This window comes from Onychostoma macrolepis, chromosome 01, assembly GCF_012432095.1.
Source record: "Onychostoma macrolepis isolate SWU-2019 chromosome 01, ASM1243209v1, whole genome shotgun sequence".
NCBI lineage: Eukaryota > Metazoa > Chordata > Actinopteri > Cypriniformes > Cyprinidae > Onychostoma > Onychostoma macrolepis.
This window is the reverse complement of record NC_081155.1, coordinates 18856419-18908601: the sequence shown is the minus strand read 5'-3', so window position 1 is coordinate 18908601 and position 52183 is coordinate 18856419. Positions and strand designations below refer to the sequence as shown.

At 35.8% G+C, this 52183-nt stretch overlaps 4 protein-coding genes across 7 annotated transcripts; 3 read left to right on the top strand and 1 right to left on the bottom strand.

Annotated features, from left to right (window-relative positions):
- The first annotated feature begins 10148 nt into the window (after positions 1–10148).
- Positions 10149–16621, top strand: bdh2 (3-hydroxybutyrate dehydrogenase, type 2). Of its 2 annotated transcripts, XM_058787135.1 has the most exons (11): positions 10149–10287; positions 10549–10617; positions 11104–11191; positions 12040–12118; positions 13283–13379; positions 13607–13715; positions 14557–14617; positions 14876–14989; positions 15092–15150; positions 16033–16125; positions 16277–16621. In XM_058787135.1, the coding sequence occupies exons 3-11, from the start codon at positions 11120–11122 to the stop codon at positions 16328–16330; spliced, it is 738 nt and encodes a 245-aa protein (XP_058643118.1). In that variant the 5' UTR covers positions 10149–10287; positions 10549–10617; positions 11104–11119; the 3' UTR covers positions 16331–16621. The 2 variants fall into 2 exon arrangements, with proteins under 2 accessions (XP_058643118.1, XP_058643127.1); XM_058787144.1 differs by lacking the exons at positions 10149–10287; positions 10549–10617 and adding an exon at positions 10677–10925.
- Positions 16622–16756: 135 nt separating this feature from the next.
- si:dkey-162b23.4 (sodium/hydrogen exchanger 9B2) lies at positions 16757–27483 on the top strand. 3 transcript variants are annotated; one of them, XM_058787104.1, is made up of 13 exons: positions 16757–16943; positions 17571–17748; positions 19092–19305; positions 19563–19733; positions 20394–20536; positions 20701–20828; positions 20914–21089; positions 22371–22477; positions 22592–22741; positions 23013–23121; positions 23289–23425; positions 23538–23721; positions 25562–27483. In XM_058787104.1, the coding sequence occupies exons 2-13, from the start codon at positions 17656–17658 to the stop codon at positions 25621–25623; spliced, it is 1674 nt and encodes a 557-aa protein (XP_058643087.1). In that variant the 5' UTR covers positions 16757–16943; positions 17571–17655; the 3' UTR covers positions 25624–27483. The 3 variants fall into 3 exon arrangements, with proteins under 3 accessions (XP_058643087.1, XP_058643108.1, XP_058643097.1); XM_058787125.1 differs by lacking the exon at positions 16757–16943 and adding an exon at positions 16952–17145; XM_058787114.1 differs by lacking the exon at positions 16757–16943 and adding an exon at positions 16952–17340.
- Positions 27484–27703: 220 nt separating this feature from the next.
- Positions 27704–30283, bottom strand: cisd2 (CDGSH iron sulfur domain 2). Its single transcript, XM_058761079.1, has 3 exons — positions 30040–30283; positions 29220–29434; positions 27704–28733 (listed from the first exon to the last, which is right to left on the bottom strand). The coding sequence occupies exons 1-3, from the start codon at positions 30212–30214 to the stop codon at positions 28644–28646; spliced, it is 480 nt and encodes a 159-aa protein (XP_058617062.1). The 5' UTR covers positions 30215–30283; the 3' UTR covers positions 27704–28643.
- A 2314-nt stretch (positions 30284–32597) lies between these two features.
- Positions 32598–50202, top strand: suclg1 (succinate-CoA ligase GDP/ADP-forming subunit alph). Its single transcript, XM_058784181.1, has 9 exons — positions 32598–32746; positions 34205–34305; positions 38427–38543; positions 38813–39025; positions 40409–40466; positions 41412–41495; positions 41588–41739; positions 46503–46691; positions 49851–50202. Exons 1-9 carry the CDS (start codon positions 32713–32715, stop codon positions 49875–49877), a joined length of 975 nt encoding a protein of 324 aa, XP_058640164.1. The 5' UTR covers positions 32598–32712; the 3' UTR covers positions 49878–50202.
- The last annotated feature ends 1981 nt before the right edge of the window (positions 50203–52183 follow it).

The window sequence follows — 52183 nt, the reverse complement described above, 5'->3', positions numbered from 1 at the left end:
ATTACATATGCCATATATTTGGCACAGATGCATGATCAAAACATGGAATATAATTTTTTGCTTGCTTATTTTATTTTTGGTCACTGAAGAAAGATTTAAAGTCCATGTAATGAAAATCTCTTTGAAAGCATGGATGGATTTCCCATCGGGCGGGAAGCTCAATCTTCTGGACTTTTAGGACTCATCTCGTCATATTCACAAGCTTCTTCTGTAGCTGAGCTTCAACTGCTTGGCACCGAACCTAGACTCTTCAAATGAAATTTCTGATAATCAGGATTTCTTGCATTAATTATTTCTCAGATTTTGTCTGATTATTTGGTTTCAGTTTCTGCCAAAACTTTGTAGGTACAAGCTGTTGGGTTGGTATCTGTTCTTCTGTGGTGATGATTGAAATATTAATTTTGCAGATCCAAGCCTGCCCGAAAAATAAATTACTCAAAATCCAAAACACAGACAACAACACCAATACATATAGATTTCCTCCTATTGGTATGACAAAATGATAATCCCATAAAAGTATTATTGCATTTGTATATCATCCAAAACTTGAGTTTGTGGAAAAAAACAAAACAAACAAAAAAACAAACAAACAAAAAAAGTATGAAAAATACTGAATATATCTAACATTAAAGTAAATAACATTTCTGAAATGTGTTACAAATTCTTTTAGAACAAACAGTATACATCCATGCATGCTCTGTAGCTTTCTCTCAATAAACCTTTTCTATATTCATATTCCTGTTCTATATTCCATATTTGGGCAGAGACTTGAAGAAAGCTTTTGGTGAGCAGCAGTGACTCATGTGGGAGGCATATTTTTGAAGGCAGAATCTCCTACGTTAGAGTACCTTAAATACATGTCTGCTATTGTTTGTAGCGTATTTCTTTCTTTCTTCTCTTTTATGGAGAATTATGGAGGCTTTCATAAAAATACCAGAAATCAGAAAGTGCACAATAGTTCAATGCTTCAACAGTACTCAATGCCTGTCAATATTTACAAGTGGGAAAAGTTGATTTTAGTAAGAAGACATGAAACTTCCCACAATTTCTTTTTTACTGATGTTTGATTCTTGATGGACTCCTTGGGTTGAATCTTAATGAATTGGTCGCACTGGTTCACAAAAACGGTTTTGTTTACTAATCGTACTAATTGGAATCATTCCAAGTGTTTCTTGAATCAGTAACTCGCTGACTCATTGAACCAAGTAGGAAGCCAGTAAGTGAGTGTCTTGATCAACACATATTTTATGTTTCAAGCCATTTTTAACAGAGGAATAGCTTTCAAAAAAGTGGACTTTGGCAAAAAGGGGGTCAAAACATCATCTTACCCATTCCCATGTATGTCCCTTCTCTACACCTGCTCTATGAATGATTTGACTGCACAACAAACCAGAAAAATACATTTCTAAGTGGATGCAGAATTTCATAAAAGGCAATGAGGTGTTATAGAGAACAGCATCAACAAAGTTGATATTCTTCACAATGGATTTAGTTTTATCTGCCTTTGAAACTGAAAAAGGGAACAATTACAAGTTATTTGAGTTATGAGTCATGATCCTCAGTCCCCTGTGATACAAATGCATTTGAAATGACTGAGATGAAAGTGGTCTTGATCCTCATATATCTTGAAAAGCATCTGTTATTGGCCATTAGTGTTCTGACCAACCAGGCGGATCCCTGTAGCTGTGCTGTTTCTCAGTCTGGTTCCTCTGCTAAACAATCAGCTGTGAATCGAACGCCTACAACATGCTTTTAAAGGCACCCTTATAGCCTCATACAGCAGTACATATTGTGCTGTAAACGATCCTGCTGAATGTAGAATATATTGTTTCAATAGCAATAATTTAATCTGGTGAATAATGTAGGAGGGCTTTGCGAGCATTTACACATTTAGATACAGTATATGTCATTGGAAATGCTACTGTATGAAATGATAGGCAGCCAGAATCAGAATTCATATTAGCATATATTTGGTCAATTCATATTCTAAAATTCTGGAAGGAAAAAATAAATATACCAATCTGCAGAGTGAAGATTTACCAATTCATAATAATCACCTCTCTTTGCAGTCAAGTAGTGATGTTGAAATTTTGTGTGAGATGGGAAAAGTAGAAAGATTTTAAATCACCCTTCAGAGGTGGTCATTAAATGTACTTACAGTATATCACAATTATGCATTTGACTGGATTTCAGGGTGGTTGTAATAATGGAGTAAAATTTTCTCAGCGGGATATCACTTTATTCCTAGAGCACAGTTAAAGCAATTTCTGTTTTTAAAGGATGAGTAGTATGCCTAATATGAAGACAGAAGCATGATGTGCTGTAGAAAATAATACAACAGTATCTATCTGCCAAAGAAGAAAAAATTCAAATCACAAAACAGAACAATAACAGTCACATGGAGGAACATTTAAGAGTTAAAGAGTTGAGTTTTACCGTTTTCGAATCCATTCAGCCGATCTCCGGGTCTGGCGGTAGCACTTTTAGTGTAGCTTAGCATAGATCATTGAATCTGATTAGACCGTTAGCATCTCGCTCAAAAATGACCAACGAGTTTCGATATTTTGTCGAAATTTGAGTCAGTCTTAGTACATGATGTAACTACAGAGGAGTCAAGTTTAAAATAGGAAAAATATCGAAACTCTTTGGTCATTTTTGAGCGAGATGCTAACGTTCTAATCAGATTCAATGATCTATGCTAAGCTACGCTAAAAGTGCTACCGCCAGACCCGGAGATCGGCTGAATGGATTCGAAAACGGTAAAACTCAGCTGTTTAACTCTTGGGGAGTTGGAAAATGAGCCTATTTTCAAAAAAAGTGGAGTGTTCCTTTAAATTCTAAGCAATGTTTTTTTTTTTTTTCTTTTATCTAAGGCTTATCATTCATCTTCCTTATCAGATATGCTGTCTCTTTTAGCTATATACATCAAGTGCTGTTGTTTCCAGTTGTACCACACTGGTTTAAGGTGAATGTGTGCTAGATATGGGCTTTGTGTGGTGGCAAGATTATAAATGAATAATTACTTATGTTTCAAAACAAAATCTATTGAATGGCTTCATCAGATATGGAATACATATGGTTGACTTTTGTGGTGCATTTTTAGCAACTTTTCATCCTTTTTGTAACTTGACATGCCCTGTTTATACACTCTTCTGAAAAAGAAAAAAAAAAGTACAAAACTGTCACAACTTTCAAAAGGTACTAATATGTACACTTTAGGAACCATTTAGGGGTAAATAAGGTAGAAATATGTACCTTTTAGATTTTGTACCTATCGGGTATTGTCCCAGTGACACCTTTGTACCCTTTTTTTCTCCGAGAGTGTATAAACTCTTGTTGTCAGTTTTTCTACTTTTATATTTCACAGAAAAAGCAACAACATATGCGTTTGGAACAAAATGAAGTTGAGTAAATGAGACAGAATTTGCATTTTGGGGTGAACTATCCGTTTACATCAGTGTTTCCCTGCAGTTATTTTGCATTAGTGATTCAAAGTGCGAACTATTCAGTGAGAAACTCTCAATGAAGTCTAAAAGCGATGAGAGAGAGAGTTTTTCAGGAGTATCCCACAAGCACATCTTGTCTTTATCTTTTAATTAATTTACCTACAATCTAAAAGCATCTGATTTAGGAGTTTTTGTAATATCCATCTTTTTTTTTTTCTGCAGAGAGAGAGGATAAGGAATTCTCTCAGGCTGTGATAAACTCTCTAGCCTTCTGCCTTGGTTTATGAACTAAATGCTGAATTTAATTGAAACTGCATGTGTAATGAAGCTGCTTTAATTGGTAGAGGCTGGAGAAGTTCTTTCTTTGAGTATGTCACTTGAAGCCCATTGAAACAGGATTGGGCATCTTTATATGCAACGCCATTGTGGCTGTGTCAGTTATTAAATTTAAGATAGCTTTAGGAAAAATCGTGTTTAGGGCTGTTGGGAGCCTGTGTGCCTGTGCAGTCTGAGATGGATTGTGTTTCACACTGTTCTGCAATTAGTTGATGGAAATCTACATATTACAGCGCAGAAACATTATGGAAATTATGTTCATATGCTTACAGTCATTTGTTCAAAACCTGAAGGATATAGGCTTATGTTTGTGTAATATAGACACAGAGGCTATTTAATAAAAATGCTTTTGAATGTAATATCAGAATAATTGCAGATTTCTGAAACTGGGAAGTTGCAATAATGGATGGATTTCTTGAAAATTAATCAAGGTTGTTGCATAACAAATCCATTTGTGCACTAATCTCACTAATGACTGTGTGCTCAGGGGGCACTTTCTTTTCTGACATTTAAATGACATTGTTCACTTTTCATTTTATCCAATAATATTGCATTTGTTAAAAAAATGACATTGCATTTATTGACCATATACAGTGGGTACGGAAAGTATTCAGACCCCCTTAAATTTTTCACTCTTTGTTATATTGCAGCCATTTGCTAAAATCATTTGTTAATTTTTTTCCTCATTAATGTACACACAGCACCCCATATTGACAGAAAAACACAGAATTGTTGACATTTTTGCAGATTTATTAAAAAAGAAAAACTGAAATATCACATGGTCCTAAGTATTCAGACCCTTTGCTGTGATACTCATATATTTAACTCAGGTGCTGTCCATTTCTTCTGATCATCCTTGAGATGGTTCTACACCATTTGAGTCCAGCTGTGTTTGATTATACTGATTGGACTTGATTAGGAAAGCCACACACCTGTCTATATAAGACCTTACAGCTCACAGTGCATGTCAGAGCAAATGAGAATCATGAGGTCAAAGGAACTGCCTGAAGAGCTCAGAGACAGAATTGTGGCAAGGCACAGATCTGGCCAAGGTTACAAAAACATTTCTGCTGCACTTAAGGTTCCTAAGAGCAAAGTGGCCTCCATAATCCTTAAATGGAAGACGTTTGGGATGACCAGAACCCTTCCTAGAGCTGGCCGTCCGGCCAAACTGAGCTATCGGGAGAGAAGAGCCTTGGTGAGAGAGGTAAAGAAGAACCCAAAGATCACTGTGGCTGAGCTCCAGAGATGCAGTCGGGAGATGGGAGAAAGTTGTAGAAAGTCAACCATCACTGCAGCCCTCCACCAGTCGGGGCTTTATGGCAGAGTGGCCCGACAGAAGCCTCTCCTCAGTGCAAGACACATGAAAGCCTGCATGGAGTTTGCTAAAAAACACCTGAAGGACTCCAAGATGGTGAGAAATAAGATTCTCTGGTCTGATGAGACCAAGATAGAACTTTTTGGCCTTAATTCTAAGCAGTATGTGTGAAGAAAACCAGGCACTGCTCATCATCTGTCCAATACAGTCCCAACAGTGAAGCATGGTGGTGGCAGCATCATGCTGTGGGGGTGTTTTTCAGCTGCAGGGACAGGACGACTGGTTGCAATCGAGAGAAATATGAATGCGGCCAAGTACAGGGATATCCTGGACGAAAACCTTCTCCAGAGTGCTCAGGACCTCAGACTGGGCCAAAGGTTTACCTTCCAACAAGACAATGACCCTAAGCACACAGCTAAAATAACGAAGGAGTGGCTTCACAACAACTCCGTGACTGTTCTTGAATGGCCCAGCCAGAGCCCTGACTTAAACCCAATTGAGCATCTCTGGAGAGACCTAAAAATGGCTGTCCACCAACGTTTACCATCCAACCTGACAGAACTGGATGGCAGAGGATCCCCAAATCCAGGTGTGAAAACTTGTTGCATCTTTCCCAAAAAGACTCATGGCTGTAGATCAAAAGGGTGCTTCTACTAAATACTGAGCAAAGGGTCTGAATACTTAGGACCATGTGATATTTCAGTTTTTCTTTTTTAATAAATCTGCAAAAATGTCAACAATTCTGTTTTTTTCTGTCAATATGGGGTGCTGTGTGTACATTAATGAAGAAAAAAAAAGAACTTAAATGATTTTAGCAAATGGCTGCAATATAACAAAGAGTGAAAAATAAAAGGGGGTCTGAATACTTTCCGTACCCACTGTATATTGCTGAGTGAGAGCAGTAAAATGAGGCAAACTCAGCTGTGCTGGTTCTCATGCAGAGGATGGAGCTGGAGGAATCTCCAGTGGAGCTGTTTATTACAGCTGATGCTGGAGACTTAATCATTGCTGTGGAGAACGATGGAACTGTGTTCACAAACTGGGGCTAAGAGTGGATTGGAGCATTTAGTTTATTTGTCCCATTCAGTAGCTCTCTCACTTTGGATTAGTGAAAATCGCCTCAGCTGCAGTTTAATGTTGAGAAGCACATTGTTAGAGCTGCTGATTCTGTAACTGCTGTCATTGATTAAAAATGTCTTGTAGCTTAAAAACATTACAGTTCGGTTTATCACCTCCTAACATGCCTTGATGTTTATTGGATTTATTATTTTGGTAAAGCAGGCTGATTTAGTGATTAGAAAGAAACATTAAAGAGAATTTTGGCAGACCTTTAGGCTTTTATTTGTATTTAGATTTATTTATGTACAGAGGTGGTTTGCTGTAGTGTGTCTGTAGGAAATATCAGTTTACATGTCCAAACATTCATTTTGCCATTAATTGTAATAATCCAGTCAGATTTTTGTTTGCACAAGGAGTCTTACAACAGCCAGTGCTCCACACAGAGATCTGATCACACCATCTTCAGTTTGTCTGGAATGACATGAAGAAACAAAACAAACTGGGACAGACAAAAATTTAAACTTTTTTCCACCTATTTGTATGCAAAAAATTAATTCAATTAATAATAATAAAAATAAACAAAGCAAATTACTAGTGACCTCAGACTTTTATAGGCACACTGTATATTTAACAGTGTATCAGTACAAGTATCAGTATCTTGTAAACAGCAGTGTTTTTTCTATATGCACTTGCTCCTGTTCTTATGACTCATTCAGTGCAACATTTGGGTCAACAATCCTGCCTGCTCACATTGAGTAAATGGCACTTAACCCTGGTAGCTTGAGGGAAACTGTCCCTGCAATTAGTGTCCAATTGCAATTTCAACATGGAAAGCTTCCACCAGGTAAAGAATTTAAAACGGAATGCTGCCTGATTCAGTTCAGTGGTGTGTCATGAATATACAGTAGATTGCATGATGGTGATAGACTATGGTGAAGTGTACATGAAGATCATTTTAAGGGCCTACATTTGACATCTCAAAAAAAAAAAAAAGATGAAAAAAAGCATTCATCAAATAATAAAGCATGGTACTATTATCTATCTATCTATCTATCTATCTATCTATCTATCTATCTATCTATCTATCTATCTATCTATCTATCTATCTATCTATCTATCTATCTATCTATCTATCTATCTATCTATCTATCTATCTATCTAGCCTATCTATTACTAGAAAAGTCTAGCAACTAGCCTGTCATGCTAACATTAGAAACATGCTAAATCATGCTAAATCATGCTAGCAACTTGATAAAACATGCTATAAACTTTATAAAACATGCTTTCAACATGTTAGCGACGTGCTAAAACATATTAACAACTAATCGTACAAATGTCATGACCTGTATCATTAAATTATTTTGTGAAACTCTTGTGTGTCTGCTGAAAATGTGGAAATAAACTGGGGGAAAAACAGAATCTGTCTCAGGACTCTAATAATCATTCAACAGTGTTTTATTTATTTTTTATTTCATGGACAGATTTCAAAGCTCAAGGCATCCTTTTGTTCCCCACCCATTGTCATCCTTATCTAAAAGACATTTCTCTTTAAATGCTTGAAGATTACAGGGTCTTTCAGAGCAGAAGGCTGACTGGGAGATGAATGAGGGCCCAACAGGTTCGTTTTTCAAAGTAAAACTCATTCAGTCATCCATATGCTTATAAGCATTAAACCAATTTTTGCAGAAGCAATAGTGTCTGAGGAAGAGTGTCTAAACTCATGGGTAAACTGCTAATGTTGTAAATGTCAATGTTGTAAATCACTGCATGGTGAGAAATACAGTTCAGCAGTGGGTCTCTTTCCTTAAAATATTGTTCTGTTCAGATTCGTTACCAGAGAATGGCTTCATCTACAATGAAATCTATTAAAAGTAGATATAAAAAGACAAGGACTTTACTCACTTATCACTTGGGATAAATCGAAACAGTCAATCCCATTTGTGGAAAGAAAGTAAGATAAATCTTCAACATGAAAGTTATGTTCCTTCAGGACAAATCAGACAGTTACATTACTCTATGCAGCTCAGACTAATTATGGGTACTTGATTAATGATATGCCTTATTACAGTAATATGAAAATAATAAGAAATCAATTATCCAGTCTTCTAAAGAGCACCCTTTCCATTTAAGGTGTCAAGATGCTAATTAACAATACCACAGATTTGATAGGTGTTTGTGTGTGCATGCATTTTTTAAAACACTCTGCTGTGACAATTACTTATCTGTCCATGGGTTTGGAATCAATTGATGTGTTGGTTTTGCAACATGGGGTGAAATGAATGATTCGGTAAGCTGTGGAAGCCTGAATTATTTTTTCTTTCACTTTAGTTGTTGTATCAAAGAGATAGTATGTTGTTACAGTCCAAAACCTGATTCAACAGGATTAAATCTACCACTCACAATGAGGAATTTATTCATCTCTGCAGACAGTGTTTAAAGCTTCTGTGCAATGTGACTAATCAGTCATATCAGTATTCCAGCCATAACAGTGATGAAAGACTGTTGCACAATGACAGAATATTGTAATATATTGTGTAATATAAAATATAGAACTCTCATCTCTTAACATCTGATATGTCAATGCATGTTACATCTAAAATGACATTACATCTAAAGAATTATGTATGTCTTCATAGACAAAGAAAGAAGAATGTGTTTGGTTGGCACAATTTTCATTCTTTGGTTGAAAAAAATGTATGTAAATGTGTGATTGATGTGGAAAAACAGGCCAGTCCACAAAATAATTCCTACACTTTGTTAATTTAATACTAAATTTATGCTGTGAACAAAAAGAAAATATATAAAACAATTTCATTTGGCTATATATATCCCATTTGTGAAAAGAAAGATCTTCACATGAACGTTATGTTCCTGCAGGATGGATCAGACAGTTACACACACACACACACACACACACTTTTTTTTTTTTTTTTTTTACAAAATTGGTATTTTTATTTACCCACTAGTGCACATATTCATTGTGTAACATGTGCTCATGTATAAATAAATCTATTAATGTCTTTAAATCAAAGGAATGGATGGTTTAATGGCAAGCCTGTGATGTAAAAAGAAAGTGAAGCCCCAGGCATATAAACCTTATTTACCTCCACTTTTTTTTTTGCAGGATCAATAAGCCATTAAAGGTTTCCTACAACCTTAATAAGACATCCATTAAACTACACAGACCCACTATATGTATTTCACTGCAGCACTGTTTATTTTCATGCCTCTAAGCTAACAAAGCACTAATTTCAACTCAGTGAATTGGATGATGGGGTAGATTCAACATCAAAGTATTAAGAGTGAAACAATTTGCTTGTGGATCCATTCATGCTTTGTACTGCATTGGCCAAGCGGTGACCTTAGATTGGATTTGGGTCCAATCTAAAAAATCTGAAAAATCATTTTTCCTTTAGCCTTTTGATTAGATAGATCATCATGACCTTAAGTGGTGTTATTGAGCAAACACAAACACACCAAATCATGTCAAGTGGCTTCTTCATTCTCTAGAAATTGTGACTCCATTACCGAAAAAAATAAAAATAAAAATAAAGATAAATAAAGAAGACCAAGATGACTTTCGTGTCAACAAGGCCATTGCAACAGAAAAAAAAAAAAGAAAAAATCACGTTTTTATTTGCTCTTAATATACACAACTCATTTTTATTATTTTCAAAATGGGTATAAAAAAAGGAAATCTCTCTCTCCCTCTCTCTCTCTACTAAAATATGAAGATAATGGTGTGGTGGTAGCTGACCCTTGTACTTCACGCACTTCTAAGATTTTGAACGAAAAAGTTATGTAAGTTAATGTTTACTTCAAAATAAAAGCCTATTAAACGGTGGCATCACTGTTTAATGCTAGTTTTCTATTACCCAGCCATTACACATCATGCTGTTGAGTCACACCACCGTCTTGCAGCTTCATGCAGCACTTTTTCTAGATTTCCTCCTCCCTTAGTGCTTAAGAAATATATCTGTCACAGTTTTACCAGACTATAAAAAACAGTTCTGATATTTTTTTCCATATGAAAAGCACCATTGTCATGTTTGTTGAAGTTTATGTTAACTATGAATGACCCAACTTAGCAGTTTCTAATGATGCCAGCTGAGAGGAACCCATCTGAATGTGAGCTAATGTCTTTTCTTTGAGTGGAATATTGGCAAGAATTGTTTCATTCTGAACGTGTATCACCTTTGCAGTAATGTTGTTGTCGTTATTCTGAATAATTTTATTATTATTATTATTGCTCTTCTTGTTATTATTATTTTTAAATCACATTTCAAAACCACATATTTCATATACCTTGAGTAGACGTATTTGCTGTACAGTAACTGATTACATTTTACTCATATACGGTTTTACTTTACATGACTTTTATTTTGATAGAAAATTGAAACCTGAGCGACGCGGACGTTGGTCCGTCACATATGTTTTTCAGGAGCACAGAAGTTGTCAGTAAGTTCTTCCACTGTTCGTCATGTTTGTAAACAGGCTCTGACATTTTTTTCCACTGACTAGATGTGAAGCATTACGGTCGCTAGCTTAAACGTGAACTGCGTCTCTTTACTCTTATGTTTGCAGTCATTCATAAGACAACTGCTGCACTGAATTACCTTTACACTCATCACGTGACACGGTTGCGGCGCATAGTGAAACATAACTAAGTTAACGTCGCATAATGCATGATATATCTGTATGCTCCGGGATTAATCGTGCACTTCTGAATGTTCATCACCTACAATTACCCATCAAAACATTATCAGGTTATTTGTTTGCTGCAAACGAGAACTTTTTTTTTAATATATAAACTCTGCATGCATAAACATGACCTTTAGAACAGTTCAGTATGACTGTAAAGGAGTAAATATGTTATCTTTTATAGCGTTTAATTTAGTCAAACTAATGAGCCTTGCGTTTTTATGCACTTTTCTACACGTTTAGGTTCTTGTTGGAGACAATGGGCCGTTTGGACGGGAAAGTGATAGTCCTTTCTGCAGCAGCACAAGGCATTGGAAAAGCCTCTGCAATAGTAACCATTAATTTTACATCCATTTCAAAGATTTCACGTCGTTTGCTGCACTCTGCTGTGGCTTATTGACAGGCCTGCATGCCACTTTGATGAGTATAATGATGGATTTACTCTTGAGGGTTTACAATTGCTATGTGTTTTCCTTTTGAATTAAAGCTTGTCATGCAAGGGCTGTCAACATGACATTTTGAGGCTGTCAAGTGTAGATACAGAATTCTTGGACATAGTAACACTATCAAGAATGCTGAAACAATGTAATGTTTCTAGCATTGTGACCTATTTTTACAAGCATTTTCAATATGAAAACGCTATAATTCATCATTAAGGGGTGAAAAAGAGTGTCTCAGATCATTTAGGCAAATTCTCTATGAGTCAACAGCACGTTATCAGCAGAGCGTTGGGGGTGGTTAAGATGCACACCTGCTAGGTGAATACATTTCCATATCAAGTGAATATTCAAATGAGTATTAAATGAGAGAAACTGCAGATTGAGGAAATACTGTAGCCCTGAGCCAGTTGGCAGATCACATGGAGGGAACATATGCCATTTCACGATTGTCTTCAAATGAAATCTCACCGGTGGAATGTTATTGAAAGCATAGATATGGCAAGGTTTTATATCAGCCCGGCCTGCTGTGTGCGCTAACCCTGCTCGACCTGAGCTATAACATATGTGTTATTAGGAGAAATGGATTTGATGAAACTGATATGTTGAAATTTTTGCATTGCATGCATTACATGTCCATATTATCATGAAAAGCTAGATTAGGATGTTGAGAAAGATCATGTTAATCATGCATATTTTTGTTTACTGACTTTAACTGTAATGTCTTTTTAATTCAAAACAGGCTTTTGCCAAGGAAGGTGCCCAAGTCACTGCTACAGATATCAATGGAGACAAACTTAAAGAGCTGGATGGCATTCCAGGTAACTCATTGACTGGCTATGTATTGCCACCTAGTGGGAATATGTGAATCAAAAACTTTTCTAAACATAAACAAAATCCTTATCTGTAATTTCCCAGCTATTCAATCAATTTTTGTAATCTCAATCTTAAAATATCTTCTCTGATTTTTGGAAACTGATTTGAATTTTTGAACAGATTTTTGATTCATATTTGCATTATTACCTTAATTTTGAATGATTCAATGATTTTACATAATTTACTAATTTTGTAGGATTTAAAACATATGCTGTAAATTATTAATGAAAGGAACCCAAGATATTTTTCTGATGACATTAAATGATGAATTTTGAATATGTGTCAAATTTTTCTCAAAATTACTATGTGAAAGCTGGCTTATACAGCTAGCGTTGAAAACTTAGGGGATGGTACGTGTTTTTTTTTTTTTACATTTTTTTAATGTTTTTGAAAGAAAGCTGCATTTTGGCCTATTTCCTCAAAAATACAATAATTTATGTTATTACAATTCAAAATGACCTTCTTTCTGTTTTAAAATTGGATTTTTTTTCCAGTGACGGCAAAGCTGAATTTTTAGCAGTCATTACTCCTGACTTCAGTGTCATGTGATCCTTCTGAAATCATTCTAATATGCTGATTTGGTTCTCATAAATATTTCTTAATATTATCAATGTTGAAAACAGTTGTGCTACTTAATATTTTTGTGGATAAATTATTTCATGAATAAGAAGGTTAAAATAACATTTATTTGAAATAAATACATTATATGTAACATTATAAATGTCTTTACTGTCACTGTTGAATTTTGTTAGTCTTTACAAAATCATTTTTATATAATTCAAATGTTTTTACCTGAACTGCCTAAAAAACTCTCAAATCCTAATTTTAGTGATGGACATCTGTGTGATTTTATTTATTTATTTATTATTTGCTCAAGCATTATCTTTGATCTTTGAGTGTGTCTATATAAGACTTTTTCACCAATAAGAGATTTCAAAGGCTAGTGGGTCTTTTTAGACCCCCTTTTTTATACTGCTCTGCTTTGCCACATAATCCCATTATGTTGGAAACAAATTGCTTTAGTTCAAGAGTGCTTCTCCTCTCAGGCTTCTCTATGCCCTTCTGATTCCTGGAAGGTTCTTTCTTTTATTCCCTTGCTTTTTTGTTAGGGATCAAAACCAAAGTTGTTGATGTTACCAAGAAAGACCAAGTGGAGGCCTTAGTCAAGGAGTTTGACTATGTGGATGTGCTCTTCAATGTTGCTGGGTTTGTATTTCTCATTAAAAGCAGTGAATATATATCTTTAGCTAACTTTCTTTATATTATTTTGAGTTTGAGCTATTGAGCTATTTGTAGTCTATCCTGTTTAGAATATACCATCTTCTATAAATCACATTTCAGGAATGATGCAAAAGCATGACTATGTTTCATTTTTGGGGGGAACTGTTTCTTTAATGTGCATACAGTTTCTCATTCTTCTTTCTTTGACACAGATTTGTCCATCATGGCTCAATACTGGAGTGTGAGGAATCGGACTGGGACTTCACTATGAACGTGAATGTCCGTAGCATGTACCTGATGATCAAGGCCTTCCTGCCTAAGGTCATCTTGTCCTTCCCCTCTCTAGGATTATATCTTGAACACCTCGTGCTACCTCTTCTTTTTCTCCCCCATTATCCCAGGGAAAGACCATCGTATATAAAGATTATGTTTTCATCCCCATCTTGTTTGTTCTTTGGGTTAAGAGTACAAAACAGATTTGTACTATGTGGTTTAATACTTAATCCCTGTGACGGCATAAATGTGCTCATTCGGTTACCCAGACATTGTTTTTTATTTATTTTTTATTTTTTCTATGAAATTAAAATGTCTCTCAAATTAGTACAATTAATTTTTATACATAATTATGCGAATACTAGTTCATATACTAACATTCAAATGTTTGGGTTTCAAGGCTTTTGAAAGAAATCTCTTCATGGCTGCATTTTTTAAAATCAAAAATACAGTAAAAACAGTAATGCTGTGAAATATTATTACAATTTAATATGACTGTATTGAATGCATTACATTTTAAAATGTAATTCATTCCTGTGATGGCAAAGCTGAATTTTTAATGTGTTGATTTGGTGCTCTAGTAACATTTCAATTACTATTATCAATGCTGAAAACTTTTTTTTTTTTTTTTTTTCAAGATTTTTGATGAATGGAAAATATAAAAAGATCATTTATTTTAAATAGAAATCTTTCGTACCATTATAAATGTCTGCTGTTACTGTTGATTAAGTTTTCAATTCTTAAAAAAAAAATCATGTATAATAATATTATCAACATGGGATGCATGACAGCTACACAAAGGCAATAATGCTGTCGTCTGATTTAAAATATATATACTTGAACCTGTCAGCCAATTTAAACTGATTTTCCCTTATCCATCTCCATATAGATGCTGCCTCGTAAATCTGGTAATATCATCAATATGGCATCTGTGGCATCTAGTATCAAAGGTAATAATTATATTCTGTGGCAACCTATTTGCATTTTGATGCTGAATTATAAATGGGCTGCTGTAATACATCATGTTGTATATCAAGGTTTGGCCCTTTGCTCTTAATTACATGTGATGATTGACATTGTTCCATGTTGCTCTTGGCATATTATCTTAGCCCCATTATCTCCAGTTTGGCTGATGCTGAAATTGGATAAATGCCAGGTCAAGTGAAGTTTGCCCTCTCCTAATTGCTCATCCTTAATTGCATCTCCAGGAGTTGTGAACAGATGTGTTTACAGCACATCTAAAGCTGCCATCATTGGACTGACCAAATCAGTGGCAGCTGATTTCCTGGAGCAAGGGATCCGCTGCAATTGTATCTGCCCTGGTATGCTAATTTATCGTTTGGTTTCCTATATTAACTCCCTGTGATGTACAAAAAAGCGTCCCTGTACCTAGTGAGTTATTTTGCTTCTTTTGTCCTTTACAGGAACTGTAGATACACCTTCATTACGACAGAGAATTCAGGACAGACCTGATCCAGAGCAGGTACTGCTTCTATTACCAAGACATTGTACTATACAGCCAAGAAACAGTAATCTGAACCTGTTTGTGTAATTTTTCATTGTCTTTTTCCAAATGCAAAAGTCTTTTAGAGCTCTCTGGGAAGATAACTAACAGCCAACTTTTATACGTTTATATTTTATACACCGCATTATAGTCATACAGCAGCATATATCTGAAAAGAGAAAGTTAATATAAATATACACTATCGGTCAATTGTGAAATATTACAATTTGACAATTATTATTACAATATTACAGACTGTTTTAATATATTTAATTTTTCATTGTCACATGATCGCACAATATTATCTATGTTGAAATAGTTTTTTGCTGCATAATATCTGTAAACACTGTGATACACTAGCATTCAAAATTTTCAATAAGAATATATTAAAAAAAAAAAAAAAAAAACGGAATACTTTTATTTAGCAAAGATGAAATAAATTGATCAAATATGATAGTAAAGGCATTTGTTACAGAGTATGAGAACCGTAAATGTATTAGAATTATTATAAATGTAAAAAAGATTGTACTGTAAAAATTGTCCACCATGAATCTGAATTCTGTGATCCAACACTCAGCAGAATAAAATGACACATCTGCTTTTTGAAATGTTTTTTTTTTTTTTTGATAATGCTTGTATGAACATTTCCGATGCTTCTGTGAAAGTTTTCCTCACACAAGGTGCTATTTTTTTTTTTTTGCATTAGCACCTTATTGAAGGCCCTTTAGTACAATATATTTTATCAACTGAGTACAAAAATGTTTTTTATACAAACAATTTTTCCAACAGCAGGTATACAATTTTATAATACATTTCAATCTGTCATTCTCCCTGGTATAGACTTTGTGTTTTATCTCTCAGGCTTTTAAAGACTTTATGGCCAGACAGAAGACTGGTAGAATGTGCACTGCAGAGGAAGTGGCACATCTGTGTGTGTACTTGGCCTCAGATGAGGTGAGTCTTTGACCATTTATTTTTATTTTTGTAATATCATTTAAGACACACCATGTCGTACTGAAAAGTGGTGTTGCCTTTTTAACAGTTCACTTGGATTAAAAATATGTCTGGATATTTAAAAATAATCGAAGGATTTTTATTCCTACAGTCTGCCTATGTAACAGGAACAGAAGCCATCATTGATGGAGGATGGAGACTCTGAGGATGATTTGTTACATTTACTAAATAACCTTTAACATGCATGCAATTTGACTTCCAGAGAAACATAGTCACTGATTTTCTTTATTTTTAAAACTTTAATGCTGCTTTGTACTGAATATGCATCGAATCGTTCTTGGTCATTGATGTAAAAGATTGTGGATGCCAAGGTTACTTATTGCCAATTCCTGTCTATTAGACAATTTTCTAATTCATAAATAAAGGTTGAGAATAGTAGCGAATGTTTTTAAACTGAAACCTGGCATTAAAACAATTAGTGATTTAAAAGACTAAACTTTGAAGCTCTTGGTGTTTATTTTTGATCAGTTCCCTGGCTTTAGCTTGAGTATATGTGCCGTTAATATATGGTAAACATGAACCACATAAAGCATAAAACATTGTGGATGTCGTGTGATTATGGGATCATGATAAACAGAAGTCTCCTGCCGACGTCTTGTGATTGGTCGGTTACTGTTAGCTCTAGCCAATCACTCTAAAGGAGGTGGGACTTGTCAACAGCACCGCTTGGACCGGATTGGGCCATTTTATTATTCGGGTTGGGCTTACGGTTAAACCACTCTCCAGCTGTCACTCACACTTCCGGATGCCTCTACCGGGTAAAAGATTAACCTTTTAAAATCTATCCGCGCATTCTGGGATAAAGCGCGTATATTTTCAGTGTTATTTGTTTTTATATGTGTAGACCATATCTTGCAGATGGTCAAACTTACAGATACTTCCGCGTGAGATTTGATTTGATTTGATTTGATGGCAGTAAGGTTTGAAGCCATGATTGTTTGTTTTCATTATTCATGTCAGGTAATTGATTTACCATAACAAAAAATTATAATCATCACAGAGAAAAGACAATGTCTTTATCACGCAAAACAACAGGATTGCAATCATCATGAAACAAGGAAGGGAATTAATCTTATACTATATAGACGATAATTGAAGATGCTGTAAATAAGAATACCTGGACTAAGAACACTGTGATGCCAGTAATGCTATTCAGTGAGTGGTTTACTACGGTTTTACAAACAGAGACCATATGCCATGCGCTCTTCAGTCTGATAAAGCACCATATGGCCCAGGCGTCGCGTTTAGTCCTGTCACAATCCGATTAACCTGTTGAATAAACCAGTCGGTTTCTTTTCTAGTACTCGTGTTATTTCCTCGTTGAAGTTCATTGACAACAGCTAAGGCTTCATCGATAGGCAGACGCTGTGCTTATATTTACACAGATGAAGTGTTGATAAACAGGAGCCGGTCATGAACACGTGCCATGGCTAGAAAACTCGAGCGAGGATAGAGCAGAAGTACAGTGCCATGGAGGATGCCCAGTCCAGACCCCATTCATCCCACTCCACATACTCACAGACGACCGAGGATGCAGCCTCCGCCTTGGGAAACCATGCCGAAGTAGGTTATCAGTCAGAGTTCCACACTTTATGCTGTTTTTGTCTGTATTATCTCAGTAGTGGTTCTTTAAAATGGGACAGTTTCCTTCATTGATGTTACAGTATGTAGCTAAAATGATCTCAATGTAAAAGGTTCAACACTTTAAAATAACCTTAATTTATTCAATTAACAAACATTCTAATGTTTTATAGAGCAACAGTTCATGTACTTTCGAATATGTTTAAGAAAATACACTGAGACTTGTGTCATTTCTGCTTCTGTTTTGCATTCTGTTTAATTTAATACAACTATTTTTTCTTTTCAACTTCTCACTCAAAGTTTCTGCTGTGCAGTCAATCATAATGCTATATAGACTGCTTCTAGTCAATCAAAGCCATCCTTAAACTGCAAAGGTCGAACGGAAGCTGCATCTTACATGGCATTTATGTTTATTTACACAGTCTGTTTAATGCTGCTTATGTATATGTATTTATACAAAAATTGTAAATAGCCTATAAATAAAAATAAAATATCTGCCAACTCTAAAAGGCTGCAATATAATAACAAAATCATTGTTGATTTTTGGTCTTGGTATTATAATAATAATTATTAATATCAATGAATAGAAATGTATAATAATTGTTTTCTGTTTTAATATGTTTAAAATAAGTAATTCATTCATGCGTTGGCAAAGCTGAATTTCCTGCAGAAACTGAAGATTAAATTTTCCAGTCTTCAGTTTCACATGATCATTTGGAAATTACTCTAATACTATTTTTTTAATTGTAAAAAAATTCACAATATCACTGTTTTTACTGTATTTCTGATCAAATAAGTTCTTTCTTTCTTTCTTTCCTTTGTTTATCTCCAGGTTTAAATGAAAAACAATGGGTGTGGTCTCAGACAAGGACTGCAAAATGATCAGTCCATTCGATTAATCGCATTCAAAATAAGTTTATGTTTACATACTATATGCGTGTGTACTTTGCATATTTATTATGTATATATAAATACACACACATGCATGTATATGTTAAGGAAAAATATGTTTTATATATAAAATATTTATATATAGTATAAATTATATACAAGTTTAAATATGCATACAATTTTTTTTTTTAAATATATACATATGTGTGTATACATAATAAATATACATAGCACACACATATAGTATGTAAACATACATTTTTATTTTGAATGCGATTAATTAATTAATCGTGATTAATTGTTTTGCAGCCCTATTTCAGACATATGGAAATACATCATACATTACTATGTCTTATATGCTGCACTGGATAAAAACATCTGCAAATTTATATTTTGCTACTAAAATCACTGCTTCTCTCGTCATTCTCCAACAGCATCACCTTACTGTCAGTCAGACAGTTCTGGTGGTTCCGAAGCGCTCAGAGAGCCCCAATCCGAGTATGACCGAAGAGAAGACTTATGTCCCTCGACCGGTGTCTTCAGTTGACGCTTGTACTAACACAGACCCTCCGTACGAATGCTGCCCACGGCTGCGCAGACTGTGCCCATGTCCACCCAGAGGCCTGCTGGCCACCATTATCACCAAAGGTTAGAAAAGGGTCAATAATCTTCCCAAACATGATGATAGAGATTGCACATACACTATTTTTTTAAAGCTTAGTGTCAGAAGGTGATTTTTTTTTTTTTTTAAGGTTTTCAAAAGAAATTTGATACTTTATTTAATAAAAAAAAATACAGTAATATTATGAAATGTTATTACAATTGAATATAGCTGTTTTTTTCCTTAACATATTTCAATTTGTTCCTGTGAACACAGTATCTGTTTGTTCTTGTCCCCTTTGTAGTGTCCATGGCCGCAGTGCTCTTTGGGGTTGTTTGGTCCATTACAGAGAAGGAATGTCTTCCTGGCGGGAACCTCTTTGGCATCGTAACCTTGTTTATTTGTTCTGTAGCCGGGGGAAAACTATTTGGACGCATACACTTCCCAAACATGCCACCTTTACCTCCACTACTTGGTATGAGCAATTTCTGCTTTGTTGTCTGTTGTTAATAATGTAGTAATTACAACACAACGTTTGCATACAACACAGTTTTCTGTTGGTCAGCATGGCGAATTCATGTGACTATCTCAAACTTTGGGGTTACTGCGATTTATTTTTTATTTTTTTTTAAAGAACTTTATTCAGCAATGACACATAAAATTGATCAAAAGTGACAGAAAAGACAATTTTTTTAATGTTACGTAGATTTCTATTTTGAATAAATGCTATTCTTTTGAACTTTCACAAATTTTTAAACATTGACAATAAGAGAAATGTTTCTTGAGCATTTTTAAAATATATTAAAATTGAGAACCGTTATTTTAAATTGTAATGCTATTTTACAAAATTACTGTATTTTATTATTTTTGTATGATCAAATAAATGCATGGGCATAAGAGACTTATTTCAAAAACATTTAAAAAGTCTTACCGCCCCCAAACTTTTGAACGGTAGTGTGTAATTCAATTTTCCCCACAGCTCAAAGATAAACTGCCTGTGTTATTTCTTCATTTTTGACTTATTTTTTTTCTCAGAGTGGTCAGTTTCATTATCAGTGTGAGAACTGCAATGAATGACAATGGGGTTTCTGTTTTTGTTATTCAGTTGTGTTGTTTTCTCTGCATGTGTCCGCAGGCATGCTGCTGGCAGGGTTTATCCTCAGAAACATCCCTGTGGTGACAGATGCAGTTTACATTGATGTTAGATGGTCTGCTTCTCTGAGAAACATTGCACTGGGTGTCATTCTGGTCAAGGCTGGGCTGGAATTAGACGGAAAGGTATGAAACCCCTCCGGCCCCTGTAGAGTTACACATCCTCTAACCCAAGAGGATGTGCCTTCATACTCTTGAGAATTCTCTTTCAGCCAAACACCATATTTTTTTTGTTAATATCCAGTTTCATTTCACAAAGGCTTTTCACTTAACTGAAGATTGTATTTCAGGCTCTGAAGAAGCTCAAAAGCGTGTGTTTTCGTTTGTCCATGTTCCCTCTCACCTGCGAGGCAACCACTATGGCTGTGGTCTCCTATTTAATATTGGGTCTTCCATGGATCTGGGGCTTTATTTTAGGGTAAACCTCTGATTTTGATAAGACAAGAACATCTCTGAAATGTCTGCTGCCACCAACCTAATCGCTGTCATTTTCTGCTTGGCAGGTTTGTTCTTGGGGCCGTTTCTCCTGCTGTTGTGGTTCCGTCTATGCTGCTTCTGCATAAGCAAGGGTACGGTTTAGAGCAGGGTATACCTACTCTACTCATGGCTGCATGCAGCGTTGATGACATCTTTGCTATTACCTGCTTCACCACCTGCTTGGGTATAGCTTTTGCCACAGGTACACCAAAAGATACAAATACAAATGCAAAGATACAAATACAGACTATATTCCTAAAAAATGTAATTAATGAGATATTTTGGATATGAACAGTGCTGACATGGGTGCCAAGTCAGCTGACATTTAATTCAGCACTCGTTTTGATTGATACTAATAATTTAACCAGTCTGACAGAGGAATTCAAAGTGCTTTTACACAATGCAAGTTTAGGATAGACTACATTGTGCTAAATTGCACCATGGCTGCATTTTTGTTTACAATTTATTTTATCAAAAAATTTAGTGAAAACAGTAATATTGTAAAATATTTTTTCAATTTAAAATAGCTGTTTTCTATTTTAATATATTTTAAAATGTAATTTATTCCTGTGATGGCAAAGCTGAATTATCAGCAGTCTTAAGTATCACACAATACTTCAGAAATCATTCTATGATGTTGATTTGGTGCTCAAGAAACATTTCTTATAATTATCAATGTTGAAAACAGTTCATATTTTTGTATACATTTTTGTATTACAGTTTGTTTGTATTAATATGACCATATTAAATATTACATTTTTTTTATATACATATGTATGTATTTTACTGTCACATTTTGATCAATTTAATGCATCCTTGTTAAATAAAATTATTATAATTTTTTTTTAAAACAGACCTCACCTTTTAATAGTGCATGTTCATGAATTATAACATTTTGTATATTACAGGGATAGTTCACCCAAAAATTCAGTCATTAATTACCCTCATGTCGTTCCAAACCTGTAAGACCTTCGTCCATACGCGGATACGCTATTTACATTCAGATCAAAGCGGAAACAACGTATCCGTGTATATACGTTGCATACGTATGTGATGCTCTCCAAAATGGCGCAATAGGGTGCCGCAGATGAGACGAATTGTTGAATAAAGTCGTTATTTTTGTTTTCTTTGCGCACAAAAAGTATTCTTGTAGCTTCGTAAAATTACGGTGGAACCACTGATTTTTTTAACAATGTTCTTACTACCTTTCTGAGCCTTGATCGTGTTAGGATCCTTGCTGTCTATGGGAGGGTCAGATAGCTCTCAGATTTCATCAAAAATATCTTAATTTGTGTTCCAAAGATGAACGAAGGTCTTACGGGTTTGAAACGACATGAAGGTGAGTAATTAATGACAGAATTTTAATTTTTGGGTGAACTATTCCTTTAAGATGTATTGTAGGGTTCTTTCTTCCGGTTTTATGGACTTCCTTGGTGTTAGTGGTCCCATTTTATTTTAGTGTTCTCTCTTTCGCCCTCTGCAGGCAGTGTGTGGTTAAATCTGCTGAGGGGACCGCTGGAGGTATTAGGTGGTGCGGTCACTGGTGTGGCCTTAGGGTACTTTCTACATTACTTCCCCAGCAGAGACCAGGTTTGTGAGCTACAACTTTATGATTGAGAAGTACATGTTGAATTCAGAAATTGATGTTGTCTGGTTAACAGGTTTCATGACTATTGATGATTTGTCTTTTGTCCTACCACACAGGGAAACCTTGTGCTGAAGCGTTCCTTCCTGGTGTTGGGTCTGGCCGTGTTTGCTTTGTTTGGCAGTAATGTGGCCGGGGTTCCTGGTGCAGGAGGACTCTGTACGCTAGTTCTGACATTTGTGGCTGCAATGGGCTGGGGCAAAGCTAAGGTCTGAATCTCTCCTCCCAAACACACCAGGGATGTGCAAGACTAGTCTTTTTTTTTTTTGCACATTTGTTTTGCTTTATATTTGTACAAAGTCTACATGTTAGGCTTACATTTTTAAACCAATGTATGATTTTGAAAAGAGTATATTTGGAGTGGAAAACTAAATTATTTAGTTTTACTCCAGACCTTATGTGTGTTCTTTTTCTCTGTGTCAGCACTAATAGATAATTTTCTCAGATCACACACTTAATGTCAGTGTGTATGTGTTTCAGGCTCCAGTGGAAGCGGTGGTGGAGAGGTTTTGGCAGGTGTTCCAGCCTCTTCTCTTTGGTCTCATCGGTGCTGAGGTTATCATTACTTCTTTGGAGGTCACGACTGTGTGTGAGTGTTACACTCTCAAGTTGTTACGCTGTCATTTCTACAAAACTGGTTTTAGTAAAAGAGCTGGAATAAACTGAAGTAATTGGGATGTCAGCAGAGTACACTTTTTCACATGTATAGCATTTCAGAAATGCAGTTGACCAACTGTAATTGTAATATGTCTACAGTTCTGGGTATAGCAGCCCTGTTCATCGCACTCACGGTACGCCTGCTTATCACTTTTGTTGTGGTACTGCGAGCCGGCTTTAACCTGAAAGAGAAAGTCTTCATCGTTCTAGCCTGGATGCCTAAAGCCACAGTACAGGTATACTGTGCCTTTGTCTTTTACTTAGTCCTTCTAGCAGACAAGTGTGAGCTAAATGACAAAAAATGAAATGCACATCAGATCTCTATGAATGCTGTGTGTTTGTTTTCAGGCTGCCATTGGCTCTACAGCTCTGGATATGGCGCGCTCTAAGAATGACCTTGAGCTGCAGAGGTATGGCATGGACGTCCTCACTGTGGCTGTGCTGTCCATTCTCATCACCGCTCCTATTGGAGCGCTCCTCATCAGCCTGCTCGGCCCTCGACTCCTGCAGAAACCAAAGAACCCTGAGTGGGGTGAGATATTTGCACGCACACACACAGTCTGGTATATGTTGTTTACGGGGACTCTCCATAGGTGTAATGGTTTTTATACTGTACAAACTGTATGTGCTATTGGCCTACACCAGCCCTACACCTAAACCTACCCCTTACAGGAAACTACTGGCAATTTTTGAATTTCATAAAACACCGTTTTGTATGGGTTTTTTTTAAGCCTTTTGTTTTATGGGGACACAGGAAGTGTCCTCATAAACCATGGTTATGTTGTAGTACCCATGTTATTATACACATTTGTGTCCTCATAAACCATATATACCAGTACACACACACACACACACAATATAGAGTGAGCTGCCCACCTAGGCAACATTTTTAGGAGTCATTGGCAGAATTCTGAAGTCAGTTCCAAACAGTTGGCACAAATTTTGCTTGGATAAATTATTGGTCAGGAAACATAATTTTGTTTCAAAAATGTTTTTATTATTTGATTGATTTTGAACAATTTAAATCAAATAAAGATTAGAACATATGTGACCCTGGACCACAAAACCGGTCATAAGGGTCAATTTTGTGAAAAAAAAAATCCAAATATTGAGAAAATCGCCTTTAAAGTTGTCCAAATTAAGTCCTTAGCAATGCATATTATTAATCAAAAATTAAGTTTTGATTTATTTACAGATTGGAAATTGACAAAATACATTCATGGAACATGATCTTTACTTAATATCTTAATGATTTTTGGCATAAAATTATTTTTTTCTTACGATAGCAATAATTTTGAGACATGGTGGAATTAAGTAACTTAACGATTTCATAAGATAATTAGAATATAAAATATAATATTATGACATATAATATGTAATTATTATTAAATATTATTATAATATTACATTTAATATGTGATATTTAAATATATTAGCACTGAATAACACTGAATTAATGGCTGTTTAAAATTCAGTTTTGCCATTGTAGGAATAAATTACATTTTACTAAATATGTTTAAAAATATGCAAACATACTAAATAAAAATACAACTCTCTTTTTTTCATATTTTAAATTGTAATTATTATTTTTACATTATAATTATAATTATTTATTTTTTTAACCAAACAAATGCAGACTTGGTAAGCATAAGATATGACTTTCAAAAATGTGGAAACATTAAGAATCTGCGCATATACACACACACATGCATCTACAGTATGTATTACAGCATGTTTTACAGCATTGGGTCATTAGCTTAGCAACATGGACGTTAGTTGCTCTTCACATGAGAAGTGCTATTTGTGTGGTGTGCGTGAAAGAGAGTTAAGTTGCTATACAACTTTTTTTTTTTCATCAGTCACAATGGTTCACGATGGTTAGGATGCTGCTTTTTGTAGATAGTAAACAGTTTTGGTCAGATGTAAACTGCTTAGCTGTGCAAATAATACTGAAGTAGGTTTCTGCAGTTGTCTTGCCATCAAAAAAAATATGGATAGCAACTAATCTATTTTGATAAACATGCGACATGAGATGCACATGGAAATGTATCACCACAGCTTGCTGAATTTGCATGCTGGCAGGTCACCCGTTGTCCTGTTTCACGCTGTCTTTGCTTTATTGTTTGTACAATGCTGGCTATTGCACTTTGCTAATGTGTTAAAAAACATAAAATGCTCCAGCTTCTATAACTGAGACCAGTAGATTCAGTTTTCGTCAAATTCATAAACATGTTCTGTGTGAAAATATGAAATTAACCCCTCTTATATATAGCCAACTGTACATATTTTTATTTACTCTGTATATAAACAGATGTAAAAAGCAACTGAAATTAAATGAATGTTTGAGTTGATTGTCATTTTCTGAATTGTAGCTGTCAGTCAAGGTGCTTTGTCTGCATCGGGGACCCCGGTGACGTATGAGAGTGCCCTGTGATGTTTCTGGAATGCTTCTGGGAAGTGACAACCCGACGTCCAAGGCTGCTGCTGCTGATCCTTTTTGTCTTCAAAGCGGATTCTCAAACTCGTTATTATTGCGACCCTCTGAAGTCAGACTGCAAAAGACATGCTTTTCAGATGAAGGAACCCAACTATCAATTTTTTTACCTTCCAAGGTGGATGAAAACACTTAAATCACTCGCAAAATTGCTTTTACAGGTGATAAGTAATTATTCTCCTCTAAAAGGTGGGATTTTGAAGGATCGAACACTATAAGGATCATTGTTAGCACTATCAAGTACAAAAACATGTTTATGAATATTATTTTTTTCTAACTGGCTTATGTTTGTGTTGATAGTATTTGTTACATTAGATATATTACAGATGAGTCTGCAGTGACTGCATATCAGTGTTACAAAAAGTTGTGTAGTGGTCAGTGCGGTCATGACTATGTTCGGAATGGAATACTAGCTTACTATTTACTAAGCACTGTGCAGTATACACTGTATACAGCCTTCTATATTTTTATATTTATATTCACAGCTTGTCTATAATACAATGAAATTTAATATGTCAAAGTCCTTGAAGCCTTTACAGCAGGGGTGCCCTAACTCAGTCCTGGAGGGCCGGTGTCCTGCAGAGTTTAGCTCCAACCCCAATCAGACACACCTGGACCAACTAATCAAGCTCTTACTAGGCATACTAGAAACATAGCGGCAAGTTGGATCTAAACTCTGCAGAACACCGGCCCTCCAGGACCGAGTTTGGGCAACCCTGCTAGAGAAACCCCATGTCAGTTTTATTATATGATTCAAGTATAATGTGTAAAAACGTTCTTAAAGTATATGTATATTGAGCTTACACTTTAAGTGCCGTGAACTAAAAAGACAGGAAAATGACAACACTGATTGACTGATGCATCAAAAGCCTTCACAAGTGACTATCCTGAGCTGTGACGTAAAAGCATTAAAACTACTTAATTGCTAAGTAATTTCATGCTTTTAATAGCCCTGAACCAAACAATTGGACACAGAGAAATGTTCACTATTATGCATGCCTATTTCTTAAAAAATAAAAAAATAATTTAAAAAATAACATTCTGATCAAACAACAAGGCTAGAAAAAGAGGTTTCTTTCAATTTATCCATCAAGTTGAGTACATTGCAGGATAGAGTATTTCATGCAAGAGTTACATTTTGGCAAATGTAGTCGTTATCCAAGTATTCTAGGCATATTATATACTGCAGCAATAGTATGGTAATAACTATTCCGAAAACAGTCATGGATCTGTATTTTGAGATTAATCAGAGTTTTTACAGGTATTTTGTCAGCTCTGTTATACATAATCAAATACTGCTGTAAAAATTCTGTGGTCACTTCAGAGCTCAGTTGCATTTTGTGTTTACATCGGAAGTAATTTTTAGAACGTAAAGAACGTTTTTTTGTTAGTAGTAATAGAATGGCAAATGGTAAATTTGCTCGGCATTGCACAGTTCATCGTGTTACTCCGTGAACTATATTTATATGAATTTTTTTCTCCATGGTTTTGATAAAATGTGTATTTTAATGTTATGCAGAGTCATGTGAAAGGGCATTGTCGATATAACTTGTTTTGTGAATGCTGTTAGTGGGTAATGTTTACTGCTTCAAAATGACAAGGTTTTGTGTTGTGGTTTTGTTATGGTAATGCTACATGCAGTCACTGTTAATTTAAGTAATTAAATGACTACATTTAAGACCTTATTTTTATATTGTCATCTTTATATAACGACTTTATTTCTGTGGTGTATGTGTAGTTCATTTGTAGATGTATTGCTGCAGAAAATGAATGACATTTGCCTTTTCAGTAAATGAGAGACAAAACCCCCCGTTCATATTTAAAAGCATATCTTGTTATATCATCTAAGGCAAATCAGATGTAAATAAGCAGCACTGTTAGATTGTGAGAAGACTTTAAGCATTGGTGTGGTAGTTACACCATTGTGTGTGTTAGGAAAAGTACACAAAAGAAACAAAAACTGTTGCCATGGCATCACATATCCATCACTCACACTTATTAAATTATTAACACGACAGCATTTAGAGCATGTAAAAAGTTTGGTTACCTTTTATTTTACAAAAGTCATTAGGCACATTCCAGTTAACATACAAATGTAATTTTTATGAAAACACCTATGAACAGAAGCCATCTGATATGAAACATGGCACAAAAAAAACAAGGGATTGTCAAACTATTTTGAATAGGAATGAATGCATACATATTATGAATTGTAATTGTTACAGCATGTTGGTTCAGGTGGAAATGAAAAGAGGCCACATTTCTTTGTTACGTTATGATAAATATTGTAATATTTGAATAATGTATAACAATAGCATCGACGAATGCATTTGTTGCAATCTAATTCAATGTGAAATGTCTTTACGTATGCAAACACACGTCGAGTTTAGTATCATGCACTTGAAAACTTTCTAATAATTTAGCAAACATTGTAGAACTCTTGTTGGTTTAGGAATAATTCTGCAGCCAGAAAATGGCAAATAAGTAAAAACTACAAAAACAAATCCTGTACTTCACATTGAAAAGCTAGAAGTATTTGATATTTTATATTGTCTCAGAAAATTTCAAACGCAATTTATCACAATGACAACACAACAGTAATAATAAAAGGCAACTTAACTGAATCTAGATACAGATTAAGTACAGAAAAGACTTTCATGGCCAAGAAGACTGATTGGTGACGGTAATCGCCATTTTTCCTTATGGCCCAGTTATACTGCACACAAAAATCTACTACGTTTGCCAAGTACAAAAAGTAAACACACCAGAGCAATGTAACAAAAAGTAATATACTTAATCTCTCAGATCAACCACAATATCTTGAGCATTACAGTCAGAATTTACAGCTCTATGCCTCAACAAAAAGTTGGAAATAGTTTTGGGTAAGTACAACAAACTAAATTACAGTAGGTTTTTCAGTGGAGAAAACTATGTTTTTAATATGGGCCAAAGCAGAAGGGCTACAGAGTCTTCTTCTTAAGAATAAGTGGACCAACGTTGTCTCCTGTCAGCTCGTTATGTTTTATGTGTGATTTATCGCAAACAGGAAACTGCAAGATAAGAAAGAACAAATTAAACGCTGATAGTGACAGTGGTTCTTGGGCACCCTGAGACTTTTGACAAAAATGACACTCACAAAGAGGAAGTGAAAAATAACACAAATTCCCCCCTTTGCTTGTTATGGTCAGAAAATGTAAAATACCTCCCTAATGCGTTAAAATACTATAAACATTAACATCATGATTTTCTGTAAAGCTGCTCTAAACAATGTGTATTGTGAAAAGTGCTATACAAAATTTGAATTGACTTTGGTATGTTATAGTATATGTTCATAGTACATTAATCTACTTTACAGTTTCTCATGATATTACCCATTTAAATAAGATAATAAAAAATTATATATATATATATATATATATATATATATATATATATATATATATATATATATATATATACATATATATATATATATATATATATATATAAAAAACTACATAAAATATTCTATTTCTCTCAGGCATTGAACCTCCTACCGTTTTAGATCGCCAGCAGCGGCAGTAGCAAACATTTGGAGTCCTCAGGTCCTCGATGTCGATCTCATTCACCACCTTAGGGTTTTCTTTTTGGATCTTCAGATTTATTAGACAGTCTCTTTGCTTTTTTTTCTTGGGCAGGAAGGGCCGGACGGTCAGATAACCCAACAGAGCCAAAATGCCCAATAACGGCAGGAGCCGCAGCCAATCTGCAACTGAGCCACAACCAAGAGTTACAACTCATCATAGAGTTTGCTGCATTCTTACTCATCACAATGACAACTGAATCTACTTAGTGAGAGCTCTTCTGCTTACTGTGGAAAAAATAAGTGTGGCAAGTAATCTTCAATGATTAACACGTGCATTAGAGAAAATTAACCTGTCATGAACTGTTGCATTACAATGAATGTTGCTTATTTTAGTTGTCTGTAAAGGCTGCTTTAACATTTATAGATGCAAATAGTTGTGCATTTATTGTGTTATCTTTTTTAATACTATAATAAAGTGAAGCATGCTGTCAGATGCACTGCATAGTTTGTCCTTCACATTTCTAAAACAGACGCTCACTGTTGTGGATACTGTGTAAGTTATACGAAAGTAGAATCGCTTGTGCAAAGAGACACTACGTATTGAGTATCTTCTCAAGAATTTGCATGGAATATCATTAAAACTTACATTTCCCCAACCAATTACAAAGTTATGACTTATTTGAGCGTTTAACAGACGGAAAACAAAGACACTTACATCACTCTTTCTATGCAGGCACGCGCTCTTAACTTTCCTCCTACGCTTGTGAAATATTGTGTGATAAAACACATACCTGTGAGTCTCGCAAAGCCGCCGATTGTTTCTGGAAGGGGCAGTTTCTTGAGGTAGGCTGGAAGTTGTGTTTTGATAATCCTGGAGATACTTTCCAACACCATCTTGAATGACTTTGTGCGCTTCTGATTGACACAGAGCAGGATATTTCCTGGGCAGGGTTGCCAGGTTTTCATAGCAAAACCCGCCCAATTGCTAATCAAACTGGACCAATCGCGTTTCGAGAGGGGTCCCCCGGTAACAATCGCGTTCCGGGGGGCTAAAAATCACGTTATTGGGGTAGCTTCAGCCCGCGGACACGAAAAACAACCCGCGGCAACAGTGTTAATGTCATAGATATGTGTGTGTGCGTGTGTGCGTATATATATATATATATATATATGGTTGAAGTAGCCCAATTCTGCGAGAAAACAGCGGACTTGGCAACACTGTTCCTGGGACATTGTACGTCATCGCGTTAGTTCACTTGCGCAGTCGTTTCCGTTTGCTCGCGAACAGGTGCTGCGAGGCATAGCTGCGAGGCTGGAGAATATACGTAGTTGTGACCGTGAATAAGCGTAAATACAAGCAGCGCAATAAAAGCGTCAACCAATCAGCGTCTGCGGAGTTGGTTGCGTCCGATTGGCTGCTTTCACCGCGCCACTTGCTTTTAGTTTTATTGGCTCTTTTACCCTCCTATGCTCTCTACTTTACTGTACAGTAAAAGAGTCTGGACAATAACAAACTAATACTTCGTAAATAATAGAGTTAGAGATATCCTGCTAAGTAATTTGAATTGAATTATCATTTAAATTATTTGATTTATTTTGGATTTGTTTTGACAGATGTCTCTGGCTTTTTTAAGAATATTTGGGTTTTTATTATTATTATTATTATCATAATTATTTTAAACAAAGTGCATGATGTCATTAGATTTGTTTTGTACATGATAATAATATTGCTTGCAATATTATTTTATCATACATCTGTTTATTTTACTAGGAAAGTATCATGTGAGAAAATGGACTAAAGCTAAGCCCTATTTTATTCTGTTTATACGAGATTAAATAATATGGATCTGCTTTGAAATGATAATAATAATAATAATCTGTCTTCTTATTTACTTTATTTTTTCCTGTTTGTCTTGCAAAATTTAAAAGAAAAAAAAACCTGCTGTCAAAAATGGAATCAAAATATGGATACTGTGTGTACAGTCAGTGTCACTCTCTGTGTTGTAAAAGTGGTGCAAATAGTAATAATAATAATAATAATAATATTAATAATAATAAATATAAAATTAAGATGGAAAATTATTACTTTTACAACATTTTATTTTCATTCATAAGTATATACAATGTGTTTATTTTATTGCTGCCATATATGGTCTACTCTCCTATGCTACATGAGCAGCAGTGGCCATTTTGTGTGAAAAACCACAACCCCATCACAAATATAGTATACATATTTCTCATTGTTACAGGGTTGTGAACTTGTGACAGGGTTGAGTTATTTGCTTCATTTATTAATAATTTTAATGAAAAAATATAAAACAATTAAGAACAAAAGTATTTCTTGCTGATTACCATCTGACATGTTAAGGGCTAAAACAATAAAATTGTGTTTTTAGTTAAAATTTTAAATTAAAAATATTTTTTACAAAAATAAAGAGTCACACAATTTGTGTATTTTTAGCTTCAGTCCTATAAAAATGTGAAAATGATGATAAATGTTATCATTAAATTATTATCAGGGACACAAGAGCAGTAGGTAGATGTTTGTTTTATAACAATTTCTGTGTAAAATCCTTTTTAAACCAATCCCATTTTGTCCGTTACGGGGTTGAGAGAAAAAAAAGCTGGAAAAAAACTCAAATTGATAAAAGGTCTTTAATGCCTGAGGTGGGAAAATATGATATTTTGAATATGATATATTAAAATATGATGAATATTTTTTGGAGGTTTGATATATGCCTAATGATGTGGGGTATTTAGAAGTTGAAAAACATGTATATTCCAAGTTAAAATGTTACCGAATCCCAGGAATGACCCTCCTTTCATTGATCAGAAGGTCTGTTCCTATTTTTTTATTTTTATTTTTTTTGTTGTTTTTTTTTAAGTAGGAGCACTAGTGCTCCTGAAAAGAAATGTAAGCATAGAGTCCTCAAGAATGTAATATTAAAAAGTAACTGCAAACGTTTTTGCAAAGTAATATGTGCAAATTCACACACTACATATCTTTAACTTGGCCAGAATTGCAGGTGCTTGTCTAAATATACAATAAAGTTTAGAGAAAATATTAAATATGTTGTTAAATGTTATTATAGATTATAAATAATCTATTTATAAACCCCCCCTCCCCCCAACCCCCGACACAAAAAAAAAAAAAAACTTGAGTCCCCCCAGTGAATTCTGGCCATTTCCACCACTGATTATATTATATTATTATTCAAATCAGTCAGGAAAGAACAACATTCTCCAGCATTCCTTGCGCTTTTGAGCAAATAATGTCCGTTTTCATGGATTAATTTAAAACACCGTGCTAAATTTATTTCTAAAGTCACATTTAACTCTAAGGTGTGTTTTATATGCTATTTACGCCCAAAGGCGCTTCTATCTCTTCAGGCATCTAGCAGGACTACTATGTGCGCTGACGTTTAGGTCCATGTCTGTCCGGTGTCATTGGTGAATGACCGAAGATGTCTCATAGCAGGTTGTTTGCCCGGTTGCTCTGTAAGTAAAACTAACACGAGTGTTGTTACATTTGAAACACATCGCTGTCTTTGTTTTGACATTGCTGCATCAGCTGTTGTGCTCGTTAGAGCCATTTATCTCTTGTTTTTTTTCATTAAACACACAGCGTTAGCTAATGCTAATGCTGTTGTGTTGGTGTTATCAGCACCAAGTGTAACACATTTAACAGTGAACGTCTGAAACGTGACCTTTACTGGTAAATATGCTTAATTTCAAACTCATCGCGAGTTTAATTTATTAATTTATTTAATAGATCAATGTGAGTGAACTTGACATTTTGCAGACTGACAGCAGAATCATTTAATGTAACTAAGTGCTTATTTATATGTTGGAAAGGAAGGAGTCTATGTCTTTACTACAGTTATGATCAATATTTTGCCAATATCCTTCATATAATTTAATTTTTAAACAACTTTATACACCATGATCTCCTTCAAACTGACATTAAGAACTGTTTAAACTAATATATGTCACTTAATGTTTCATTATTTTGAGTTGCTTTCAGTTTTATGCCTTCTGAATGAAGAAGGAATGTCTCCGCTTTCTAAGATATAGCCTAATTATTGTTTTCTAATGTTTAATAAAAAAATCTGATGATACATTTTTTCATAGTCGCACGCAGTCGTTTTCAGTTGCATTTGCGTGCGACTCTTAGAATATTAGAGCGCGTCACACAGCCTTGAATAAGATCAGGGCGACGCAGGCCTTGGAGAGCACGCCACTGCTCTACAGGGCTCAATGACAGTCAGAGAAGACAGCTGCTGTGCGTAAAGACAGACTGTTTGAACCGGTGATTTCTTTTTTCGCTTCTCTGGAGGTATTTCTTAATTTGATCTGAGATGAAGCGAATACATTTGTGTGGGAATTTCTCGCATTATATATATTTTTTATATATATATTATATAAAAGTTAAACTTGCAGGAATGGTTTAAATTATGCGCAATCCCGCGCCCTGCATAAACATATTGCAATTTATAGTTCAGCATGGTGCTTTAACTAGTGCTGTCGGTTCGACCCCTGTCTTATTTCCAAACTATTTGAGGTCAAGGCAGCATGACCTTTGGACATTAGATCCTGTAGGGAACTTACAGAGTAATGTGAATGAAACTTCTTAGGCCTAGACCAAGTTTAATAATGAAGCTGCCAAGTTAATGCCAGTTTATTTTGGAGTTTCCTCTCTTAATTTAGTTGTAACCCTACAGGTCAAACATTTGCATTTATTGTGACAGATTAATAAATAAACTGCAGGCAGGTGTGTTGGACCCAGAAAATATTATGAAGATGGAAATAAAATCCAATATTTATTGAAATGGCTACATTTGGTCATGCAGACCTCACTAAGAAATGCAAAATGTTTGTTTAAAAAAAAAAGGTTTAATAGGCGATATTTACTGAATCTTGGTTCTCATTCCACTGCTGTTGTGTTTGTATTTGCAGTGCAGCAGGCTGGGGTGAGACACTGTTATACTGGCAACAGGAAGAACCTTTACATCAACAAGAACACTAAGGTTATCTGTCAAGGCTTCACAGGAAAACAGGTGAGTAACCACAGTCTGTGTTCCCCACAGCACACTGAATTTCAACCTAAATATCTAAAAAGGCTCTCCTAGGTTTCATTTAGTCACAAATTGGAATGCAGTCTCTTTGGTTGTGGCCTGTCTGAGTGAGAGTAACTGACTGAGCAACAGCAGTAATCTCACTGTGTTTTAAACTTGATCATCTGCTCACCATAACAGACCATAAGGACTTATATGTAGTGATGTACTGAAATTTCAGAAACCGAATTGATAATAATTCGGTCGAAAATGAATTTTCGGTTTCAGTCAACAGTTTTGGATGGCAAAAATGATTGACCAAAACTGTGACATTTAATTATTGCTTCTCTGATAGTGAGTTTCGAAAGCGCAAACAATGTGCATAAACTGCAACAGGTAAACATGTCAGCTGTGTGAATGCTAATGCTGGATTAACAATACTGATTCCTCTTTTTTAATCAATCTTCATTTTGATGAACCTATGCTGTTTTTAGTTTATGCGTGAACGTATCTTCCCTAAACATTACTTATTGCACACCTGCCATCTAATAATCACAGTAAACTTTGTGCTTTATTAATTCATTTTTTTTACACTAATTCTGTCAATTTGATGCTCATGTTTTTCTAAAACTGAGGTACTCAAAATAATTTATTAAGTAATGCCACAGATGCTGTTGATAAAGCTAGCTTTATTTACACCAAAATATTTAAAAGTGGATAAATTCAGTTTTGCAAACAGTGAGTCACAGAACACACTTGATGTAAAGTCGGCATTTATAATAAAAATAGCATTTATAATTTTGATTCATCGTTTTAAGGATCTGTAGGCTACAGTGGTCATTATTTCTTTCTTGCTTGTAATAATATGGACACAAAAGTTTAGAGCAGAGTGGGTTTTGATGCCAAAAAAAGAAACACAAGTGGGAGATGATGATATAATAATAAGTTAAAATGAGAATTTATAAATTAAAATATGAAACAAAGCATACTGTTGTACGCGAGTTGGTTTTCAAATGTACTATACATTTTTGTTTTATTTTATTAAATAAGGAATTAACTTCTGTCCATAGGCCCTTTACGCTAAAACTGCTGGCTTCAATATCCAATAACCTTGCTTTTCTCACCCCTGTGATTTATGTTGTATCTCTCATTGTATTTCTCTCGCTCTCCTTCACCCTCTTTCAAATGACTCTTTACTATAATAAAGGGTTATTAGATGAAGTTTTAATGAACACCCATTATAATTAGAAGGGGATGAGGAATGACTGGAGTGTCATCGCGGCATATTAACTTTGCTGTACGGCTACATAAGCAAACCATACCTCAAATTAATCGCCACACTGTTAACGGAAGCAGCGTTCAGGAAAAACGGCAAAGTTAGCACAGCACTTCAGTGTTAATGAAAGCATGAGAACAAATGATGGTAGAAAAGTTGGCAAGAGGACGCTCTGAGGGGAAATGGATCGAAAACGTGCACGATTTCTCATTCTTTCTAATTATATTTCTAACATTACAGTGGTAGATATTGACTTGGTACTGGCGACCCTTGCCTTTGGACTTATCTGCGATGTTTCAAAATAATTTGTAATAATTAACATGGATGTAGCGGGGAAGGAAGGTTAAAGTTCATGATGTACAATTTCCACTGACTCTTCAAATCCCTAATCATAGGGAAATAGTCATTTTCATTTTCATTGATTTTAAAGTGCATCACATAATAAAATTACATTTGTAAGTCAATATTCTGGGATTATATACAGTATGTCATGTTCTGCATTCGTTTCTTTAAATGTGAATTGATTTAACTATGTACTTAAAAAAACAAAAAAACAAAAAAAAACCATGCAAAGCATGTAATTGTGCCTATATTATGCCATGCATGACTTTTAGGCAGGTTTTCCCTTTTTTGCATTATTGAGAACGATGATTTACCTTTGTGTAGTGGTTTGGGCTCAACCAGTGTCATATGCAAGTTATACAGATGGTTCATTTCATTCAAGGTCCATTTACTCATTTTATTTTTATACTTTTTTTGTCATTTATTTTTTTCAAAGCCATTTTTCATCCACTCTCTGACATTTAAAATAAAACTGTCTTTCTCTCTCTCTCTCTCTCTCTTTTTTTTTTGCTGTTTTGTCTTTTGAGAAATGCCACCTTTGCACTCTGGTTTGCTCATACTTTGTCAGCAGGTTTGCTTTTATGTTCAGTACAGATTTTAACATCCTTTATTAGCAACATCTTTCTGTATTACATCAGTTGTGGCAGGTTCACAGAATAAAAAAAAAAAAAGTGCTGCATTAATGGTTAAGAACAAATTAAATAAGATAATCAGAAACCTTTTTAAAAATAAGCTTCAGCCACTCCTTTTAATGCTGAGATTTGTAGAACAGCAGGTGCTTCTCACAACCAACCGTAGTTCAAGGTTTAGTGAACTTTCACACACTTTACTCTGATGTATCTTTAGTTCCTTTGGTGCTTAGGAATGATAGTATCAACTTGTTTAGAATGAACAGTGTGGACTGTGGATAAACATTAAAGGGGTGGTTTACTGCTTTTTTTCTTTGCTTGATTGCGTTTACGGGATGCAATATAACATGTCTTCGTGTTTCGTTTGTTAAAAAACGCCTTTTTTCATATATTTCACCTTTATTGTAAGCCGCTTTCTCCTCTGTCATTTGAACGACCGGTTGACTTCCTGATTCTCTGAAACCACTCCCTCAGAAACAGGCGATGGGCTCAGATTGGTTAGTTGGGCCGGTGTGTTGTGATTGGCTAAACTGTGTACTGCACATTGTCCGGAAACTTCACGCCCATTACCTTCATGGGGCGACAGTCGCATGTGCTGCGGTCAAATGTCAATATTGCCGTATCAGTTTGAGCCAGAATCAGACCCAGAAAGCGGTACTGAAGAGAGTCAAGCAGAACTTCCGCAAGCACGGCTCTTACAAAACATTTCTGAATGGAAGTTTGCTGTTGTGATTATATTTCATTTTTAAAAGTTTGTACACGTTTGTCTTATACACACAAAATAGCATCGAGCTAACTGGCTACTATAACCAAACAGCGTTGGCTTGTGTTTCTTGATCAAATCGAAAAATTACGTCATAAAGTATACATGGAAAATACATTTACAAAATTAGTACATAATTACAAATTCGGGTCCAAAATGTTTGTATGCGTTTGTCATAGACACACGAAATAGCATTTAACTAACTGGCTACTAAAGCCAGCGTTGGCATTTGTTTACGTCCTTGATAAAACTAAAACATTACATCTGAAATTATACATGCAAATACATTTAAAATTATGAAATCTTACTTACAGGTTGTGGCCCAACAACTGCTGCCTCTGGTTTTAAAGTTGGAACTGCTCCATGTTTTAGTAATAGTTTCTGTGTGAATCCGGCATTGAACTCGTGTAGATTCTGGAAGCTGTCTTCCATAAAATGCGCAGCACAGAGAGCTAAATTAGGATTATAATTGTCAGGAACATAATCAAACATAAATTTTAACCATTGTTGACGAACTACAGCGTCCGTAGGAAGCCCGAACACAGAAGACCTGACAGCTGGGTGAAAATAACACTGTTTCGACGGCATGGCTACAACTCTCCACTATAACTCTTTCTCTTCGACAAAGCCGCAGAACATGGCCTTGCCCCCTCTTTGGCATGTTCCGGAGGGAGGGGTTGATGCAAATTTATGGGTTTTTTACGTATGCAACCCGGGAAGTATCTCGTTGTAGTCCCATATGAGTCGTTTTTGTAGGCATTAAACTTCCTGATTTTTAAAAGACGATATCTCCGCTTACGTTGAACTTTCAGCGCAGCAACTTTGCAGATACTGTTCATGCACCAACAGCAACATTACACACTATTTAAAATGAAAAAAGTGAAATCGCAGTAAACCACCCCTTTAATAAATGATCTATTTGGACTGGCGAGGAAGTTTGGTGTTTCAGTTACAGTATGTTTTCATAGTACGTAAATGTCTTTGACTCAAAAGTAAAATGTGATTCTTTGTTATATGTCCCCTAGTGTTAATAGAAGCTGACTGTGCTGAACGTTAAGTCAAATTCTTCTTTGCTCTTGTCTGAAACATGTCTGTTTTCTCTCTCTGTCTCTAGGGCACCTTTCACAGTCAGCAGTCTCTGGACTATGGCTCGCAGTTAGTAGGAGGAGTGTCTCCAGGCAAGGGGGGCAAAACACACCTGGGTCTGCCAGTCTTCAACTCTGTGAAGGAGGTAATGGCCTGTGTGACTGCTGACAGTCTCCTGTGAGCCACAGTTACTTTGGACAGCTGCTCTGATTCTCTGAGGGCATTAGGGGACTTTTAAGGGGACTTATTTAGAGCAAGTGACACCAACAGTAACAGAAGTGTTAAAGGCCAGATGCCAGTTGTGTAATCAGTTTAAACACTTTAACATGAAGCCCAACTGAAATACCCAAAATTGGATGTTTGACCTAATTTTTGGTTTGGTTCTGTGAATGATTTTTTCATTATTTTTTTTAGGCTAAGGATGGCACAGGGGCTGATGCCACCGTGATCTATGTGCCGCCTCCTTTCGCGGCAGCCGCCATCATCGAAGCAATTGATGCAGAGATACCACTGGCCGTCTGTATCACAGAGGGAATCCCTCAGCAGGACATGGTGCGCGTCAAACACAAGCTGCTCCGCCAGAACAAGACCCGCCTCGTCGGCCCCAATTGTCCCGGTGTCATCAATGTAAGAGCTGCACATATGCTGTTTTTCTTCCAGCTTTGTTTTTGGAAACTCACCTAGATGTTTTGAAGACAAGGCATATGGTTGAAGTTGGCAAAATTGTGTTTGTAATTCTAACACAAAGAGCTACTTTTTGCCTACTATAAAACACTGTAGGAAATTATTCCAGTTTAAAGTTAACATTATTTTATTTTATTTTCATGATGTGAGTAAGTGAAATGGGATATTCAACAATAAACCATTTCTTTTAAATTACTACTTTTATTCAGCAAGGATGCATTAAATTGATCAAAAGTGACATTGACATTGACTTTATGAAAAAAAAAAAAAATGCATCACAGTTTCCAAAAAAAAAAACAGTTTTCGCCATTAATAATTATAAGAAATTTATTTAGCCCCAAATCAGCCTAGTAGAATGATTTCTGAAGGATCATGTGACTCTTGGGCCTTTCGCACCACGGGATCATTTTCATATTATCTGAACTAATTGTGGAACTACCCACTTTTTGGCGTGTTCGCACCGCAGGAACTAGAAATGGTTTTCGTTCTAGGAACTCAGTTTCGAGGAACTAAATTAGCTCCTACTTCAGAGCAGGGTCTAAAACAGTTCTATAGGAACTATCAGTGACGTAAGTGTACGCTGATTGGCCAAACGCACAAAAAGCCATGTAAACATATTTGCTCCTCGAACATGGATAATGGCATTTACCTGTTGTCTGCAGTGTTGTTCTTTTCTCAGCTTCGATGATATGTAACACTGCAAGTTGTCATAAAAATTTAGTCTCTTAGCCCAACTTTTTGCTCTTGCAGTTGTGTAAATTGTGCATTTACATTCCATCTCCGTTATCTCGAAACCCACGACACACAACAAAAACAGCTCTGATCACGGCGTCCTCCATTGACTGGTTGTTGATGTTTGTTAATGTCACGCAAAAAGACCTCGCTGTCAGCCGCTTCAGAGTTCCTGCTGCCGGTGCGAATGCAACCAGGAGAGGGAGAAATTGGTTCTAGAACTACGCGGTGTGAAAGCCTCTACTGAAGACTGGAGTAAATGTTGCTAAAAAATTCAGTTTTGCCATCACCGTAATGAAATACAAATAGAAAACAGTTATTTTAAATTGTAAAACTATTTCAAAATATTACTGTTTTACTCAAATAAATGCTGAGTTTATGACAGGTGGCATCAAGTTATTACATTTGGATAAAAGATTACTCTTTTCTTTGGAATAATGTGCACCAACGAACCATTGACAATAGTACCTGGAATGTGTATTAAATTGTCAGTTTTGACTTCTAACCTCCTGCTCCTTGCAACTTTACATGCCTATAGGAAAATGTATCATTTAAACTGAACTTTAATGGTGTTTTTTCTCTATCTATTTGTAGCCTGGCGAGTGCAAAATTGGGATCATGCCTGGGCACATCCACAAGAAAGGAAGGATTGGTAAGAGCTCCACTGGATGACACCTTTCTTTATGACAAAGAAAACTCAGTCATCCTTTCAGAAGATTGTGATGGTGCAGAGCATAACATGCTGATCGAATAGAACCTTAAGAGATCCTTGACAAGCCTAGCGCACCTCATGTCTTCATGTTCATAAAAGAAGCATCAAAGCCAGAGCTAGCGGGTCTCGATTTGAGATGGACACTTTTTAATGCATTGAATTTGTTAGCGTTTCTCACCATGTCAGGGATGATGAGATGTCTCTGCTCAAACATGAACTCAGATGTAGACCGTAGCACAGTGTTCAGATTGCTAAAAAGAGAGTGGTGCAGATAGCTTCTCGTCAGTCATGTGTCAGGGAAGTTTAAACTGCAGGGCTGTGTTTCAAGTCAAATCACTAGACAGATGGCACAGGTTTTTGAAGAGCTCTGAAGAGTACTACTCAGCCTTGAACTCTATGCTTGTTTCTGTAATAAAATTTGTGAACTCGTGAAGTGAAATGATTCAACCAAGTTCAGCCCTTTCCAATACAGTTTTTCCCCCCGTTAGGTTACATTTCATACTTGAAAAAGGATGTACAGGAAAAGTGCAGTAGTATGTTGAAATGTACTAGAAATTTAAATTTTTGCTTTCTAGAAAATTGTCAAGACAGGAAACTATCTGCAGAACATGTATAATCAATTGAAGAAAAGTAGAGACTCGTGCTTGTGTCGATATTGTATTAAATTTATGGATGTCCACTAATTAAATTTACATTTTTAATTACATTTATATACGTATGAATGAATCAAATATATGTTATATATATATATATATATATATATAAGTACTTATGTACTTTTTAATGTAATAATTGCACTAAATTAATATGTTCAATTAACAACCAAATTCAATTATAATGCTGCAATTTATCTTTAGCTTGCTCTATTCTTTTTATTTTTTTCAGGCATTGTATCTAGATCGGGCACCCTTACGTATGAAGCCGTACATCAGACAACACAAGTGGGTCTGGGCCAGTCGTTGTGCGTCGGTATGGAAAACTAGCAATCAGTCATGCATTATTATTAGTCTACAGAGTGTTTAGTACAGAGAGGTCTTTGAACGGTGTGTATTTTCTTTCAGGTATTGGTGGAGACCCTTTTAATGGCACTAACTTCATTGACTGCCTGGAGGTGTTCCTGCAGGACCCAAAAACTGAGGGCATCATTCTGATTGGAGAAATTGGAGGAGATGCAGAAGAGAATGCGGCAGAGTACCTGAAACAGCACAACTCTGTAAGCGGCTTCTCATATGTTCATATCTAAAAGGTAAAATGCTTTTAAATGTAAAAGTTTATATATACAGTTGTGCTCATAAGATTACCTACCCCTTGCAGTATATGCAAATATGTTAATAATTTAAATAAACTAAATAAGAGGGATCATGAAAATTGCATGTTATTTTTATTTAGTACTCTCCTGAATAAGCTATTTCACATAACAGATGTTTCTATATAATACATCACAAGACAAAATAACTGAATTCATTAAAAAAATGACGTTCAAAACTTTACATACCCTTGAATCTATACACCCATGCAACACAAGGCAAACTGATTTGTCTATGTGCTATTTCCAAATCTTACTACAACAGTAACTTCCTGTTTTTTGGGGGGTCAGGTTTGTAAAAAAGGTAAACACTTTATTTTAGGGTCTCTTAACTAGTTGCTTATTAGCATGCATATTACTAGAGTAGTAATTAAGCACATATCAATGCCTTATTCTACATGACCTTATTCTACATTCCTAATCCTAGCCAATACCTAAACTTAACAACTACCTTACTAACTATTAATAAGCAGCAAATTAGGGATTTATTGAGGGAAAAGTTGTAGTTAATAGTGAATAAGTGTTCCCTATTCTAAAGTGTTACCAAATAAAAAATAAAAAAAATAGATATAATGCACTGTTTTTAGCTGTATACATGAAAATTTAAGGCAGTAGTTCACTCAAAAATGAACTCATGTCATTCCATCCAGACACGCATAATAATCTTTCTTCAGTCAGTCACAAAAGAAGATGATTGGCAGAATTTTCACAATGCTCTTTTCTATACAATTCCTAATTTTCATGATCCAAAATGATAAAAGTAATACATAAGACTTTTGGATTATATTCAAAGTCTTTTGAAGTCAGACAAATCTAATGCACAAGTTTTATTTTTGGTAAACTGTCCTGTAAGATCATCTACACATGCCTCTACACACACTCAAAGGAGAAGAATCACTGTTATTCATTCATGAATCAGTGTTTCGTTTTTTGTTAGCCCTTGGGAAGTACACATTGTTTTTCATCTTCTGGATATCGGCAGCTTTCTCCTACAAACAGGAACCCTCACCACACATGGAGCTCCTCTTTCCTTGCTAGCAGGAGCTACTCGCCCCTGGAGCTCTCATTGTTTATGTGAATGAGAAAACAGCCTCCAGCTGCTCTTTGATCTGTTTTGGCTGAGAAGGAAAGTCTACAGAGCTTTTGTTGTGATCTTTGGACCAGCCAGGCTGGATTGCACTCAAAGACCTCCTCCACTCCTAACAGTGCCTCGGTTTGTGTCATCATTAGCCATGTCGAGAGTCATACAGAAGGCTGATGTGTTAACAAGTGTCTTGCATTGGAAGACATTTCAGTCTGTTATATAAAATAAAACAAGCGTTGGCACAGTGGATACTCATGGAATAGTTTCAGCCACGCTGATTGTGGCAAACTGGCGTACGAACGTCTGTCTATTTTCTCAAGAGGAACCCAGGCGGCCAGACATGATTTAGACAGAACTTACGTCTGAGACCGTGGTAGCGCTGGGGCACGGTAACCACAGAAAATCAAGCAAATCGCTCTGAATACGTTCACAGCATGGACAAGTGCCTCATTTTGAAGTGAGTGCTTGGATGTTCAAAGAAACACTCCTCTACTCTGTGAATCAGACCATGCTAAAGAGCTCATTTTTATTGTTGCCACATTTGAACTGAACCGAAATAGCAAAACCTGCAATTTCCAGAATTGTTGAGGAGTTTCACAGTTGCAGAAACCATTTAAGCACTTGTGTGTACTTGGAGAAAAGTGAGCGAGTAGCTCTTTGAGCACACATTGGCACTGTGAAAGTTTCTTCTTTTCCCGGCCTGTCAATTAAATTAGTGGGAGAATTGATTTGGTGGAAATTATTAGTTGCAATTTGTATGAAATTGCTCCTTTCAGGTGAACTTTTCTCATTACCTCAACAAGGTAGTTTTTAAAGATGGCCTTGGCTATGAATAATGGAGATCAATACATGGTCATGCTACATTTCACGCGGCGGATTTAGCCTTGGGAGAAGTATTTGGCAGTTATGAAATTTTCCGTCTGTGCCGCTGTTAACAAGACCTGAATTGATCAGACTGTTAAACGCATACGGTCTCATTAAGAAGCGTGGGCAGGGATGATACATCAGGTTCCAGGCGATCCATACAGGAGCTTGTAAACTATTAGCTCCAGAAAAAGTCATGTCAGATTTATGTTGCTGGTTATGTATGACTGGCTCAGGAAGAATGTCTGTTTTTCTTATGGAATAATAGTAGTGACAAAGGGCTCATGGTCCAATCCCATAACTTCACAGCGCATTTACATGCCCTCACACTTCCTGCTGGATCCATATCTGATGCTTGCTTTCCATTAGCTGTAGTGGCGTTGTGCAAATAATGGTGCGAGCACCCTGTTTTCCTCTTTTCTTCTAATTTATCAACTCCCAACACGCATACACCAGTAAGTCCTTGTGCCAGAATTGCCAAGGCAAACTGCAAAATTGCTTTTCAGCCAAATTAGCATATTGATATGAATATTCCTCTCAAGTGCTTGTCAGCTTCATGCTTGTTTTTGCTTATTGCTAACATTTGTCACCTAGGGAACGTTGCCCATTAAGATCCACTTGTAGTCCACAGTCACTGCAACACTGTTTGGAGCTGCTGAATGATCGAGAGGAAGCTTTCCAACGGTTAACGGGGAACCTGACAAATTGTGTTTTCCGCAAACGTCCGTTGCATACCCAGCTGCTATTTTCCTGGGCTTTGTTCTGACAAAATACATTCAATTTATACACTTAAAGGGATAGTTTACTCAAAAAGGACAATGTATTACAGACCAAAACATAACTGCACAGAATTATCAAAGAATTTTCACAGAAAAACAAGGTGAGTAAATAAGGACAGAATTTGCAGTTTTGGGTGAACTGTTCCTTTTAGACCCTTTTTTGACTGGAGAGTGTCTGAAGAAGAAGAAAAAAGGGAGTACAAAATGAAAGGATGGCGTTCCACTCTAACGTTGTCTCAAGGTTTTGTGTCTGAGCAAAATATAATTACCTCAGTTCATTATCGTAATCTTCCAAGATTAGGCTTTAGTCTTTAGTCGGCTGCGTGAGCATGAACAGCTTGAGCTTTGAACCGAAGACGGCTCCTGTGGAGCGTTGTAATGTTAGCGGGTAGTTGAAGATTATCAAGTATTAAGTCAGACTGCCTTTGACTGGCGGTCACATTCATTTCATCTTCTCCACCTAAAGTTTGCGTTCCCATTTAAAGTTTTTAGTGAAATCAAAAATTGCCAGTGAAGTTTAGGAACCTACTCTCCTGTAAGATGCTAATGAGCACGTCTGAATTAGTGATGACTCCATTTGAGCCCGAGGAGGTCTATAATACCGGAGAAAACGATCCATTAGCATTTCTATTGATCTAGATGGCAGTAGCTCAGCTGATGCTGGAATGCCCAGAAGTATGCAACTTAAAAAATATCTTCTATAATGATATTTATAAGGTGTTAAAAGCTTGCTTGGGAAAAACATCAGGATGGAAATTAAAATAGATTTTTTGGATTTACTGTCCGTGGAGAAAGATGCAGAATGATGGGGCTGGCACACACTAACCAGCCATCCCTTTACTTTTTGTTTGAGCCTCATCTGAGTTCAAAGGTATGCCAGGTAGCTTCAGCCTTCTAAAAAAAGCCTGTTCAAATGTCCTCCAGAAACATCCAAAATGTTAGGCTACCAATTTATGCTATTGTTGGCAGCTGCAGTTGCAATTATGAAAACCCACATCCCACTCTGGAATAAGGATGGCATTCATGAGGACAGAATATGGTGGGAATGAGAGAAAAACAGACCTGAGCATGATGGTCTATGAGCAGTGACAGTTAATTGACGTGGACATGACAAATTGTCTTCCATGAAAGTGAGATTGTATTAAATGGCATACTTGAGCCACTGCCTGCCCATCTGCTTACTCCCACACAAGCTATTACATGATTTGATCTGACTCCCTTTTAATGCCAATTCTGAGCACAGTATCCCTGCACTTATCTTTACCTTTTATTTACAAGTCTGTGAACTGCATTTTGAGGAAATAAAAATAGAGACTCACCTCCTGTAATTGTGTCTCAAAACATTTTTCTTGTATACTTAGCACCACTACGGCAGTGGTTATTTTTATGGAGACCCATAATGCAGTGGTCAAACAAAAACAAACATTTTTACTAAAGATTTTAACTTTATGAACACACACATACACATGCCATACAGACGTTTGGGGTCGATGAGATATTTTTAAAAATGGTTTCGAAGTATATCTCAGGAATAATAATAAGATTTGCAAGTGAACAAAAAGTATTTCAGGGAAACGCATATGTTTTGTGAGTGAACGCAAAGTAATTCAGGGGAACATACATTTTGTGGGCGAACGCAAAAGCATTGAAATTATTTTTTCCTCTATCTTTTTTTTTTTTTTTTTTCACCACCACTCCATAGAAATTATTTGTGATGCTTAATGTTGCACAAGCAACATCTTTTTACAAGATTATTTGAATAGAAAGTTCACAAACAATCATTTGAAATAGAAACATTTTGTGTAAATGTCATTGTCACTTGACACATTGTCAATGCATCCTTGCTGTATATAAATATTAATTTCGTTCAGAACAAAAAGTGTGTGTATTTATTTGCGAAGTCTTTTACCTTGTGTCATAGTTTTTTTTTTTTTGTTCTTTAGGGTGCCAATGCTAAGCCAGTGGTGTCATTCATTGCTGGCTTGACGGCCCCTCCTGGAAGGAGAATGGGGCATGCAGGAGCCATCATTGCCGGAGGGAAAGGGGGTGCCAAAGAGAAGATCGCCGCTCTGCAGTCAGCTGGAGTCGTCGTCAGCATGTCTCCGGCTCAGCTGGGCAGCACCATGTACAAGGTGAGACCGTTTTTTTCTCAGTGTGAGCTGTAACTCAGAGGCAGAGTCACCACAGAGCTGTCACCTCGTGTTTTACCTCACTAAATGCTCAGTTCTGTTTTTGGTTCTGCAAACTCAAACATGCTGAGAGCAAGACTTTAAAGAGAACCTTTTTAGTAAAAAGAAAAGGAAAAAAAAATAAAAATTATTCTCTTAGTTTGAGGTCTCACAGTGATGTCAGTTTGCTGATAACTCTTTTTAAAGTGGATTTATTGGTTTGTGCGGCTCTAGCCGAAACAGCTCTGGAAAATTCAGCATTCTGTGGGCCAAAGCGATGACTAATATAAAGGGCCCCTTAGACAATCACAGCAGTTTTTACCGTAAGATATTCAATAGAAAGCTACACCGCAAGAGAGGAAATGAACAAAGCTCCATTTATATTGGTGAGTTAGCAGCTCTGCCTCTTTATCTCAATTTATCACAGCCAGGAGTTTTAACAAGATGTATAAAAAGTGAAAGCGCGTATTACACTCATTCATCATCTTAGCCTTTCATTATCAGCGCTAGCAAACGCTCCTTCCTCTGCATCAATACCATTTTCTCTCCTCTTCCACCACACCCTCGGATCCTAATTTGTAATCATTGGAAGTAATGATGAAAAACACTCTGGCTGGTTGTTAATTTTGCAGCCCATTGTGTTCATACATCTGTGTTTATCTCATTGGCCGATTTAATAACGATGGCACATATACACGCCTCAAAGTTGATTGTCTGTTTCCCCCCGTGTTAACATGCTCACACATGCAGTGGCAACTCACTTGCAGTGTACCTGCCCCAGTCCCAACCTGAATATTAACCCTTTATACACCCTAGTGTCTCACTTTTAAGTAAGCATAAAAACAATTACACTGCCATTCAAAAGTTTGGGGTCAGAGATTTTTAAAGCTATTAATACTTTTATTCAGCAAGGATGCATTAAGTTAATTAAACATGACAGTAAAGACAGATAATGTCACGGTTTCCACAAAAACATTAAGCAGCACAATATTTTCATACTGGAGTAATGATGCTGAAAAAAGCAGCTTTGCTATCACAGGAATAAATGGCCTTTTAAAATATATTAAAATAATTATAAAAAAAGAACAGTTATGTGATAATGTTTCACAATATTACTGTTTTTACTAAATATTTGATGGAAAAACATGAAAAAATCATTCAGATCTCACAGTTTTCAGCTTTAATATGGTAGTGTATTTTTGAAATAGCAATGCAGAATAATTTACAGCAATATTTACATTGTAAAGAGTTTAAAATGCCACAACGATTTTTGAGTGATGATACAAACAAACCTTTGCATCAGTGTTTTGAATCATCGTTTAAACAGACAATTTGAACTATCTGAAGTATCTGTCTTAACGCTTCACAATTTTAGAAACACCAATGACCAGAAAATGTACATATAAACTAAGCATTATTATGAATATTGATTTATACCACAAAATCTTTGAAAATGTATTGTGAATATTCAGTAAAACACTGAGCCCTACTAGTTTGCTACTACTGCAAACGGCATGGAAAGATACTAAACAAGCTCTCATTCTTTTCCCCCTCTCTTTTTTGCTAATGATGCAATCACAGCAAATACTTAATTTCTTGTGTTACTCAAGGCTATTTCCTGCAATCTATATTATTAGTCTGCAGCAAACACGGCACTGCTTGACCATTAGATGGCAGTAGAGCTTCAAGTATTTTTATAAATAAACCGTGCATCTTCGTTTTTGAAACATGACATTTGCATAAGGGAATTCTCTCAGAATTGCTCCATTCTGTCACCCTTACTTGAGGAAAATGCATTTTCAAAAGCACAATGCATCACCCTGTAGCTGTAAGCCTTTGTAAATTAACTATGTAAATGGCTATTCCTGACTGGAACAATCTACATTTGTCTTTGTATCATACAGTGCATTTCTCACGGCTTTATGTGTTTACCCACAGCTTCTGTAAATGTTTTTTTTTTTTTTTTTCTTCTGTGCGATTTAACCTTTATATGGCCTTAAATCCTGAAATTCACAGAGCCATTTCCAGCTGTTGGGACTTCCACTTTTGATAAATCAAATATATATAATTAAATGTCGAATATATAGATTCTCATTAGACTATTAGGTGAAAAAAAAAAAACATTTTTGAGCAGTCTAGCCATTAAAAAAAATGGCATACAAAGCCAAAATGGCATGCAGCAGACAAGGTCAAAACAGAGTGGCATTTTCTCCTAAAATACAAAAAATACGAAAACATCAGAGACAAATAGAGTACAAACCACATTTCCAAAGACTTGAAAAATAAGAATCATTCTGGTAGAAGGGAAAACGGCCGCTTTAAGCAGCTATTTATCACTGTGTCATAGCCTGAGGGACAGTGGGTAGCACAAAATATAAGTAACACCAAATAATCTTTACTCTTAATGGTGCTCATAGTTTGCATTTCAAGGAATAATTTACCCAAAAAATGAAAATTCTATCATCTTTTATAAGTTTTATAAACCTACATGAATTCCTTTCTTGTTTGGAACACAAAAGTAGTCTTTTTGCCCTGTTGTGTCTCTGATAATCTTCCTCTTTTATTTTATACAAAAGAGCAACAAGAACATTATTTTTGTGCTCCATTAAAGAAATAAAGTTTATAGGTTTGGAACAACACAAGGGCAAAAAATAAATAAATAAGACTGCATTTTCATTTTTAATGTGAACTGCCTTTTAAATCCATTTTATTTAACTTTTCTTGTTGTTTCAATAATAAAAGTGCTCTTTAATTTATATAGCGCCTTTTAAAAGAATCTTCTCAAAACAATTTACTTACCTTAATAATTCAAACTAAAAAGTACAATGAAAATACATTTTAAACAGCACATTCTTTACATTTTTCCTGTAATCCACATTTTTACATTTTCCATTTTTTCTTTTTTCTTATGTTTCCTTCCATTTCCTTTAGAATTAATTATTCTTTGTGTTGTATACTGTATACTCTTTGTCAGTATTATAAATGTTAACAAATCCTGGCATTGAACTTTATTGATTCAAACAAAACTAAGTGCATAACAGACCCCTGCTACGGATGCATTGAAGGCAGTCCCTGCCGATCATGTTTGTTTGACCCCTGTTTACTCTTCCTTGTTCTCTGCAGGAGTTTGAGAAGAGGAAGATGTTGTAATTTGTTAGAGGAGTGTGAGAAACAAACTGCCCTCCCTGCCTTAGGACCTTCATCCCTGCTGGAGCCCACCACTTTCCTCCAGGCTCAACAGTGCACACACTTTGTGATTTCAACTGATTCTATGAGTACATGTTCCATATTTGCACCAGAAGAAATAATAATAATAAAAAAACATTTCAAAGTCTATCACAGCCTTCGTCTTAGAAGTGTACAGCACAGGAACATATCCACCTTCTAATCCATCCACAGCAATGTCAGCCATGTTGTTGCTTTATGTCATAATGTTTTCTCTCCTGAAGCAGAAAATAAATCTCTTATGCTCTTCCTTGTAGTAGTTGATTTCTTTTTTACATTTACCATTATGCTCTATTTATTGGCAGCAGCTCAATGTTTTTCGATGTTCTCGTGTTTTTGATAGAAGCACGTTGTCCCTTTGGCAGTCTTGATGAATGTATCCCCTCTGTGAGATCTAATGTGTCTTCTTTTTTTTTTTTAATGGCACAATGACATTCACCCTTTGCATTAGCACTCATTTCTGCAATTGAAAGCCTTTGACATTCTTTCCCTTTGCAATTCACACTGGCTCTGCGTGGCCTTCTGGCTTCCCGAGACTTTGAGTGCATTAAATGTCACTTTTCTTTGGCGTTAAAAGCATAGACATTTTCTCCTGTATTTTTCAGCATTTACTTCATTTGGCAATTATGGACGTGAAGATGGCCACGACAGGTTTAGAAAGCTGTACCATTGCGAGGTAATGCTGGTCATCCACAGTTGTAACGGAAGCCAACGTAAGACAGACTATTTAGTCTTTTGTGTTCCACAACTTATACTTTAGCGTGACGAAATTGGAGCGCTAAATGGACCAAATTACTGGAATCTAGTGTGCATTGAAAAGAGCAGAACTACATGTCACCTGTCCCAGGCTTTTAACAAGGATTTTCATTTGCAGACACAGGTTTATTAATTCTGACATGCCTCACCGGAAGGTAAAATGTGTGTGGGAGGACTTTCTCCTTTCGCCCTGTAATTGCATCTCGCCTGCCTAATGACATGCATTCACATTTTATTCCGATAAAGAATGAAAATGCAAATTTGTTCTCTTGCCAGGTGCATTTCAGAAGTGCTCAGAGTTGATGAATATTCTTAGTTGGAATCACATATTTATCAGCCTCGATTATGCAGGGTTGCACAGGTTGTCTGTATCGGGAAAAAATATATGCAATTTTGCTCAAATTTCAATAACACCAATTTGTGTGGAATGAGTGGGAGGAGGTCAGCATGAAAATGTCACCGAATGTATCGTACGCTGACTGTATCGTTACAGCCCTCCAGCTGATCTGTAATGGGAAGGATAAGGGCGGGAAAAACACTGAGATGAGCTCTTGAACTGACACGCATCACATCTCTGGATCTGCCTTTGTGGCGAACAGAAATTGGGACACGTACTTTGAGAAAATGATCACAGATTCGCTGACTGTGTGAAATCTAATGCTACAGTTGCGCAAAATTTGTGGATGCGTACCAGCTTTTATTCTTAGATATAAGACTTGAGCTTATTAGTGCTCACCAGGGTAGAGGGATTGTACCAGTTGTTCATGAACTCTTTCTTAAATTGGGACAGAAAGTTCACACTGTATGGCTTAGGAACTAGTTTAGTTTGTAACTAGCTCTGAATTTCATATGGTTGCACTATTTGTTCTCAGCGCTCATAAGTCTCATGCTCACCTTTTAAATAAATGTTACTCGACTGCACTTTATCTTTGTAGATCCAATAAGCATACTTCAAATCTGTGAACCGAGGTAGTGTTGAAGAGCTGGATATTACAGTTTGATCTTATGGTTCATGTTACCTGCTTCTTTTGCCTCTTGCAACTCTCAGCCATAATAAAATCAATTTCCTTTGAAATTTATATATAGATAATCAATTATTTGTATAAAAAAAATGTAAAGAATTTTCAGGAACAATATAATAGTGCAACAGTTCCCGAAGTAAAATTTTAATTCATAGGAAAATAATGTTTAATTATAACTTATGGACTTTATAAGACAGACAGGTTGTGTCGTTTACTCTATGGTATATGCTTTTCTTATGACCATCTGTTTCATGGTGGAAAAACTACATTATCCGTAATACCGCAAGAAAAAACACCCATAAGGCTCTGCAAATTTTGTCTCAAAATATTTAAATATTTGTATAAATATATTCATATTTTGAAAAAAAAAAAAAAAAAAAAGCTTGTCATTTGCAATGCTTAATTGGATTGCAGTACTTTCCTTTTAGTTAGATTTGTAATTTATTTATTTAT

Excerpts from the sequence above, each read along its gene's own strand:
- suclg1 (XM_058784181.1), top strand. The coding sequence starts at position 32,713 with ATGTCTCATAGCAGGTTGTTTGCCCGGTTGCTCT. Across the intron at positions 32,747-34,204 it reads GTTGTTTGCCCGGTTGCTCT|TGCAGCAGGCTGGGGTGAGA; the intron begins GTAAGTAAAACT and ends TTGTATTTGCAG. Across the intron at positions 34,306-38,426 it reads AAGGCTTCACAGGAAAACAG|GGCACCTTTCACAGTCAGCA; the intron begins GTGAGTAACCAC and ends CTCTGTCTCTAG.
- cisd2 (XM_058761079.1), bottom strand. The coding sequence starts at position 30,214 with ATGAAAACCTGGCAACCCTGCCCAGGAAATATCCTGCTCTGTGTCAAT. Across the intron at positions 29,435-30,039 it reads CGGCTTTGCGAGACTCACAG|TTGCAGATTGGCTGCGGCTC; the intron begins GTATGTGTTTTA and ends GTTGTGGCTCAG. Across the intron at positions 28,734-29,219 it reads GCTGCTGGCGATCTAAAACG|TTTCCTGTTTGCGATAAATC; the intron begins GTAGGAGGTTCA and ends CTTATCTTGCAG.
- bdh2 (XM_058787135.1), top strand. The coding sequence starts at position 11,120 with ATGGGCCGTTTGGACGGGAAAGTGATAGTCCTTTCTGCAGCAGCACAA. Across the intron at positions 13,380-13,606 it reads GTGCTCTTCAATGTTGCTGG|ATTTGTCCATCATGGCTCAA; the intron begins GTTTGTATTTCT and ends TCTTTGACACAG. Across the intron at positions 16,126-16,276 it reads TGTACTTGGCCTCAGATGAG|TCTGCCTATGTAACAGGAAC; the intron begins GTGAGTCTTTGA and ends TTATTCCTACAG.
- si:dkey-162b23.4 (XM_058787104.1), top strand. The coding sequence starts at position 17,656 with ATGGAGGATGCCCAGTCCAGACCCCATTCATCCCACTCCACATACTCA. Across the intron at positions 22,742-23,012 it reads TGGGCTGGGGCAAAGCTAAG|GCTCCAGTGGAAGCGGTGGT; the intron begins GTCTGAATCTCT and ends TATGTGTTTCAG. Across the intron at positions 23,426-23,537 it reads TGCCTAAAGCCACAGTACAG|GCTGCCATTGGCTCTACAGC; the intron begins GTATACTGTGCC and ends GTTTGTTTTCAG.